Genomic DNA, 72,089 nt, shown 5'->3' on the forward strand with positions numbered 1-72,089 from the left:
GGGGGGGTGGGGGGGGGGTCCGGCTTCATCTTCGACGCCTCGTCCAAGAAGCTGAGGTCGAGCTCGAAAAATTTTTGACCATCTTCTCCTGGCAGAGCTCGAATCCTTTGTTGAATGTGGCTTGGCCAACTCAACCTTCAACTTCTTCATTTCGGTGGAAGCCTTGAACTCCTCCACCGCTTGACCCCTGGCCTTCCGAGACCAGGGTCAGGATCTGCTCCACCATATTGGCAACCTCGGCCTCCGCCCTCCTCACCGTCTCCTCCAGGGCAGCCTTCTGTTCCACTGAGGTCTGTCTCTCTCTCTCAAGTGCTTCTCGGAGATCGACCGCCTCGAGGGCCATTTTCTTAAGGCGGGCAGCCTCGGCCTGCTGACCCTCCACTGCCTTGTTTGTCGTCTCGATGTTGGTGAGGAGTTGGTGTCCGAGTTGCAAGGACGATCGGAGGGTCAGAATGGAAGCTGAGAAGTTAATTAAATGAAGAAGCGAAAGAAAGAAAGAAAGATGAATCTGCTTACCTCGAGGAAGGCCCCCAGCGAGTCCCAGACTCGTTGTGCAGGATCGACGCGGACGATCCTCTGGACGACTTCGGGCAGTGAGCACCCGTCAACCAGCTTTTTTATTAGGTCCCTGTCACTAAAGGGATTACCCCCCTGCTCCTCTTCAGAGCCGAGGGATTCTTCAGTGGCAGCCTGGCGACTGCCGACCTTGCGGGCCAGGGTCTTCCTCCTCTTCCTCCTCTCCCCCTGGCACCTCCTCAGGGCGAGGCTCCGAAGCGGGGACCTCGGTAGGAGAACTCAAACCCCTCGAGGAAGCTCGGGTGGCTGGAAGCTCCATGTCTGCAAGGACATCGGCGGCTGAGGTCGCTTGGGCGGGCGCGGCCGAACCCATCTCCCCCACTCTGGTCTTCTTCGCTAGCCCGGAGGCCGCGGCGCCCTTTCTTTTGAGAGCCTTCAGGCCCCTGGCAAGCATCTGTGCTTCTTCGGCATCCATGCCTAAAAAAAAAAAAAAAAAGAGAAAAAGAGAAAGAGGGGGTGAAAAAGGAGAAAAGAAGAGAAGTAGGGGAGAGAGAGGGAAGGAAAGGAAAAGAAGAAAAGAAAAGGGGAGATGAAATACTGGCGGGATCCAGGGGGCTCAAGCCGATGTTGAACAGAAACTGCTCCTCCAGGAGGTTGGGAAGAGAAGGAGTTGGATATTGGAGGAGTTTCTGGGAGGCTTGAAGATCGTCCTCTCCCAGGTTGGGGGCCCGGCAGACGGAGTCCCTCGGGGAGCCCCAAGGGGGCAACCCTAGCCTCAAGGTCGGGCATCGAACATAAAGAAACTTCTCCTTCCAGTTATGGATAGAAGAGGGGCACCTTTCAGCAACCTCTTTCTATCGAATTATGGGGAGAAGTACCACCAGTCCTTTACCATGGGATAACGTTTGAAGGTGTAGAAGTATCTAAACAAGGAAAGGGTGGGCTGGACTTCGACTATATGATAAAGAGAGAGGAACCCTATCAAAAATCTAAAGGAGTTCGGTGCAACCGAAGCCAAAGAAATATCCAGAAATTGAAAAAGAGCAATGACAAAAGGCAGGAAAGGAAGCTGAAGTCCGGCACGGAAGGTCTCCTAGTACAGGCAGAAACAGGGGGGAGGGGCACTAGCCCGGTCGGACGGGCCAAGAAGTTTCAGTTCGTACTCCGGAGAAACCCATACTGAACTCTTATCAGTTGGAGTTCGTCCGGAGTCAGAGAACAAGGAATGGCGTCCGACGTAAAAATCGGACGAGGTTCAGCTCTAGCTACCAGTTCATCTACCTCTGGGAGACCGAAACAGACGAACTCCTAGAGCCACTAGAAGAAGAAGCCCTGGAAGACATCTAGAATCACACGGAGACCACTTACAGAGGAGAAATCCCTAAAAATTGGGGAAAAATCGCAGACAAGATCTCAGGGGACTGACGTGCAGAGCAAGAGGAAGAAAGATCGAACAGCAAAAGGAAGAACAAGAAGAGGAAGGAGTTCCAGGACTAACCTAAGCGATTCGAAGAGGTGCGAAAATGAAGACGGCTTGAGGAACGCCTAAGGCTGGAAAGGGCGCTGAGAAAAATCGGAGTTCTCAGGGAGAAGAAGGGCGCCAGAACGAGACTGTCGGATAGAGTGGGACTCTCGGAGGAGGAGTGCGGGTTTAAATAGACCCCGAGATCCGGCATAATGATGATTGCGAATCCCCTCTGACCGGTCTCTTTTCGCCGCATGTCGCACTCACCACAGCGGGCGGTTAAAAAGTGGCAGACGACTGACAGAGCCTTTATTGCGCCATGCCTTGAGCACCGTTCCGCTGCAGGTTCCAAAAGAGCCTCTTCGGATCGCCTTGATTTGAAAAGCCTCCAGCGCACGTGCATTGAATGCCAAAATATCTGAGGACGATTGCGCGCGGACATCAAGGGAGCAACTTCGGCTGTGAAAATCTCTCTGTACTTTCCATTCGAAATTCGAACTCGGAAGTAGGGGGACTGGTGTTGGGTATAAAATATCCTCAGCCGAAGTTCTTGACAGGATTGACCCTCCCAGGACTCCTCCGGCTTTCGACTGCAGATGGTATCTCTCCGGACTTCTCCAAACAACCGGATTTCCACAGTACTGACTGAATTCCCCCGACAGACGAACTCCCACTGCACCACCCGAGCTCCTTCGACATGAGTTCCCCCAGTCATCTATCAAGCCGCCCCAAGTGCTCACTGAGCTCCGCCGTCAGCCGACCTTCTACGACTATCAGCTGTTCCCCGAATCCCTTCCAGACTTCTTCCAACCAGGTTCAACCCCAATCCGAACTACCCCGGACTTCGTCAATGGCTGAACTTCACCAACGGCAGATTCCTACAACTACCAGATTTCATCCGGGCTCCCACGGGAGCCGGACTGCATCCCCGACTCCCACTGCGGGTGAACTTCGTCCGGACTCCTGCGGGAGCCGGACTTCGTCCCCGACTCCTACTGCGGGTGAACTTCGTCCGGACTCCTACGGGAGCCGGGCTCCATCCTCGACCTCGACTGCTGGTAAACTTCATCCGGAATCCTAAGGGAGCCGGACTTCGCCCCTGACTTTGATTGCAGATAGACTTCGCCCGGGCTCATACGGGAGCCAGATCTCGTCTTCGACCCCAGCTGCGGGAAGACTCCGTCCGAACTCCCGCGGGAGCCGAACTTCGTCTCCGACTCCTACTGCGGGTGAACTTCGTCCGGACTTCTACGGGAGCCGGGCTCCGTCCTCGACCTCGACTGCTGGTAAACTTCATCCGGAATCCTAAGGGAGCCAGACTTCGCCCCTGACTTTGATTGCAGGTAGACTCCGCCCGGGCTCCTACAGGAGCCAGATCTCGTCTCCGACTCCAGTTGCGGGAAGACTCCGTCCGGACTCCCGCGGGAGCCGGACCTCGTCCCCGACTTCAACTGAAGGAAGACTTCATCCGGACTCCTACGAGAGCCGAACTCCGAGCTCCTCTCAGACGGGTAACTAGCCACCTCTCTCCGCTAGACACTCCAGCCGGACTTCGGCCAACAGGCCTGGACCCTCTAGCAGGCCACAGCAACGGCCGCGATCCTGCTCCACTTCCTGCGATGGATTCCGTGCGGCTCCACCACCCCCCACGACAGGCTCCATGCGGCAGGCCGCAGTAATGGCCGCGAATCTGCTCCACTCCCTGCAGCGGATGCTGCGCGGCTCCACTACTAGGCAAGTCGCGACAACGAACGCCGCTCCACTCCCCGCAACTGATTCCACATGGCGAGCCATGGTGACAGCCACGACTCCATCCCATTACTTCTCATGATAAATTCCTCCTGGCCCCGTGCGGCCCACGATGAGGCGGTTACGAACAATCGCTATCAATCCGTTGCTCCCCCTGCCTATAAAAAGGGACCCCAGATACGTTATTCTATAAGCTCTCATTTTTACCTAGAAACTCTGCTAAAATTTTGTTCGAGCGCTCCATTCTTGTTGAGGCAGAGAACTGACTTGAGCGTCGGAGGGTCTTGCCGGAGTAACCCCACCTCCGGTTTAGACTTCTTTTGCAGGTCCCGACGGCGACCGCGACTCCCTCGACTCCAGCTTCTCCGACGCAGGCGAATTTTTGCACCAACAATTATAATAATATATTATTATATTATCATATAATATTATATATTGATATATATTGTAATGTATATTATATAAGTATTATTTATATAACAATATATTAACTATATTGTTATACTATTATATTATAATATATTTAATATATTAATATATTAATATTATAATATATTATAAGAATATATTTTATTAATATAAATAATATATAATATAATATTATTATATATAATAATATAGGATAATATAATATATTATTATATTATTAAAATATAAATATAATATATTATATTATATATATAATTAATATAAATATATATAAAATATATTATATATAATTATATAAATAATATAATATAATATATTATTATTATTATTATAAGATTAAGGGGTATTTTAAAAATTTAATTTTATATTATCGATAATCTGGTTGTCGTACCAAATATATCAATCAAGATTTTCTGTAATTTTACTGCAATATTACCTACATGTATCAAATATAGTAATTAATATTACTGATAATTTAATGGTAGCAATCTATCTTGAAGATAATCTAAATTATTTTTTAAAATTACTGACGATGCATCAAATGCAATCTAAAGAAAAAAATGAAAGAAGGAGATCTTCACCGGCTTCAGTATCTCAAGTCTGTGCCGAAAGAAACAGAGGCTGTACTCTCCTGTACCATTACTGCTTCCCCGAGAGTCCATAAGACATTCTAGGATTCATGGATGTGATACACTGCCAGACACAAGAGTGTATGTCAATGCTTGGGGGATAGCAAAAGATCCTAAATCATGGGATGACCGTGAAGAGTTCGTTCCTGAGAGATTCATGGATAGTGCCATCGACTACAAAGGCCATAATTTCTAAGCTGATACCATTCGGTTCTGGTCGAAGAATGTGCTCTGCACTGAATTTGGGGACTTTGACAATAGAGCTAGCACTTGCGAGTATGTCATACCATTTCGACCTGGAACTGCCTATTTGGATGATCAGAGAAGACATTGACATGAATGAAGCACTAGGACTTATGGTGCATTAGAGTTCTCTTCACCTCGTAGCCATACACCACATCATGAAATAGCCATAAATCATATAAGTTACGGTGCCTAGTCATCTACTCTTGTAAGATTAGGTGCAAGAAAAGTTTACAGAACCAGGGGAAAAGTTATGTGCATGATGTTTTATTGAGGATGACAAGATCGGTCTACAATAAGTTCGAAACGAGATCAGGATAACGATCGGTATCCAACGAGTCCAAAAACAGCCCAAACAGAATCTAGACGGAGGAAATACTCATGAAAGAAGCTCGACAACAGACTGGTACGGCCCACGGGCCAGCACAAGCCTTGACGGTGCACAGGCGTGGTGCGCTATGCTGGCCCAGATGAGCGCGAGCACTTGCGTAGCCCACATGCAGTGCATTGGGCCGGCCCAGACACATGTGAGTGCGTGCACGTGGGTTGCACGGGAGCCTAGGCCTGCCTGGTATCACGGTCCACCATGGACCGCGCTAGATATCGCGGCTCAAAGGGTCGTGCATGGACCGGAGCACGATCGGATGGGCGCACTTGATTCAGAGGATGATCGAACGATTTAGATCAAAGGCGACGGTGATTCAGCCTGATTGTGCGATTCGACGGCTCTGGAGCAAGCTGGTCATGATCGGACGGCCCAAATCATTTTGAAGTTGATCAGGAGTCTGGAGATGCCTGATTGTGCGATCGGACGGCCACAATTCGAGCCGCTCATGATTGGACGGCCAGAATTATTTCTCGGGTTTGATTTGGACTCGGTCTCCTAGTGAAACATTGTTTTGAAATTTTTAGAGGCTATAAAACTTCGATTAACGATCCATTTATTGTGTTGGGTAGCTGATAACGTTCTGATCATGCAGAGATGCTTCTTAATAGGTTTCAGAGAGCTTTTATAAGAATTTTGGGACTTCTTGTTGAGAGATCTTTGTACGAGGATAGAATGGTGGGTTACTTTTGTATTTATTTGATTTTCTTTCTCTCATAGTGAAGCTTGCACACCCCATGAAGCTAGGATTGAGGCCAATCTACGTTACCTTGATTTATTTGCGATATTTTTCTCTCTCTTTCTTCTTTCTTCCTTCCCCAACGGGTTTTATGATTTGCGAATATTATTAAACAAATTAAATAGAAAAGTCTTTGCTTGGAATATGCATGTGCTGAACTTTCATCTATGAAATTTGAGAGGATAAATTTTGTTTGAAGTGATAAATATTACTCCAAATTGATTAGATCCAGACTGACTTGGTGACAGACATTAGCATGCTTATGTGGGGAAAGATCAAGCATTGTTCTATAATGGTCACCATATAATTTCTGTAGCTGATTATCTTCCAATGGCCTTCTTCATAATATTGATTAGATAGATTTTTTTTCTTTTTTTTTTTTTCGGATGATAATATTGGTTAAATACCTAAATCATGATTTCTAGTTTTATATACACCACAAACAAATGATGCCCACAGTGCTCTCAATCATCTTGAGCTCTTAGTTTTCTTGAAAGGACACTTTGAAATTGATACGTAAAAAATCTTTCTGCCACACATCATGCTATTCTCAAACATTATCTATAGTAAGTTAGCCGGTTTCACTTGATAATTCATCCACTGCTTGTTTCCCAGCTAGGGACCCGCCTCCACTTTCTCATGGTAAATTCTATCCTTGTGTTATGCACTGGCGCCCACTACGCATGGAAAAGTAGTGCTTTAGATAATGTCTAAATCTTTATCCAACCATGTCCAGTAGGCAGTGACATAGTTGGATAATATGCCCTCTTGTCAATTTTCTACCGCTTTTGTTTCAGGTTATGGTACGATAATGTCGTTGATTCTTTGTCGACATCTACATCTCAAGTTCCCCTTTTGGATGATTTTGGGAAAAAGAATGGTGAAAATCTGTGAGAAATTTCAGAAAGATTAAGATTAACGAATACCCTTTTCCTTGGAATATCAAAGTTTATGTTCCCATGACTCATTTGGTAACATATCCTTGTCAAGCTTCCTTAGCACCTCCATTGTTGCCACTCGAGCCAAAATTGTTGACATCCACCAATGCATTTGTCATGAAAGTCAGTATCATTCTGTCTAGTCATACATGATCTAAGCATTTGGATCTTGTTGGCTAAAGATTTAATGGAAGTTGCAAGCAACTAAAAGTTAAGAGTAATATGTAGTAAGAGTACAATATTCTCGCAAAGTTTTCAGTTCATTGTTCGCCAACTACAGAAAGAAAAACAAGTGATATGAACCATTTACATGTACCATAAACGAGAAAAAACATTTAGAAAATAAATATATGGATTGTTAGGCTAATGAACTCCAAAGAGATTGCCATAAATGATAATTAAAATAAGGAGGAGGCAGTTCCAAATTTAAAGAGAATTACACAGCAGACCTACCAAAATTTTTAGTGAAATTGGCTGCTGCCTGATCCCTTTGAAATGATGAAGGAAAATATAATCCAGTCTAAAGGAGATGGAATAGAATGAACATACTATGTTATAGGAACTTAAATTAATCTAAGAGGACCTCATCAATTCTTCATGCTTGCTACAGTATTAGATATTTTGATAAGAAGTCAATTTTCCCACTTAGCATTCAGTTTACTTAATATCCTATCCTTTTTATCCATGAGCATGATATCCGCTCTGCCAATAAGTAGAATTATCTCAGAAAGTCAGGAGGAAAACAATTTAAATGCTTGCTCTTTGGAAATTCAATCTGTCCAATTGGACCTACTTCCTCTAATTACTATACAATTTTACAATTGTAAGTTAGTTATAGCTGCTCCCTTTTTTTTTTTTTGAGAGAAATGCATCTGTAATTGAAAGATGTGTACTTCGATAATGACATATTGATGTGCTCATGTTTTATCTGAATGTAGTAGTAGCCTTCCACCACCCTCATCAGCTGGTCAAGCATTATCTGAATGTGGTCATGTCAAAATAGATGTGCTCATGTTTTGAAGACTAGCTTGAAATTTTCTGATCACCATCATACGAGAAGTCTATGGGTCCATATAATGCATCCATTTAATAACTCCTGAAATTACTAAGAGTCCACAATTGATTATTTGATTGTCCTCTCCAAGACCAGGGCTGCTACAAATAAGATCAACCTCCAACTCTTTGCCTTGCTCTGCCTCCTAGTAATAATGGCTATCTGCATCATATTCGCATGGCTCCTTTTTGTCACACTTGCCTCCCTTCTTTCTTTCAGATACAAAAGAATGGAACAACGAAAGGCAGCGTACAGACTCCCTCCAGGCCCGAAGAAGCTTCCCTTAATTGGGAACTTGCATCAACTTGGTCGGTTGCCTCATCACTCATTTTGGCAACTCTCTCAAAAGTATGGCCCTCTTATGTATTTAGTGAAGGAAAAACAGCCTTTTTCCTTGTAGGATCTTCCAGATTTCATTAAATCTGAGACGAAATAATTTTAAAAAAAAAATTTATCCTACATTTATTTCAGATCTAAATCTCTAGATCTAATTTTATTATCTGATATTAATTCTAAAATAAATCTAAAAGCATGAGGAAGCATAAAATACCTCAAGGGTAATCTGATTACCCTGTAGATGATCGCAGCAAGTCTGAGGTTCTAATTTAGCCATGAAATTATCTGGCCTCTACCAGTATCCACTCAGATAGAACCTAGATCGTCTTCTCCTCGTAAATCTCTACTCCAAAAATCAGAACTAAATCTGATTAGAAAGATCTTCAAAAGTCTTCCTGAAGTTGGAGCAGCAGCCTTTCGAAGAAGTCCTGCAGCCTTCCTGTTCAAGGCGTCACCACGCCTTAGACCTTTGCCAGATGGATGTCCAACTCCTTGGACGTGAAGAGGAGAGGGAGAGCTATAGATGGGATGTGGAGAAGAGGAAAGGGGGTAGCAGCTTTGATGGGTTTGGCACAATCACTTGAAACCCTAGGCGCAGACAGAGTTTATATAGACCCTACTGCGCTGCGCAGTGCCACATCATTCAACCAATCAGAAAATTTTAATAAATCCAAAAAAATTTTGATTGGAGTGATGTCATCTAATCACATCAGATAAGAACCTCCACTCTCTCTCCTATGTTGGCGCCAACAATGGATAAGCACAAGGGAGATGGTGCCCAAGAGTCCATGTTAATCAAGACTCTCCATCCTTATCCACTTGGGGTGCCCACTTAATCCAATTGGGCTCACGCCATAATCTGATTATGGGGCCTAATTTAATATGGTTTTGGCATGTCAACACTCCATAAAGTTTCTCCAATGAGCTCTTGCCAAGTGGCCTTCAGTTTGAGATCCATATGTCAACATTTGACAGATGTCCTAAAATGAAAATGACAGGTGACAAGAATTAGAAGGTGTTGTCTTAAATTTATCTCATGAATTAAGACAAGATTTTTCTAAGCTGAACAAGCTTCATTTAAACTGAGAAAAATTTTTTCAAGGTTCTCTGGGTGAGTCAAATCACATTTGGCTCAGTCGGGATAGAAAAGATTACACGAGGAGAAAGTTAGGCTCAATCATGTGTTAGCACGATTTTCTTGAACCTAATTGGATCTAATCTAAATCAATTGGGCTAGTCCAATTAATGACATCCAGATCCTAACCCTTATTAGTGTGACCCAGTTAGGTTCAATTCTGTATAGTAATGAGACATGTCGTGATCTCATCATCGACATCATCGAAACTCCTTTCGATGGACCAGAACTCTTCTGATTCATACAATTAGAATGATCGATTATCAAGATCATTCTAATTACTCCCAAAATCCACCAGTGACATCTAGCAGTATATAGTGGCAACCCATCAGAACTGAAGACGAACCTCTTGGTGCAGCTTTCTGTGTGATTGAGTTCCTCTATCATGAGTCCCAACTGAATTAGGGTTAAGGTGAACTCGTCAAACCCAACATCAGTCATATGAATCAATCGATTGATGCGAGTCCGATGTGAAACCCTAATGAAAAACTCTTTTTCATTATTTCACTCTGTCATGGCCATGGGCTTAAGGACTCGATCTTTCGATCATCATAGGACTACTCCTCTCATCTATCGAGGTTGATAGATCCCATCTTGGTGCAATCTGCTTCCTACAATGAAAATGCTACAACCAATATACACCTCAGGGTTCCGAATGGCTAGGAGACCGAGTTATGGTGTAGTCAAACTATAACACACTCAAGGTGAACTGTCGATGCACCTCAGGTCAAAGAACTAGACACACAACTGCAGCATCGAGCTAGTCATCGACGAGAAGATAGACTTTCTTATGACTGCTTGATATGGTCACGCTCAGTACTCTCGTTCTCAATGAATATCTGTACTCTCACTCCGGTATCTTCACACCGTAGACTCAAGACACATCTACCCTAAGAAAGCGATCGTACACCAACTTTTCAGATCGATCACCATCCTCATGATGATCCTATGGTCAGGAGCTGTTTATGAGTTAGTTATGTAAATTCATGCCTTAAATTTTCAACTCTTGAAAATATGAATTGACATTCCTACTAACTCAAAGGATATATCACAGACATAATGTACACAATGTGATAGAAGAATAATCTATTTATTGATTTATAGTTAAAATTATAAATTTATCCTTAGATTTGTACAGGAATGTGTCAGCCAATCTGGCAACTAGGGCACACATCTAACAAACTCTCACTTGACCTAATGCCAATTGGCTACATATCTAAATCCCATCTTCTCAAGGTGGGCTTCGATCTTCTGCTGGCCTAATGGCTTTGTCAGTGGGTCTGCCACATTGTCTGTGGAGTCGACTCTCTTAACCTCGACATAATCTTTTTTGAGGTAATCATGGATCAGATGGAATCGCCGCTCGATATGCTTGAACTTCTGATGAGACCTTGGCTCCTTAGCTAGGGCTATGGCGCCATTATTATCACAGTAAAGAGGGATGGCATCCGATGACATCACTCCAAACTCCACGGCAAACTTCTTGTACCAGAATACCTTCTTCGCAGCTTCTGATGCAGCAATATACTCTGCCTCCATGGTGAAATCAGCAATCACCATCTGCTTGGAACTCTTCCAGCTAACTGCACCATCATTGCAAATGAATAGACTCTCAGATGTCGACTTTCGATCATCAATATCAGACATAAAGTCTGAGTCTATATATCCCTGAATCTGGAGTTCTCCATTCCTAAAGACTAGAAACATATCCTTAGTCCTTCTCAAGTACTTAAGGATACATTTCACAGAAGTCCAATGCTCTTCACCTGGATTCGATTAATATTTGCCTGTGACACTCACAGCATGGACTATATCAGGTCGTGTACATAGCATGTCATACATGAGACTCCCTATTATCGAAGCATAAGAAATTTTGCTCATGCGTTCAATCTCCTCAGGTGTGCTAGGGCACATCTTCTTGGAGAGATGAATGCCATGTCTAAAAAGTACTAAACTTCTTTTGGAGTTTTCCATGCTAAACCTTTTTAGCACCTCCTCTATGTACATCTTCTGTGAAAGTTCCAGCATCCTATTTGGTCTATCTCTATAGACCTTAATATCCAGTATAAAGGATGCCTCTCCTAGATCTTTCATAGAGAACTCCTTAGACAACCATACTTTGACTGAGGTCAATATGGAAATATCATTCCCAATTAGGAGGATGTCATCTACGTACAATACGAGGAAGATAACTGCGCTCCCATTGACCTTTTTGAACACACATGGTTCCTCCTCGTTCTTGATGAAACCAATATTTTGATCACATCATTGAAACGAGTATTCCAACTCCGAGATGCTTGCTTAAGTCCATAAATGGATCTTTGCAGCTTGCAGACCTTGTGATCATCATCACTGGATGTGAAATCAAGTGACTGTTCCATATAGATATTTTTCTCAAGATGTTCATTTAAGAACGCCGTTTTCACGTCCATCTGCCATATTTTATAATCGAAATAGGCTGCAACAACAAGCAATGTGCGGATGGATTTTAGCATAACTACGGACAAGAAGATATTCTGATAGTCAATGCCTTTGCGCTGACTATAACCTTTCGCTACGAGCCTAGCCTTGAATGTCTCTACATTCCCATCTGTACCTATCTTTCTCTTGAAGATCCATTTACACCCAATAGGTACAATACTTTCAGGTGGATCTACCAAGGTCCAGACTTGATTTGAGTGCATCGAATCAATTTCTGATCTCATTGCCTCTAACCATTTTTCAGAGTCGATATCTGATATCACCTCGTCATAGGTTTTGGGGTCATCACCATGAGCTCCATTTTTCGTGAGGAATATTTTCTCTACATCCTCTTGTATGGTACCTAAGTACCTTTCAGGAGGATGAAAAATCTTAGTCGATCTATGAGGTGGAAGAGGTTGTGTTAGGACTGGTTCTAATTGATGGGGTTCCTCAGGTTCTTTAGCTCATTGCTCTTGGGAGATATTCTCCTTGAGCTTAATTATTCTTCCGATGCCACCATCTTGAATAAACTATTTTTCAAGAAAAATAGCATTTCGACTCACAATCACATTGTGGTCTTTCAAAATATAGAAATAGTATCCTAATGACTCTTTAGGATATCCTATGAATCAAGCTCTAAAAGACCTGAACTCTAACTTGTCCGCCTACTGTCTCTTGACATGAGCCGGACAACCCCAAATTCTGAGATGATTCAGACTTGGCTTCTTACCATGCCATATCTCATACGGTGTGGTAGGAACGATTTTAGAAAAAAATCTTATTCAATACATATATTGCTGTCATGAGATAATATCCCCAAAGAAACTCAGAGAGGTCCGTGAAGCTCATCATGGAACGGACCATATCTAATAGGGTCCGATTTCTCCGTTCTGAAATTCCGTTGAGTTGTGGCATTCCAGGTAGAGTTCATTGAGAGACTATGCCATTGTCCTTAAGATAGTCTAGAACTCATGACTAAGATATTCTCCTCCTCGATCTAATCGAAGAACCTTAATGGGCTTTCCTGTTTGTTTTTCTACCTCATGCCTGAATTCTTTAAACTTTTCAAAAGCTTCAGACTTGTGTTTCATTAGAAACACATCCCATACCTAGACATATCATCGGTAAAGGTGATGAAGTAGACATAGTTGCCTCTAGCCGGCACATCAAATGGGCCGCACACATCCGTATGTACTAGGGCAAGTAGGTCTGTGGCCCTTTCGCCATGTCCCATAAAAGGGAGCTTGATCATTTTGCCTTGAAGGCATGATTCACAAACTAGATATGACTCGAAAGTCAACGGACTCAATAGCCCGAATTTCTCCAATTTGTTAACCCTATCTTTCGCTATATGACCTAGCCTTAGGTGCCACATATACCTATCATTTAGACTATCTCTAGGTCTTTTAATTCCTATGGCATTCACATTTTGCTCGATATTAAATACAGATACATCAATATGTAGCTAATAGAGATCGTTAATAAGAAAACCATTTACAACTTTATTATTTTCATAAAATATGTTACAATGATCCTTATGAAAGCTAATCACATAGCCTTCTTGTGCTAAACATGAAACAGAAATCAAATTCCTGCTTGCTGTAGGCACATAATAACAATCTCTAAGAAATGAATCTAATCCTAACGGTAATCGCAGAGGATAGATTCCTACGGCCACAGTAGCAACTCTTGCTCCATTCCCGATGCGTAGGATCATCTCCCTATCCCTCAGCCTCCTGCTCTCCTCAAGATCCTATATAGAAGTGCACAAATGAGCATTAGAACCAGAGTCAAGCACCCAACTGGATGCAGAAGAAACTGTAAGATTAGATTCTAAAATGAGCATACCTCCAGAAGGACCACCTGCCTCATATTAAGCCACGTCACCTCTATCCGTATGAACGATTCCGACCCAATAATATTCGGACACTGACAACTGATACTGAATCATCCGGTCAGTGTGACAGAGATATGATAAAATAGCTGATCACCCATATCTCGAAGAAAATGGCATCAAAATCGAGATTCGATGTGACAAAAAATAACTCCCTTCATCCAACGTGACAAACTACGTGGTAATATACACGTCAACTCATCTTGGACTTGGGAGTGGGGGGCAACTGTTAGGATAAGTCAATCAACCCCTGACTCAGGTCAATCGACTATCGACTCTGACTCAACAATAGCCGACCGATCGACTGAATATGCGATTTCGACTCTTCATCGACCAATCGAACGAACCGCATCGACCTATTGCCGACTGACTGACTAATGATTCGACTACTATCGATCGACAGCGGACGACTTAGACCATTGGCATAACAGAACAACTAGCCGATGATCGCTCATGAATTCTACCGACATATGGTTAGTTATACCGACATATTATCGGTCCGTTAACTCAGATATTCTATAATCGTCATGAACGGTTATCGGCCGCATATCACGGCGCAATCAGTGAAAATTAACGATCCACTACATGCTTATGACCTGATAATTTAGCATCGTAAAATACGGGATCACATCCGACGGTTATAAAAACCTCATCTACAAAAGGGGTAAGGGAAACGGGGCTGGTAAGCAAATTCTGGGCTAAAACTCTGCTACTGCTTACATTCAATTCTTGTTTACCAACTTCTCTCTCTGATTTAAGCATCGGAGGATCCCCGTCGGACATAAATTCGATCTGTGCGGATGCTGTTTTGTAGGTGTTCGTTCTTTGTGATAGACGATGGGAAATTGGCTGCAACACAGCTAATCCTTACAGCTTCGGGTATATCGCAAACAAAAAATGATAGAATAAACCGGTTGGTTGTTCCGTTTTGGCATCTTGTTAATTAGTATGGTTCTGGATTTTAAAAACTACGGGTAAATAATCAATAAGCCAATCAAAAGAAGATGGATAGAAAGAAGATGCCATGTTATAGGAACTTAAATTAATCTAAGAGGATCCCATCAATCCTTCATTCTTTTTATAATATTAGATATTTTGGTAAGAAGTAACTGTCATCCGCCTAACATTTAGTTTCCTTAACATCTTAAATTAATCTAAGAGAGCCTCATTACCTTAAAAAAACAAAAACAAAAAAAAAAAAAACAAAAACAAAAAGACAAATCTAAGAGGGCCTCATCAATTCATCATGTGTTTTTCAATATTAGATATTTTGATAAGAAGTCGATGTTCCCCACCAGGCATTTAGTTTACTTAACATCCTTTCCTTTTCACACATGAGCAGGACATGCACTACCAATAATAAGTAGAATTATCCCAGAAAGTTAGAAGGAAAACAATTTACATGCTTGCTGTTTGGAAATTCAACTCAGTTGTCAATAATAGCTTCCTTTTTTTCAGATTCTCCTCCAGCATTTGGTTCATCAGGTCTTGAATCAGATGTCGCATCTGCTTCTCCACGACTTTTTTGTATCTCTCCTTTTTCTTTTGCCATAAAAATTGTCTTACTTTAAAACCAATGTTTAGAATTAGTTGTATTTATCACAACTTTGGTTTGGTCACCTAAATTTTAAAGGGTTGGAAAATCTATGCATTGCATTCTATTATACCCCTCATCTTACCATAAAGAAGAATTAGTGAATAATTGATATCACTAGAAATTGCATCTCGTGTTTATTCTTTGTTTTAATATATATGCTATTACGCTTGATTATCCCACACCTGCTCGTCTCATTAATTAAACATATACTTACCTTCTGCCGGCTTCGGTCAATCTTTACAGTTTGGGGTAAATTGCAAAAATAAAATGATACAATAAACTGGTTGGTTGTTCAGTTCTGGCATCTTGTTAATTAGTCTGGTTCTGGATTTTTAAAATTACTTGTAAATAATCAATAGTCAATCCAAAGAAGATGGAATAGAAATTAAGAAGATATTATGTTACAGGAACTTAAATTAATCTAAGAGGACCTCATCAATACTTCATGCTTTTTACAATATTAGATATTTTGATAAGAAGTAACTGTCATCCACCTAAAATTTAGTTTCACTAACATCTTAAATTAATCTAAGAGGGCCTGATCGATTCATCATGCATTTTACAATATTAGATATTTTGATAAGAAGTCAATGTTCCCCACAAAGCATTAGTTTACCCTTTTTTTTTTTTTTTTTAATGGAACACAAAGCATTTAGTTTACTTAACATCCTTTCCTTGCACTGCCAATAAGTAGAATTATCTCAGAGGAAAACAATTTTACATGCTTGCTGTTTGGAAATTCAATTATTGGACCTACTTACTCTAATCACTATACCACTTTACAATGGTCAGTTAGTTATATCTTCTTTTTTAGATAGACATGCCAGGTGCACTTCGATAATGACTTAACATCAGATTTTTTTTTTCTCCCACTTCGAAGAGGAGAAGTTGTAGTAGCCTTCCACCACCTCATCAGCTGGTCAAGCCATAGTGGAAAATTCTTTTATCAAAATCTAGTTATGTTCAAATTCCTGCATTGATATTTTCAAGACTAGCTTGGAATTTTCTGATGACGATCAGATATGAAGTCTGTGGCGCATATTTAATAACTCCTGAAATACTAAGAATCCCTAATAGATTGTCCTCTCTAGGACCAGGGCTGCTACAAATAAGATCAACCTCCATCTCTTTGCCTCTCTGCCTCCTAGTAATAATGGCTATCTGGATCATATTCGCATGGCTTCTTTTTGTCACACTTATCTCCCTTCTTTCTTTCAGATACAAAAAAATGGAACAACGAAACGCTGTGTACAGGCTCCCTCCTGGCCCGAAGAAGCTTCCCTTAATTGGGAACTTGCATCAACTTGGTAGGCTGCCTCATCACTCCTTGTGGCAACTCTCTCAAAAATATGGCCCTCTCATGTATTTGGAACTAGGCAGCATGCCAACAGTAGTAATCTCATCTGCTGAGATGGCCAGAGAAGTAATGAAAACTCATGATCTCGACTTCTGCTCGAGGCCTCGCCTTGTTGCTGCCGATAAATTGTCTTACAACTATTCGACTATAAGCTTCTCACCCTACGGCGAATATTGGAGAGAGATGAGAAAGATATGCATCCTCGAACTTTTCAGCGCCAAGAGGGTGCAATCATTTCAATTTATAAGGGAAGAAGAGATTTCACTAATGATCAATAGCATCTCCCACTCTTCAGCAACTCCTATAAATCTTAGCAAGCTGATGATGACACTGGCAAATAACATAATATGCAGAGCTGCGATGGGTAAGAAGTATCAAGAAGGTGATTATGAGAGGGGCATATTTCACAAGCTTCTTCACGAAACGCAGGCATTGGTAGGCAGTTTTTGTATTGCAGACTTCTTCCCATCAATAGGCTGGATGGACAAGCTAACTGGACTAGCAGGCAGGCTTGAGAAGAACTTCAGGATGCTTGATGCGTTCTATGAGCAGGTCATCAGGGAGCACCTTGACCACCGGAGGATGAGACCCGAACATGAAACATAGTTGATGTATTGCTTAGATTACAAAAGGATGGACATGTAACAAAAGATCACATAAAGGCAGTGCTAACGGTATCTGTTTCTTAAACCTCATATCCTTCATCAAAATTTGCATAGTTAATTAACTTTCGCTTCTTTGTTGTCAAAAAATCCAATAACTTCGCAACTCGTGCTTAATTTTGGAACCGTACAAGGCTCTACTGATGTCCTTAGTTTCTTAAGATTCTTATGTAGTTCCATTAAACTGAATTTTAAAGCGCATTTTGTTCTTTTCTTTTGCTAAGGATATCTTGTTTGGCGGAACGGATACAGCTTCTGCAACCTTAGAATGGGCTATGGCGGAGCTTGGAAGACACCCAAGACAGATGAAGAAAGCACAAGAAGAAATAAGAGCCTCTTTAGGAACTGAAGGAAAGGTGGAAGAAGGAGATCTTCACCAGCTTCAATACCTCAAGTCTGTGGTGAAAGAGACATGGAGGCTGCATTCACCTGTCCCATTACTAATTCCTCGAGAGTCCATAAGACACTCTAGGATTCATGGATATGATATCCTGCCAAACACGAGAGTGTATGTCAATGCTTGGGGGATAGGAAAAGATCCTAAATCATGGGATGACCCTGAAGAGTTCATTCCTGAGAGATTCATGGATAGTTCTATCGACTATAAAGGCCACAATTTCGAGCTGATACCATTCGGTTCCGGTCGAAGAATGTGCCCTGCAATGAATTTTGGGGCTTTGACAGTGGAGCTAGCACTTGCAAGTATGTTATACCATTTCGACTGGGAACTGCCTGTTGGGACGAGCAGAGAAGATATCGACATGAATGAAGCACCAGGCATTACGGTGCACAGGAGTTCTGATCTTCACCTTGTAGCCATAAACCACATCATGAAATAGCCATAAATCATATGAGTTATAGTGCTCAGTCATCTACCCATGTAAGATTAGGATCAAGAAGAGTCTGCACAACCATGGGAAAAATTATGTGCATGATGCTTTATGATTTGGGAATATCAATCATGGCTAGAGTTGTGATGCTTCAAACAACTAGAGAAGTCTTTGCTTGGAATACGCATGTGCTGAACTTTCATCTATAAAATTTGAGAGCATTTATGTTGTTGAAGTGATAAATATTACTTCAGATTGATTTGATTCAGATTAACTTGCTGATAGACATTAGCATACTTCCAAAATATGTCCTCCCCAAGGTGTGTCGCACCACCCAATTGTCAATTTTCAACTGCCATTTTTTCGGGTTTTTGGATGAAATTGTTAGCAGGCCCCTCATTGATTAAACAGAGGTGTAGTCAGCTCTTGTTTGCACCATTTAGCAGCTTGAAGCCAGTCCTTTAATATTGCTAATCCTGTCTCAATTGTCTTTCTATAGAAGTATGCTTCAAAGTTAAAATCCTTCTATTTCGTTCATTCCATAGACACCACAGAATTGCTGAAACTACGCTATACATTGCCTGTTTAGCATTTCCTATTTTTAAATTAATCATTCAATCGCCCAGTAGGCCTTGAACAGTAGGTGGTAGAGGAGGAAGTGAAAGACACTGCATGATCACATTCCAAACCTGAGAGGAAAACTGGCATGCAAGGAATAAATGATCGACGCTTTCATCTGTAGAACAGCATAGAGGATAGTGAATAGGTGCTGGGAATACACGCTTACGTAGATTATCAGCAGTGAGAACTTTGTTGGAAGATTAGCCACATGAAGATTATTTTAACTTTGGTTGGGATAGGTAGGGACCAAATAGTCATGGGGAACCATGAGATCATCCCACTATGAATAAAGAACTTGTATGCACTGCTGACAGAGAAGATTTCATTGGCTGTCCATCTCCAGCGTAGGGTGTCAGTATCAGAAGGAAGGTGAATAGATCCTAAAAGAATCTGCAAGTGGTTGAATTCTGATCTAGCAGTAGAGTTAAGGGGGTCCCAGAAGTTGTATTGTCTATCTGCAGCATGAAGAAATTCATGGACCGTAATATTCGGTGAAAGCGTAAATCTAAAGAGATTTGGGAACAGGTCTTGCATATAATTTCCTTCAAACCAGCAGTCAATCCAATAGAGAGTCCGTTCTACATTTTCTAATCTGCTTTCAATGCAAACATTGAACAGCGGGCGGACCTTTAGGATACTTTTCCAAGACTCAGATGCCTGCAAAGATCGTGATATTGGCACTGCAAGAACATTCATGTCGCCATAGTATGCATTCTGAATTAACATTCTCCATGTTTTGTAGGTTCATTCATATATCTCCACCATCTTTTAAGGAGTAGGCATTTGTTGAAAAGTCTAGGGTTTAAAACACCCAAACCTCCAAGCTTCTTTGGCTTGCAAACATTTTCCCATCTTAGTAAGCAATGTCCTCTGTTGCATTGCTTATGCCCTCTCCATAATAAAAAAATTCCTTCTTTACTATTGTGGGAAGATGGTAGCTTGACATCCAATATGAAGGCAATGATGTCAAGACTGAATTAATCAAGGACAGGCGTCCTCCCATAGATAATAGCTTACCTTTCTAAGAAGCCAATTTCTTGTCTACCTTCTGTATTTAGTTCCAGTCAGCTGCTTTCATATGGCCAATTGACAGAGGAAAGCTAAGATATGTGGCGGGCAAACTTGCAAGCTTGCATCCCAACGTCGCTTCAAATCTTCTGGCTTATGTTTGTGATAAGTTAATTGTGTAAAGTGCACTCTTATCAAAGTTTATCTTCAGTCCGGATAGAATTTTGAAGACGTAAAGCACAAATTTGAGGTGTTGAATATGCTGAAGATTTGCATCAGAAAATAGGATAATACCGTCAGCATACTGCAAGCAAGTAATTTTGCCGATGGTGGATGAAGAACCCATACCAGCAATTAGACCATGTTTAGCTGATAACTTAAGTATCTAGTTCAGAACGTCTGTTACCAGGATGAAAAGAATGGGAGATAATGGATCCCCTTGTTTTAAGCCCTGTTTCGTTTTGATCCATTTCAATGGATTTCCATTAAGGAGAAGAGCAACCTTGTTTGTTGTGAGAATGCAGTCCATCCACTTGCACCATTTGTCACTGAATCCTCTTGCCTTTAGTATTTCTAGTAGGAATGGCTAGCTAACACGATCGAAGGCTTTTTTGAAGTCCAATTTTAGAAGAATACCTGGATTTTTCTTCTTTTGATTATAAGAGAGGATCTCTATTGCTGTTGTTTGAATGTGCCTGGCCATCTGGAATGATGCCTCCGATGAGATTATATAGACGGATGCTCGACACTTTGGATAAAAATTTTGAGGATTCCATTCATCAGGCTGATTGGGCGAGAGTCATGGACAGTTTTGCATTCTTGTTTTTTGGGGATGAGTGAGATGAAGGTATAATTCAGTCTGAAAATATCAGTTTGGCAAGCATAGAACTGGTCGAAGAAGTGGAGGATGTCAACCTTGATAATTTTCCAATAGATCTGGCAAAATTCATTTGGAAACCCATCAGGGCCTGGAGCCTTGCCCTTAGACTGGAGATTGCTCTGATAATTTTCTCTTCTGTGAATGGGTTATCTAGCACCTATGGTTGCTGCATTTGTGTTGGATAGAGAGATTTCCAATCTGCCATTGAGGTCGTTGAAGAGGCTTTACCAAGCAGTTCTGAGTAGTAACTTAGGAAGGTGTCTTCAATTTTTTTGGGTTCGGTAGTTATAGACCCTCCACAGTCGATGCTTGTAATGAGATTTTTCCTTCTTCGGCCACTGGCATAAGCATGGAAAAACTTCGTTTTACGATCTCCTTGCAAAAAGCCAAGTGACATGTGATCTTAAGTTTCCATAAAGTTTCCTCTACTTGCAGAATATCTTCCAGCGGATTCTTAAGTGCTTTCCTTCTACCATGTTCTGCAGAGGACAGGTTTTTGCTCTCTTCTTGAGCATCGAGGCCAAGAATTTGTTCTTTTATTTGAGTCTTTTTTCCTCAGAATGTTTCCATTAGTTGCTCTGTTCCATACCTTGAGCCTTCTTCTTAAGTATCCCAATTTCAAAACCAAAGAGTTGATGCATCAGGGGAGTTGGGTGCAGTCTTCCACCAGGCTGCGATCAGATCTTTAAGTTCAGAATTCTGGACCCAAAAAAGTTTCAAAACGAAAAGGTTTTCTGAGAGGGGAGTTTTGGCATCTCGTTAATTAGTATGGTTTGGATTTTAAAAACTACTGGTACATAATCAATAAGCCAATTGAAAGAAGATGGACAGAAAGAAGATACCATGTTATAGGAACTTAAATTAATCTAAGAGGATCCCATCAATCCTTCATTCTTTTTATAATATTAGATATTTTGGTAAGAAGTAACTATCGTTCACCTAACATTTAGTTTCCTTATATGAAAGCCCGGCCCACTAAGCCCTGTAAAAGAAGAAGAAGAAGAAGAAGAAGAAGAAGAAGAAGGTCTAAGATATGGAATTCGATCCCGTCTGTCTTCTCATATTTTCAATAACTACAAGGACGTACTGGAGCGAGCTTTGAAAGTGAAATCTGAATTGAAAAGAGCAGAACTAGAAAGAGAAGATAAGAAGAGACCGAGATCAGCAGAATCTAAAGGATCAGTAGAAAAATTTCAAAAATAATAACTCTGATAAGAAGAAAGAATCTTCATCCTGCTCCTACTGTGGAAAAATCACAATGGACCTTGTCTCAAGAGGATTGGAGCATGCTTCTTATGTGGTGAAAAAGGACATATGGCTCGTGATTGCCCAAATAAAAAAAGAGATGACTCTAGATCTAACAAACCAATTGATCAAAAATAAAAAGGAAATGCACGAGTGTTTACTTTAAACCAGCAGGAGGCCAATGCAAATGATCAAGTGGTGACAGGTATTATTCCAGTCAATTCTATTTATGCTCGTGTGTTATTCGATTCTGGCTCTTCACACTCTTTTATATCTCTCAAGTTTGCTACTTCTTTGAATTGTGTGCCTGAAAAACTAAAATGAACCATTATATGTTAGCACACATTTTAAAAATATTGTTGTTGCTGACATTATTTTCAAGAATTGCATAATTCAAATAGAAGAAAAAGAATTAGCAGCAGATTTGATTCAGCTAAATATGTATGATTTTGACGTAGTTCTTGGGATGAACTGGTTATCTTCATACCATACACATATTGATTGTTTTGAAAAAAGAGTGGTATTTCAAATTCCGGATGAACCGCAATTCTTCTTTCAAGGCGAAGTTCATAATACGGAATCCAAACAATCTTTGGGTATTATCTCAATCATGAACGCAAGAAAAGCTTTAAGGAAAGGATGCAAAATATTTTTGGCCCATATAATAGACGTCAAGAAGGAAAAGATAAAGCTGGATGATATCCCAATTGTCAAGGAATTTTTTGATATTTTTCCAGATGAACTACCCGGATTGCCCCCAGAGCATGAAGTTGAATTTAAAATTGATATCACCCCAGGAACCGGACCTATTTTGAAACCTCCTTATCAGATGGCTCCCGTAGAATTACGAGAATTAAAGGATCAACTGCAAGAACTTTTGAATAAAAAGTTTGTCCGGCCAAGTACATCACCCTGGGGAGCTCCTGTGTTATTTGTGAAAAAGAAAGATGGAAGCATGCGATTATGCATTGACTATCGGGAGTTGAACAAGGTAACCATAAAGAACAAATATCCTCTTCTACGAATAGATGACTTATTTGATCAACTTCAGGGTGATCAAGTTTTCTCCAAAATTGACTTACGATCAGGCTATCATCAACTAAGAATTAGAGATGAAGATGTACCTAAGACTGCATTTAGAACCAGGTATGGCTATTATGAATTTTTAGTAATGTCTTTTGGACTAACCAATGCACCGGCTGCTTTTATGGATATGATGAACAGGATTTTCAAGCCGTATCTGGATCAATTCGTTGTTGTTTTTATTGATGATATCCTAGTGTATTCTAAAAATATAGAGGAACATGAGAGACATCTGAGGATCGTATTTCAGACCTTGAGAAAAGAGAAGCTCTTCGCCAAGCTTAGCAAGTATGAATTCTGGTTGGATAGTGTTGTCTTCCTCGGCCATGTAATATCCAAGGAAGGAATCTTGTCGATCCAAAGAAGAAAGAAGCCATGGTAAATTGGCCTTGACCGACTAATGTGACGGAAGTTAGAAGCTTCTTAGGCTTGGCTGGTTATTATAGAAGATTCGTCAAGAGATTTTCCCAAATTGTAATTCCTCTGACTCGCTTAACTCAGAAACGAATAAAATTTGAATGGAGCAGTGAATGTGAGCAGAGTTTTCAAGATCTGAAGCAACGATTGATATCTGCCCCAGTTCTTACCCTACCATCTAATGAAGGAGGATTTGTCATTTATAGTGATGCTTCTAAGAAAGGATTAGGTTGTGTGTTGATGCAGAATGATAAGGTCATAGCTTATGCTTCTCGACAATTAAAAGCGTATGAGCAGAATTATCCGACCCATGATTTGGAGTTAGCAGCTATTATTTTTTCTTTAAAAATTTGGCGACACTATTTATATGGAGAATCATGTGAAATCTTTACTGATCATAAAGCTTGAAATATTTATTTACTCAAAAAGAGCTGAATATGAGGCAAAGAAGGTGGCTTGAACTATTAAAAGATTATGATCTAAATATTAAATATCATCCTGGAAAAGCTAATGTGGTGGCAGATGCACTTAGTAGGAAGTCTTCAGCGAATGTGATGACTCTGCTATCCTTTCAGCAACAAATTCTTAGGGATCTTGAAGATTTGTAAATTGAAGTGACTTGTTCTGATGTTAAGAATGTATTAGCAAATTTAATGGTACAATCAGCATTGATCGAACAGATAAAAGCGGCCCAACAAAGTGATATTCATTTATGTCAGATTAAGAAGGACATGGAGAAAGGATTACGAACTGAGTTTAGACTCCATACAGATGGAACTCTTTATTTTGGGAATAGATTATGTATACCAGGTGATCCTGAACTAAAAAAGAAAATTTTAGAAGAAGCCCATAAATCTCGTTTTTCTTTTCATCCTGATAGTACAAAAATGTATAGAGATTTAAAACAACTCTTCTGGTGGAATGGAATGAAGCAGGAGATAGCTCGATTTGTATCTCAATGCTTGGTATGCCAACAAGTGAAAGCCGAACATCAAAGACTTGCTGGTCTGCTAAGACCATTAGAGATACCAGAATGAAAATGGGAACATATCACGATGGATTTCATTACTGGACTTCCAAGGACAACAAGAAAAAATGATGCAGTGTGGGTGATTGTTGATCGGCTTACTAAATCAGCTCACTTTCTACCTTTTCGAGTTGGCACTCTGCTTGATAAGTTAGCCCAGATGTACATTGATGGAATTATACGTCTGCATGGTGTTCCAATAAGTATTGTATCTGATCGAGACCCATGATTTGTATCTAGATTTTGAAAAAGTTTTCAAGATGCCTTGGGAACAGAATTGAGGCTTAGTACTGCATTCCATCCTCAGATCGATGGCCAATCTGAAAGGACAATTCAAACTCTGGAGGATATGTTAAGAGCTTGTGCTTTTGACTTCGGAGGACATTGGGATAATCATGTGGCATTGATTGAATTTGCATATAATAACAATTTTCATTCTAGTATCCTGATGGCACCCTATGAAGCCCTATATGGAAGAAAGTGTAGATCCCCTCTGTATTGGGATGAAGTGGGTGAAAAGAAATTAATTGGTCCCGAGTTAGTTCAAGATGCCAGAGATAAAATTTATCTAATCAAGAGAAGACTCAAGGCAGCACAGGATAGACAAAAGAGTTGGGCAGATAGAAAAAGAAGAGAATTAGAATTTCAGGTCGGTAATCATGTTTTTCTAAAAGTATCACCTACTAAGGGTGTCATGAGGTTCGGGAGACATGGCAAGCTGAGTCTGCGATATATTGGACCTTTTGAAATTTTAAATCGAGTAGGAGATGTTGCATACGAACTAGCCTTACCACCAGATTTATCCAAAGTGCACAATGTCTTTCATGTTTCACTACTGAGGAAGTTTGTACCTGAGCCAAACAGTGTGATAAAGTATGAGCCATTGCAAGTTCATGAAGATCTAACCTATGAAGAATTTTTCCTGCGAATTATTGATCGAAAAGAGTAAGTTCTAAGACGGCGTACCATTCCATACGTAAAGATTCATTGGAGTAATCATGAAGAGAGAGAGGCTATTTGAGAGCTTGAAGACGATATGAAGACGAGATATCCACACTTATTTGAAAATGAAGGTATGTTAAATTTTGAGGACGAAATTTTTTTTGTAAGGGGGGTAGAATATGAAAGCCCGACCCACTAAGCCCTGTATAAAAAAAAAAAAAAATAGAGCAGGAAGACTCCCGATCGGAGTCTTCCTCTTCCCTGTTTCTGATCAAAAATCGGAGTCCTAGGACCATTAAAAGACCCTAGGACGAACTCTATAAGAACCCTCCTCTTCTCCTCTAAGTGTAGATCCAATAGGCACCGACGATCGTTGGAGTTTTTCTCCGATTTTCCCGTTTGAAGCCGCGGCCCCTCGACCTGTGCTCGCCGCGATTTCATGCCGGTGGGGGTCACCGGAGGTTGTGGTAAGGTCTCCCTCCTCTCCCTCTCTTCTCTCTCTTCTTTTCCGTGCCTGTGGGCACGATTGCCGGCGACGGGGTCGTCGAATTTTGCTGGAAAAGAAAACTTCTGTTTTCGCCTCCTCTTTTCTCCGATTTTTCGGCACCGACGGTCATCCCCGACCGCCGGTACAGGCTCTCCGAACTCGAGGGAAGGCCTCCCTTGCCGCCGGCCACCGTCGGGCAAGGGGTGGCCGTGAACGGCCGACGTGGGGAACGAGGACCTCTAGGTCCCCTGTTCCGGCCAAAGAAGGCCACGGGAGGGAAAAGAAAAAGAAAAAGAAAAGAAAAAGGAAAAGAAAAAGAAAAAGAAAAGGAAAAGAAAGAAGAAGAAGAAGAAGAAGAAGAAAAAAGAAAAGAAAAAGAAAAATATATAGTCAAATAATAATAATAATAATAATAATAATAATAATAATAATAATAATAATAATAATAAAAGAAAAGAAAAGAAGAAAAAGAAAAGAAAAGAAAAATATATAAATAATAAGAATAAAAAAAAGAGAAAGTTTCTCTCATCCCTCTCTAAAGTCTTTCTCTCTCTAGAATTGGATTCATTCTCTCTCTACTTTCTCTCTCTACTTTCTCTCTCTAAAAAAAATCTCTCTCCAAAAAATCCTATGAATCCCTTATTAGGCTATCTTCTCCACTCCTAGGGACCTAGGGACCTATGACCTTAGATCGGGTTAGAGCCGAAGGGAGAGATTTATTGGACTGATCATCAAATCGGTCATTTTTTTATATTATATAATTTTATTAAAAATATAAAATTTATTAATGATTTAATATTTTAAATAGGACTGTCTGATTCTTTTAAGGAAGATTAAAAGGTCCCGGACAATCGAGGTAAGTGGATCTTATGCTCCTTATTTATTTTTAAATGATCATGTTTTTATGTAAAGAATTGCTATTGATGAAATCATAATTTTTCATAAAATAAGGATCGGCATATATGATATGAAAAAACATGTTTTATTATGAGCATTGATTTCATGAATATGTCTTATGAAAATAGCATGATTATGAAGCATGAATTTCATTGTTTTTCCATCTATGTATATGTATGCTTTAAGAAAAAGATATAAAGATTTCAAAGGCTCTCAGATGGCTATGAATGAATTCTTTCGGGATGATCGACATCCGGAGCTAGCATCCATATGAAACATGGCCCTGCTAGCAGGTATAAAGTTGGCACATGAATTAAGAACTCTGTCGATTAAGAAACATGGCCCTGTCACGGGTATAATAGTGACCTTAGCACGAATGTCTGTGAGCAATGTTTTGAAACATGACATGAATACATGATGAAAATGATTTACGATTCATAATTGTGAAATATACATGATTTATGCATGCATGATGAGCTTATAACTTATTTTATTATATGCTCTATGAAATATTTATTTTTGCAATAATTATTTGCTAAATGATGCATTATCATAGAAAACTTATGCTTGATCCGGTAAGGAAGCGGAAGTCTACTTACTGAGCTAGTGTAGCTCATATTCTTTTTGTTTTCTCTTTCATGTACAGAGAAATAAGGCTAGGATCGAAGGAAAGAGAATCCAGGCTTGGAGATCAGTAAAGCAAGTTTAGAAATTTTGCTCTAGGAATTCAGTTTATGTTTATGGATTGTAGTCATTATGAATTTTAAGACTTGGATTATTTTATCTCTGGATTTAGATGCTCTGAACCAGTTTTGGTTTAATTAAATAATTGAATTGAACTTTATTATTATATTTATTTGAGATACACCTGTTATTATATTTAAGAAGATGAATTTTGGCTTCGTGTTATCGTGGGTCCATCCCTCGGTAGCATGGCCGTGTTATGTCCCGGGTTTGGGGCGTGACACCTTAACATCTTAAATTAATCTAAGAGGCCCTCATTACCTTAAAAACAAAAACAAAAACAAAAACAAAAACAAAAAGACAAATCTAAGAGGGCCTCATCAATTCATCGTGTGTTTTTGAAAATTAGATATTTTGATAAGAAGTCAATGTTCCCCACCAGGAGTTTAGTTTACTTAAGATCCTTTCCTTTTCACACATGAGCAGGACATGCACTGCCAATAATAAGTAGAATTATCTCAGAAAGTTAGAAGGAAAACAATTTAAATGCTTGCTGTTTGGAAATTCAATTACAGTTGTAAGTCAATTATAGCTTCTTTTTTTCAGACTTACAATTATAGCTTCTTTTTTTCAGATTCTCCTCTAGCGTTTGGTTCATCAGGTCTTGAATCGGATATTGCATCTGCTTCTCCATGGCTTTTTTGTCTCTCCTTTTTCTTTTGCCATAAAAATTTTGCCTTACTTTAAAACCAATGTTTAGAATTAGTTGTATTTTTGACAACTTTGGTTTGGTCACCTAAATTTTAAGGGGTTGGAAAATCTATGCATCGCATTCTATTATATACCCACATCTTACCGTGAAGAAGAATTAGTGAATAATTGGCATCACTAGAAATTGCATCTTGTGTTTATTCTTTGTTTTAATATGCTATTATGCTTGATTATCCCACACCTGCTTGTCTCATTAAACATATACTTCCCATCAGCCGGCTTCGGCTAATCTTTACAGTTTGGTGTAAATTGCAAACATAAAACGATACAATAAGCTGGTTGGTTGTTCAGTTCTGGCATCTTGTTAATTAGTCTGGTTCTGGATTTTTAAAATTACTTGTAAATAATCAATAAGCCAATCCAAAGAAGATGGAATAGAAAGAAGATACTGTGTTATATGAACTTAAATTAATCTAAGAGGACCTCATCAATACTTCATGCTTTTCACAATATTAGATATTTTGATGAAGTAACAGTCATCCATCTAGCATTTAGTTTCACTAACATCTCAAATTAATCTAAGAGGGCCTCATCAATTCATCATGCATTTTACAATATTAGATATTTTGATAGGAAGTCAATGTTCCCAGGAAGCATTTAGTTTACCTTTTTTTTTTTTTAAGATAAATTATATTTTTAGTCCTTAAACTATATCATATTTTTTTAAATGATCCTTAAACTATGAAACCGTAACTTTTAGTCTCCAAAATTTTCGAACCATTTTAATGTTACCCTTCATCCCATTTGTGGTGACTTTCTCTCACCGAAAATCCTATTTGGCGCTATCGGTGCACATGTAGTTGGTTTAACTGGAATAGGTGGCACCAGCGCTGAGCTGGAAACAAGTTATTTAAGAAAAATGATGATATGGTATTCGGTGCCAAATCATTTCCTTCCCAAATGACAGTGTTCGTTCCCTTCTTCAAGTAATTTTTTCGCCTCTGCCCTAGTTTCTCAGGACCCCTCCTCCAGTTCTCTCTTCCCGTCAAAAATTGTTCTTCCCCTCTTCGAAGAAGACCATCAATCATCGCCGGCCTTCTTCTTCCGAATCGAACGTCGATCTGCGTATTGTGGGAATCCTCGTCGGCCTTCTTCTTCCGCCCAAATCTGATACTCACTCTAGGTTTATGGGAATCCTCATCGATCTTGCTTTCCGCATCAAATGAAGATTTGTATCCATATTATTTTGGGTTTATAGGATGTATGATTGTGCTTGGCTTTCTAAAAACCACGAAGGTACTTGCCTTTATTTGTCACTAGTTGTGCCATACGGTGTTTGTTACTGGTTGTGCCCTAGGTCAAATGTTGACATTGATTTGGAAGGAATTTGGTAGAGATTTTTATTGTGCTGCTTATATTTAATGAATAAGTGATACTGCATATTCAAAATATTCTTGATGCCTTGCTAAATAATGGTTTCATTTGTCTGTAGTTGTGGCCTAGGGTTTAGATTTGGCTACCGATTTTTTTTCTATCACATTTCGTTAGGGTGGCAAGTTCATATTCAGGCCTACAGTACAATAAATTGGGTGCCAAATTTCTATATATGATAGTGTTGATCCTGATAGAATATCTATTCTAGAGTTGGAGGGCATGTTAGAGGATATTGGGATTTTTAACATGGCGACCGCTGTCCAGGAGCCTCCTGCTCCTTCTCTCACAGCGCCTCACGCCTCTCTCTCTCCTCTCGGTTCGTACGGCGGCGAGAAAACCAAAACCGCTCGTTCTCTGCTGTGTCTCAGGCCTTTTAAAGCTCTAGGTTAGAGGGTGATTAGGAATCCTTAATCAAGCCAAATCACGTCCCAAGCCGTCCGATCAACACCGGGAGCTCTCTGGACCCTTAGATCGCGCTCCGGTCCACGGAATAGGGCCGTGGACCGCGAGAATCGAGTGGGAAACGTCCACGCGGTCCACAGGCCGCGCCGTGGACCACCCGGTCCACGGTGGACCGGGGATGGGCCAGCAGGCTGCTGGGTCGCGCGTCCCGCACGGGCCTGGGCCTGGGTCGCGCGTCCCGCGCGGGCCTGGGCCTGGGACGCGCGTCCCGCGCGGGCCTGGGTCCCGCGTCCCGCCCGGGCCTGGGTCCCGCGTCCCACGCGGGCCAGCGGGCCTGGGACGCGCGTCCCGCGCGCCGCCGCCTGCGGCCGCGCCGCTGCCGTCCGCCGCCGGTCGCCGGCGGTCCTCCGCCGCCTCGATTTTCGTGCTATCTTCGAAAGCTCGTATCTTCTCCATCCGAGCTCCGATTCAGGTGATCTTGGTCTCGTTGGACTCCATTTTTCGCCGCGAACCTCACTGTGGGCTCAATGTGGGCTGAATCTCGAGGCGTCAAATCCTAACAATCTCCACCTCGACTCGATATTCAGCCTCCTCCAAACTCCGAGAGCTTCTGGATCTCCTCGCCCCCATGCCCTGGGGCAGTCGCCTGCTGATCATGGATGGGCAAACATGGGAGTCGAGCCAGGCTGCTCGATCCCATCTCCGTCGTATGCTGTGCTCCTCCTGACCTGAGACCTGCTCGGGGAATCTTACCTTGCGACGTCGCCTCTCGTCCTCCCGAGTCTCCTGTCTCGTGCCCGATCCGCCTCCTGGAGCTCCACCTCGCTCTGGGCTCCACCTGGCTCCCGATGCTCCACCTCGCACTGGGCTCCCTGCCAGGTAATAATGTCCTCTGCTCCCCTTCTTCCCCTCCAGCACAATCCTATCGCCGCGTAGCACCCTCAGGATTCCTCCACCAGCTACCGTCCTGTAGCCTCTCGAATCCAGTCTGCTAAGTGAGATAAGATTCCGCCTGAAATCGGGTATGTATCGGACCTCCCCCAATCTCCTCACTGCACCGTCATGTGTCCTCCAGCTGACCGTCCCAATGCCTCTGATCGCACAGCTCGATCCATCCGGCAGATATACAGTGCTCTCACTGTTCTCCAGGGAGTCAAACTGCTCCTCTCTGCAACACACATGATAGGGGCATGCAGAATCTAATATCCACTGCTGGGAAGAAGTAGATACCTCGTCAGATATCTCCAGGACATCTCCATCTGAATCGCTGCCGGTCGTCGCTACAGCAGCCACCGTCCGATTTTTCAGTTGAGGGCAATCTCTGGCTAGATGCCCTAACTCCTCACACCGGTAACACCTGGTTTTGCTCAAGTCCCTCTTGGACTTAGACCGCCCTCGACGCGATCTCCTGTCGCTCCGTCTACCGCCTCCTGCACCTCCAGAAGCCACCAAAGCTGAGCTATCGACACCTGAGCTCGAAGCTGGGTTCTCCCTCCTGAGAACCTCGTTCTGGAGTATCGCCGCGGTGACCTCGTCCATCTTGATAGTGCTCTTCCCCACTAGAAGAGCAGTCACCAAGGACTCGTACGAAGAAGGAAGCGACGCCAGCAAAACCAGCGCCCTGGTCTTCTCCTCAACGTTCTCGCCAACGCTGAGAAGGTCGGTGAGGATCTTCTGGAAGTGGCTCAGATGCTCCTGCACGCTCTGTCCCTCAGTCATCCGCAGTTGGTAAAACTGCCTCCAGAGGAAAAGAGTGTTGGTGAGAGACTTCGCCATGTACAATTCCTCGAGCTTCGACCACAGCACCGTCGGGAAAGTCTCGCTCAGCACATGGATCACCACCTCATCCGCCAGGTACATGCGGATGGTACTCACCGCCTGCATCTGTAGCCGTTTCCAATCCCGCACCTCCATGGTGGTCGGTTTCTCATCGCACAAGAGAGCTTCGATCAACCCCTGTTGGATGAGCACGTCCTTCACCCTTGCCTGCCACAAGGAGAAATTGCTCTTACCATCAAACTTGTTGATCTCCATCCTGATTGTTCCTGTTTTCTCCATCTTCAGTCTTGCTCACCACCACTGCAATCTGCGTCCTTGTACCGCCTTGCTCTGATACCACTTGTTGGGTGGATGTCTGGCCAGGACACCACCTCCCAAGACCCTTTCAGTACCACGCGATGCAGCAGGAAGAAAGAAGAAACAAAACAGAAGAAAAAACAATCAAAATACGTGGATCAGCCACAAAAGAGCTCGCCTCCACGGGGCATGCAAACTTCACTATGAAAAGAAAATTTTACAAGAGGAGACCTCACCCTCAACCCTTGTACACCCAATTCTCTCTCACATGAAGTTCCCCTCACAAAAGCTCTCTCTCTCTTGGAGACCCCCTGAACCCCTGAAGAGCCTGGCGACCGCTGTCCAGGAGCCTCCTGCTCCTTCTCTCACAGCGCCTCACGCCTCTCTCTCTCCTCTCGGTTCGTACGGCGGCGAGAAAACCAAAACCGCTCGTTCTCTGCTGTGTCTCAGGCCTTTTAAAGCCTTAAACATAGGTTAGAGGGTGATTAGGAATCCTTAATCAAGCCAAATCACGTCCCAAGCCGTCCGATCAACACCGGGAGCTCTCTGGACCCTTAGATCGCGCTCCGGTCCACGGAATAGGGCCGTGGACCTCGAGAATCGAGTGGGAAACGTCCACGCGGTCCACAGGCCGCGCCGTGGACCACCCGGTCCACGGTGGACCGGGGATGGGCCAGCAGGCTGCTGGGTCGCGCGTCCCGCACGGGCCTGGGCCTGGGTCGCGCGTCCGCGCGGGCCTGGGCCTGGGACGCGCGTCCCGCGCGGCCTGGGCCTGGGACGCGCGTCCCGCGCGGGCCTGGGTCCCGCGTCCCGCCCGGGCCTGGGTCCCGCGTCCCACGCGGGCCAGCGGGCCTGGGACGCGCGTCCCGCGCGCCGCCGCCTGCGGCCGCGCCGCTGCCGCCCGCCGCCGGTCGCCGGCGGTCCTCCGCCGCCTCGGTTTTCGTGCTATCTTCGAAAGCTCGTATCTTCTCCATCCGAGCTCCGATTCAGGTGATCTTGGTCTCGTTGGACTCCGTTTTTCGCCGCGAACCTCACTGTGGGCTCAATGTGGGCTGAATCTCGAGGCGTCAAATCCTAACAGATACTTTTCCAAGACTCAGATGCCTGCAAAGATCGTGATATTGGCACTGCAAGAACATTCATGTCGCCATAGTATGCATTCTGAATTAACATTCTCCATGTTTTTGTAGGTTCATTCATATATCTCCACCATCTTTTAAGGAGTAGGCATTTGTTGAAAAGTCTAAGGTTTAAAACACCCAGAACTCCAAGCTTCTTTGGCTTGCAAACATTTTCCCATCTTAGTAAGCAATGTCCTCCGTTGCATTGCTTATGCCCTCTCCATAATAAAAAATTCTTTCTTTACTGTTGTGGGAAGAAGGTAGCTTGACATCCAATATGAAGGCAACGATGTCAACACTGAATTAATCAAGGATAGACATCCTCCCATAGATAATAGCTTACCTTTCCAAGAAGCCAATTTCTTGTCTATCTTCTGTATTAAGTTCCAGTCAGCTGCTTTCATGTGACTAATTGACAGAGGAAATCCAAGATATGTGGCAGGCAAACTTGCAAGCTTGCATCCCAACGTCACTTCAAATCTTCTGGCTTGGGTTTGTGATAAGTTAATAGTGTAAAGTAAACCCTTATCAAAGTTTATCTTCAGCCCGGATAGAATCTCAAAGGCATAAAGCATAAATTTGAGGTGTTGAACATGCTGGAGATTTGTGTCAGAAAAATAGGATAATATCGTCAGCATACTACAAGCAAGTAATTTTGCCAGTGGTGGATGAAGGACCATTGTTGGGAAAAAAAAATAAAAAAAGGAAGAGGAGGGTAGACTTAGTTCTCTACGATGAGAACACTACACAAGCAATGAATCAGAGTTAACACAATTTTTGTGGAACGAAAACTTCATTAATATCTCATCAAAAGACTTCAATACAGTGCCCTTTTTTTTTATAGGCATTCATGGTAACAGACGTTCCCATCCATTACTAGGTAACACCCCACTACAAGTCGTGATCCTTCACACTCGGTCACATAACAGCCACTAACTCAACTAAATAACAAAGTAGATCATGGGAGATATGCGCAAAGGCCACGTTCCTAAATTCTAGTGCACTTTGAATCACTCAGACACGTTCAACACTCCCCTTTGATTCAAAATTGCATACACCAAGGAGTGATCTGAAGTAGAAATACTTGTTATAAGGAAGTGAGTTAGTAAAAATATCTGCAACTTGTTCATGTGTATTGCAGTACTTTAGCTCCACCAGTCCTTTAGCCACCAAGTCACGAATAAAATGATGTTGAATGTCGATGTGCTTTGTTCTTTCAAGAAAAGTTGGATTCTTTGTCATTGCTATTGCTGCTTGATTGTCGCACATTATATTAGTAGTTCCTTTTTGAGGTTGACAAAGATCTTCAAGTAGCCTTCTCAATCATAAAGCTTGACAAGCTAAAGATGCTGCAGCCACATACTCTGCTTCAGAAGATGATAAGACCGTTATTGCTTGCTTTTTTGAACTCCACGAAATAGCTCTCGATCCAAGAGTGAACACATTACCAGAAGTGCTTCTTCTATCATCTACAGAACCTGCCCAATCACTGTCTGAAAATTCAAACAAGTTAAAATTAGTTATATGTGAATACTAAATTTCATAATTCATTGTCTCAGTGATGTAGCATAATATTCACTTAGCGGTTCCAAAATGATGCTTGGTTGGATTATGCATAAATTTGGAAACAACACCAACAGAAAAGGTGATATCTGGTCTAGTATGTGTCAAATAAATCAGGCCACCAACAAAACTTCCAAACAATTTTGTATTTGCCATTTTTGTACCATCTTCAAACTTCAACTTCTCATTTATGTTCATAAGAGTGGCTGCTCCTTTGCAATTTAACATTTCAAACCTTTTCAGCAAATCTTTAGCATATTTCTCTTATGATACAAAAATTTCTTCTTCACTTTGCTTAATCTCAAAACTAAGAAAATAATGCAATAAGTCCAAATTTGTCATCTCAAATTGTCTCATCAAGCTTCTTTTAAATTCTTGCACAAGAAAATTTGAAGAACCCATGTATATTATATCATCAACATAAAGGCAAACTAAAAAAAAAATCGTTACCTTTCCTTTTTAAATAAAGTGTGGGTTCATTCTCACTTCTTGTAAATTCATTTTGGTAAAAATATAAGTCAATCTTGATGTACCATGCTCTCGGTGCCTGCTTCAATCCATAAAGAGCTTTCTTTAACTTGTATACCTTATCCTCTTTGCCATTAACTATGAATCCATTAGGCTGACAAACATAAACTTTTTCTTCTAATTCACCATTTAGAAAAGCAGACTTAACATCAAATTGATAAAGAGGCAATTTTAATTGAGCAGCTAATGCCAGAATAATTCTTACAATTTCAAATCGAGCAACTGGGGAGAAAGTTTTTTGAAAATCAATACCTTGCTATTGTGCATACCCTTTTACTACCAACCGGGCTTTGTACTTTTGGATGCTTCCATCTGCATAATATTTAGTCTTAACAATCCATTTCAAACATTCAAGTATTTTGCATGTATATCCTTCTAAACATTCAAATTTACGTGAATATTCTTTCAAAATTGATATTTATATATGTTCTTCTTTTTTCTTATTTTTTTCCATATATACCCATATTATTTAATGCCGTTAAAAAATTAATGATTTAAATTTTAAATGATTAAAATATTCTTATGGGTAGATATGCAAAAAAAAAAATTATAAGAGTATATATACAAATAGTATCACTCTTTATGGCAACTCTCTCAAAAATATGGCCCTCTCATGTATTTAGAACTAGGTAGCATGCCAACAGTGGTAATCTCATCTGCTGAGATGGCCAAAGAAGTAATGAAAACTCATGATCTCGACTTCTGCTCGAGGCCTCGCCTTGTTCCTGCCGACAAATTGTCTTACAACTATTCGACTATAAGGTTCTCACCCTATGGTGGATATCGGAGAGAGATGAGAAAGATATGCATCCTCGAACTTTTCAGCGCCAAGAGGGTGCAATCATTACAATTTATAAGGGAAGAAGAGATTTCACTAATGATCAATAGCATCTCCCACTCTTCAGCAACTCCTATAAATCTTAGCAAGCTGATGATGACACTGGCAAATAACATAATTTGCAGAGCTGCGATGGGTAAGAAATATCAAGAAGGTGATTATGAGAAGGGCATATTTCACAAGCTTCTTCACGAAACGCAGGCATTAGTAGGCAGTTTTTATATTGCAGATTTCTTCCTATCAATAGGCTGGATGGACAAGCTAACCAGACAAGCAGGCAGGCTCGAGAAGAACTTTAGGATGCTTGATGCTTTCTATGAGCAGGTCATTAGAGAGCACTCTGACCCCCAGAGGATGAGACCCGAACATGAAGACATAGTTGATGTATTGCTTAGATTACAAAAGGATGGACATGTAACAAAAGATCACATAAAAACAGTGCTAACGGTATCTGTGTAACATCCCGGCCCAATTGGGCCCAGAATCAAGCCCAAAACCCAAAACCCATACAAAAAAAGAAAAAGAAAAAGAAACAGAATGGGAAGAAGACTCCCGATGGGAGTCTTCTTCTCCGATGAATCTTGGATGGAAAGGGAGTCCTAGGACCATCGGAGCTCTAGAGACCTCTATAAATAAACCTCTCCCTCTCTCAAGACCCTCCACCGGTGATCATCGAGTCCGATTCCTCTCCTTTTCTCCATAGAAGCCGCGGCAACCACTTCCCTTGCTCGCCGAAAAATGGAGCCGACGACGCTGCTGAAGCTTGAGGTAAACCCTTCTTCTCCTTCTTCTCTTCCTTCCTCTCTTTTTCATGGCTTCGTACACCCTCTCCGACCTTCGGGATCGCCGAAAAATTCATGAACAAGGTGACTCCTGTTTGCTCTATTCGGCCGGAACCTTTTCCTCTCTTTTTCGACCACCGACGCCGTCGGTTGTGGTGTCTCATCCCCGAGACTGGACCCTCATCTCTCTATCCCTCTTTCCTGAAGTTCTTGGCCGTCGATGACCGGCCAATGATCGAAAAATAAAAAGAAAAGGGGCGGATCCCCTGTTTTTCAAATTTTTTAAATCTCCTGCCGGCCGAACCTCATCGCCGGCCATCCTTGGCTCCACCACCGTCTCCACCTGCTGTCGGACATTTGGCCATGCTGCCATCCCTCGCTGGAGCCCCCTCGTCCGTCCTCTGTTCGGCCCAAGGGAGGCCGTGGGAAGAAGAAGGAAAAGAAAAAGAAAAAGAAAAGGAAAAAGAGGAAAAGAAAATGAAAAAGAAAACAAAACAAATCAAAAATAGAAAAAAAAGAAGAAGGAAAGAGAGAAAATTTCTCTCTCCTCTCCCTCCTTTCTCCCTCTTTTCTCTCTCCTCTCTCTATCTTCTCTCTCCATTTTCTCTCTCTAGATTCTCTCTCTATTTTCTCTCTCTCTCTTTATGAATTTTATCTCTCTAAAATCTTTTTCTTTCTCTCTCTAACTGCATCACCGACTCTAGGATAAAACTTGAGATAAAAATATGATGATCAGAGATTGCCCCGAAATTCATGCGGTAGATCTGATCCCAGTCCGATCCTATTCGAAATTTGTAACACTTGTCATATTGAGTCACTCTGATAGGACCTCTGATGATCTCGACCATGATTGCCTCATCTGAAGGATACGAAGATTCTCTCTCCACTTTCTCTCTCTACTTTCTCTCTCTAAATTTTTTTCTCTTTTCATGAATTTTCTCTCTAAAAGTCTTATGGATCAGTGGAGGATCCTGATATATAGACAAGTCCTAATTTTGGTTAATCCAAAGAGAGATCCTCGATCTGTGTTATTAGGATCGATTATCGATAATTTCTCTATATATGATTTTTATATTTGATTAGGGTTATGAAGAGATGATTGTCTGCATATGATATCGAGTGAAATATTTTGTTAAAGATATTCATAAATCAAAGAAGAATATTAATTTTTGTGCTTGGATCAGTCACTGATAAAGATAAGAATCCCTATACATGATCATCATTATATATGTTATTTTATCATTGGTTTTATCTCATTGATTTTGCATCGTTGGATTTGAGATCGATGAATTTGTTATATCTGAGACACTGTTATTTATTTATGTGATTTTGAGCATGAGTATGTTATATCAATACATATGTATCAGCGATTGATGGCATGATTATATGGGTATGACATATTTATTACACTGCAAAATTTGAATTGATTAATGAAGTCAAATATTATAATTTTATGAAAATGAAAAGAAAGAGAAATATGATTTGGACTGGCCTTGTCATGTGGAATAGCCTGCCAAGAGCTTATGTCTGGGACAGCCCCCACAGGCTTATGTGTGGAAGAATTTGATCCGAGAAAGATCATGAATATTTCGATCCGAGGAAGATCACAGAAATCGATCCGAATAAAAGATCATCGCATGATCCTGGTAGTCCAAAACCAAAGCCAAAGCCAAAAAAGAAAAGGATTAAAGATGATGTGATAATAGAAGAAAATAGAAAGATAAGACATGAAACAATCGTTGAATAAATTATTTCATTTATTAATATTTGATAGTGCATCTCTTTTGATAAAACAGATAATCTATAAATGTTTGCAGTATTCTGGACAGTGAACATAGACTTTATGTGTTATTGCTTATCTTTATTTTCAGATTATATTATTATATTGGTGTGATATGGAAATTCTTACTGGGCTGTAAAGCTCACACCCCATCATCTTTCTTTTCTTCTCAGAGTTACAAGATGTCCATGGTTGGCTATGGTATGGATTTGTGAGTGAGCGGATGCAAAGATAGAGTACCGTTGATACCTGATCAGAGGATTGAAAGAATGTTAATTATAATTATGTAAATTTTATGAATTATTGTTGAAATGAATTATTGTTGAAATAAGTTATTATGGTTGATAAGGTTGTAATGATTTATTTTGGTCTTGCATATTCTTTAGAGCTTGCTCTAAGGAGTGTGTGGCCATCACATATCCGACCTGGGTGTTGGGTTCGGGGCGTGACAATCTGTTTCTTAAACCTCATATCCTTCGTCAAAATTTGCATAGTTAATTAACTTTCACTTCTTTGTTGTGAAAAAATCCAATAAATTCGCAACTCGTGCTTAATTTTGGAACCGTACAAGACTCTACTGATGCCCTTAATTTCTTATGATTCTTATGTAGTTCCATTAAACTGAATTTTAAAGCGCATTTTGTTCTTTTCTTTTGCTTAGGATATCTTCTTTGGTGGAACGGATACAGCTTCTGCAACCTCAGAATGGGCTATGGCGGAGCTTGTAAGACACCCAAGACTGATGAAGATAGCACAAGAAGAAATAAGAGCCTCTTTAGGAACTAAAGGAAAGGTGGAAGAAGGAGATCTTCACCAGCTTCAATACCTCAAGTCTGTGGTGAAAGAAACATGGAGGCTGCACTCACCTGTCCCATGACTAATTCCTCGAGAGTCCATAAGACACTCTAGGATTCATGGATATGATATCCTGCCGAACACGAGAGTGTATGTCAATGCTTGGGGTATAGAAAAAGATCCTAAATCATGGGATGACCCTGAAGAGTTCATTCCTGAGAGATTCATGGATAGTTCTATCGACTATAAAGCCCACAATTTCGAGCTGATACCATTCGGTTCCGGTCGAAGAATGTGTCCTGCAATGAATTTTGGGGCTTTGACAGTGGAGCTAGCACTTGCAAGTATGTTATACCATTTCGACTGGGAACTGCCCGTTGGGACGAGTAGAGAAGATATCGACATGAACGAAGCACCAGGGATTACGGTGCACAGGAGTTCTACTCTTCACCTTGTAGCCATAAACCACATCGTGAAATAGCCATAAATCATATGAGTTATAGTGCTCAGTCAACTACCCATGTAAGATCAGGATCAAGAAGAGTCTGCACAACCATGGGAAAAATTATGTGCATGATGCTTTATGAGTTGGAAATATCGATCATGGCTAGAGTTGTGATGCTTTATGTTTTGGGCCGGCCTGATGAGGTGAAGCCACGTGCGGTGCATGTGAGGGTGGGGTTGGGGAAGAAAACTCCAAAGATTAATGAGTATACTACTCCACAATATTTCAGAAAGATTAGCATAGAACATATTATCATTAAAATGTTTTCAATGGTTCTTGCTGATCATTTAAGAGGATGTATACAGGAGTTGACCTTGCCAGTACAAACTGCCTTCATCAAAGGTCGGTTAATCTTGTGACAGTTATATTTCAGCAAGTGAGATTATTTCTTATTACATAAGAAACAAATACAAATGTGTTCTTTGTAAGCTAGAGTTTGAGAAGGCATTCAATTCCATCTCTTGGCAATTTTTTTTTGAGATGCCGGAAAGGTGAGGTTTCGGTCCAGTCTGGATCACCTACATCAAATCCAGTTTGATTAATTCTAAATCCGCTCTCATCATGGTCGTGTGGGCAAGTAGTTTGAAGACAAGTGTGGGATTAAGCAAGGAAACTCGATATCTCTGCTTCTCTTCACCTTAGTTGCTGATTTGCTGGACAGAGTCCTTAATCTAGCTGCTAACGAGGATTTGTTTGCAGGTGTTGGTCTATTAGAGATTGCCGAAAAAATCAGATGTCTCCAATATGTTGATGACATAATCATCTTCTGTAATTATTCAAAGAAATATCTACATATCATAAACTCTACTCCTTCGAATGACTCACTGGCCTCAAAATCAACCTCAACAAAACAAAAATAGCGGGTCTTTGTCTTGACAAGTCAGAAATAATTAATTCTACTTCTGTGATCACCCGGCCCAATTGGGCCTAGAATCAATCCACAGCCCAGGAAAAAAAAAAAAAAAAAGGGGAAACAGAGGAGAAGACTCCCGAAGGGAGTCTTCTTCCTCATCTCACCGGCTCCCAATCGGAGTCGGAGAGCCCCCCTCCGGCTCTATTTAAGGAGGAGAATCCTCCTCTCACCCTCTCACCGAAGATTCGAGACCCAGTCGGCGGCAATCGCCGGAAAACCACCGCGGAGACCATCCCTGTGCCATCCTTTTTGCTCGCCGGAAAAGCCTCGCCGGCGTCGAAGGTGAGCCTCCTCCCCTTCCTCTCTTCTCCTCCCTTCTCCCCATGCCCGTGTGCACGATCGCCGGCGACCGGAGTCGCCGGATTTCTTGGAGAAAGGGATTCGGTCCTTTTTGAATATGTGGGCGTCGGTGGCCGCCGCCGGCCACCGGCTTGGCCTTCCTCTTGCCGTAGGGTCGCCCCTCCTCCTGCCGATGGCCGCCCATGCCGATTGCACTGCCGGCCGGCCGGCCAACGGGGGATTGTGAGATCCCCTGTTTCGGCTCAATGGAAGCCCACGGGAAGAAGAAAAGAAAAAGAAGAAGAAGAAGAAGGAAAGGAAAAAGAAAAAGAAAAGAAAAAGGAAAAAGGAAAAAAGAAAAGAAAAGAAAAGAAAATGCAAAATAGAAAAATAAAAAAATAAAATAAAATAAAATAAAATAAAATAAGAGAAAATTTTCCTCTCTCCCCTCTTTCTCCCTCTTTCTCTCTCTTCTCTCTCTTTCTCTCTCTATTTTCTCTCTCTAAAAAGAAAAAGAAAAAGAAAAAGAAAGGAAAATATATATATATATATAATAATAATAATAATAATAATAATAATAATAATAATAATAATAATAATAAATACATGTGAGAGAAAGTTTCTCTCATCTCTCTCTTAAGTCTTTCTCTCTCCTCTCTCTACCTTCTCTCTATATTTTCTCTCTCTAGATTTTCTTCCTCTTTTCTCTCTCTAGACCTTTCTCTCTCATTATGGATTTTATCTCTCTAGGGTCACTCTCTCTCTCTGATTGCATCACATACCCTAGGATAAACTCGAGATGAAAATATGATGATCTGAGACTGCTCCGAAATTCGTGCAGTAGATTGGATCCCGATCCGATCCTTATTCAAAATTGATAATATCAATCATGGTTAATCCATATTAAGTCATCCTGATATGACCTCTGATGATCTCAATCATGATTGCCACTTTGAAGGATACGAAGATTCTCTCTCCACTTTCTCTCTCTACTTTCTCTCTCATGACCGACTTTCTCTCTCTAAAAAAGGTCTATGAATCTTGTATCGAGTCATACCTTCATCTTTTAGAAGCTCATATTGACTCTAACAAGATGATCTGAAGTTGCTTTGATATCCGTGCTGTATGTCAACTTCATTTGGCCATATCAAGTATTTTTCAAACCCATTATTAAAGAATCCTATTGATTAATCTTGACCTTAATTCGATTTGTGCTTCACGATTTCTTGATCAAGTCACTTAAATCTGACCCTCAGATCAGAGATCCTGAATTGCCCTGGTATTTGGATAGACCGACACATCCGGACAACAATCCTCTTTCCTTATGATTTAATCTTATTATATTTATGGAATAGAAATTGATGATGATTTGATATTTTAAATAGGATTAGCTGATTCTTTTAATAATGTCTGAAGATCTAAGATGAACGAGGTAAGTGGATTTTATGCTCCTTATTTATTTTTAAATGATCATGCTTTTATGTAAAGAATTACTATTGATGAAATCATAATTTTTTATAAAATAAGGATCGGCATATGTGATATGAAAAAGCATATTTTATTATGAGCATTGATTTCATGAATATGTCTTATAAAAATAGCATGATTATGAAGCATGAATTTTATTATTTTTCTATTTATGTATATGTATGTTTTAAGAAAAAGATAAAATGATTTCAAAGGCTCTCAGATAGCTATGAATGAATCCCTTCAGGAAGGTCGACATCCGGAGCTAGCATCCACACGAAACATGGCCCTGCCAGCGGGTATAAAGTTGGCACATGAATTAAGAACTCTGTCGATTAAGAACCATGGCCCTGTCATGGGTATAATAGTGACCTTAGCACGAATGTCTGTGAGCAATATTTTGAAACATGACATGAATACATGATGAAAATAATTTACAATTCATAATTGTGAAATATACATGATTTATGCATGCATGATGAGCTTCTAACTTGTTTTATTATATGCTCTATGAAATATTTATTTTTTGTAACAATTGTTATTTGCTAAATGATGCATTATTATAGAAAACTTATGCTTGATCCGGTAAGGAAGCGGAAGTCTACTTACTGAGCTAGTGTAGCTCATATTCTTTTTATTTTCTTTTTCATGTACAGAAAAATAAGGGTAGGACCGAAGGAAAGAGAATCCAGGCTTGGGGATCAGCAAAGCAAGTTTAGAAATTTTGCTCTAGGAATTCAGTTTATATTTATGGATTGTAGTCATTATGAATTTTAAGACTTATTTTATCTTTGGATTTAGATACTCTGAACCAGTTTTGGTTTAATTAAATATTTGAATTGAACTTTATTATTACATTTATTTGTGATACACCTGTTATTATATTTAAGAAGATGAATTTTGGCTTCGTGTTATTGTGGGTCCATCCCTCGGTAGCATGACCGTGTTATGTCCCGGGTTTGGGGCGTGACAATTTCACTGCTCGGTTGTCAGGTAGATGGTTTTCTGATTCAATATCTTGGTCTCCGTGTTCACTTTAAAAAAATCAAGAGCGCAAGCTGGAACTCATTGCTAGAAAAAAAATTCAAAAACAGCTCTCTGGTCGGAAGAAAGAGACTCTCTTCCTCGCTGGTAGTTCTATTTTAGTCCAATCGATGATTAGATCTATCCCTATTTTTTGGATGTCGGTATCGTCGGATACCTTCATTAATCATTTACAAGACTGATAAATTATGCAGAGCTTTCCTTTGGGATAATAATTTTTCAAATAAAAAAGTAATAAAAAAACTAAAAACCTTGCTAAGTGGACTCTTGTTTATCCTCCAAAGAGCTTTGGTGGCACGGGCATCACAAATTTACGCATAGCCAACAACGCTTTTTGTTATGATGGTGGTTTAAACTATACAATGACATTAATAGACCTTGGAAGGATTTGATTTTCAGCATCTATTACTCAAAATACCTTCCTATTGAACTGCCCAAAGGCTACGGCTCCAGAGCTTCTCCTTTTGGAAGAATATCCTCCACCTCCATGAGCTCTTTCAATCGTTCTCCACTCCAAGTATCCATGATGGTAAATTAACATCTTTCTGGCACGATAGGTGGCATCAAGATCCGCTGCTCTAACGTACTTTTCCGAACTTATTCACAGCAGCTCATAAGCAAATGGGATCAGTTTCTAAATTCATCACCTATGTTATCGATTCTTCTACTTTTAGACAGCCTTTGAAATCCATTGCTAACACTGAGTATCAAAATCTTCTTCAAATCACTAACTATTTCAGACCCTCTCAAGAAAATGACATTAGATTCTGGAAGTGGCATTCCTTACGACTGTTCACAACTAAAAGATGTTGTATTTTTCTTTTGTATGGAGGCATCACAACTTCATTTGCATTAGCTGATTGGAAATTACTCATACTTGAGAAGGTCAAAGTTTTTTACTGGCTTTTGTATAATAACAAACTGTTGACCGCTGATAATCTTCGAAAGAAAGGAATCGCTGGGCCTTCTTTTCGCCCACTTTACTCAATCCCTCAAGAATCCTGAGATCATTTGTTCCTTAACTGTATTTACTCTACGCATGTCTGGATTTATTTTGTCGAACGGCAGCGTCCTGCACGTCCCTGAAAAAGTTTTAGACTACTGGGATTTCCATTGAAACAATATCTTAAACAAGTACAATCGGCAAATGTTTGATTCTGTCTTCTCTGTTATCTGCTGGAGTATTTGGAGAGAGAGGAACAAACATATATTTGAATTTATAGCTCTTTCTTGGCAGGCGCTACTTAATTGGACTCTAAACCTACTCTTCAGCCGGTTACCTTTTCAATAGAGAGACAAATTTCAAACAATTATCCGATGATGTAGCAATAGTCTCTGCAGAAGCTTCACGTTAATCTTCATTTTTTGAGGCTTCAATTTCGTCAAAAATTGTGTGTGTGTGTGAGATTCTCTAGCATGTGCTTTGTGAGGTCTTGAATTGGAAGTCTCTCTTCTCTAAGACTTTTTCATGTTTTTAGTTTTTCATTTGCGATAAAAATTTTGCCTTATTTTAAAATCATTGTTTAGAATTAGTTATATTTGTGACACATGGTTTGGTCACCTAAATTTTGAAAGGTTGGAAACTCTATGTATCTCATCTTATCATAACCGGTCATCATTGTTTGTTCATTATTTTAATATGCAATTATGCATGATTATCCCACACCTACCTGTCTCATTAAACATATAGGAAATGCTATGGCGCTCCAAAGGCGAGTACTGTCATTTTCTTTTATAAAAAAATTTCACCGTTCGATTAAGAAAGAATGGTTGTAGATGGGACACCGACTGTTCACGTGGCTGATGCAGGTAATTGTTTCAACATCCAGGGGTAAATTAAATTTGAGATATGATGATGTCTGATTTTATATTGAGATATGACCTTTATGCATGCTAGATTAAATTTGATCTGGTTAAAGATTAATTTTAACATCGTTTAGATGTAAGGTACCTACTAAGTGGCCTGGTTCTTATGTCTCCCCAACCTTTCCTAGTCTCTTAAAAGGATAACAAGTGCTTTGCTGACCTTTGAACTGTGACATAAATAAAATTTTGATGGAGCCCGCAGACCTAACTTCGTATTCTTGTTCACTTATGGATGGAAGATATTTGTAATTGCGGAGGGTAACTTTGCTCCTGTCCACTTCCTTGTCCCGATTTCTCTATTCCAGATATGAGCCATGGAATCCAACAACATATCAATGTCGATGTGGCATTTTCTACCCACTTTCCTGATAATGTCGTTCAAGTAAGGGATAGCTACATAGGGGGTGCGAAAGGAAAAATAGTTGCTGCAAAAGATTGGTGCTGCAATAATTTAAGCAGCTTTGGAGCTTCGAATCTTATCTTGGAATGAAGATAACTTGAAAGTTTCCGAGCATGACCTCTCCCATATTTCTCACCTCTATCCTTGCGTTGCTTTTCACACTCAGCAAACCATAATCAAATTGATCAATCATGGATTTGTTTTAGGCAAACAGATACAGATAATTTGGATTGGCAATGCATTTAATCATGCATAATGGATCGCATCAAGCCTTGTGAATTTAAGTAGTTCAATTGGAGGGATTCGGGGAGTCTTCTAATCTCTAGTTATGTAACTATCTCTAAAAACATCTTACTTTAGCCATCACCATAACTATTCTACGTCCATACGAACTACTAAAATATTAATTTCTATAACATATCATAAATATATTGAAGATAAATATTTCTGTATAGGTCTTAATCTTGTATACATGATGATGTCTGATTTTATATTGAGATATGACCTTTATGCATGCTAGATTAAATTTGATCTGATTAAAGATTAATTTTAACATCATTTAGATATAAGGTTGTCCTGACATAATAGTAAAATATTATGTTGCATAGTTGTCTTAGAATGATTTTGAAAATAGTTTTTGAAATTTCTGTTTCACTGTATTTTAATTTTTAAAATTTCTGCATGCATAATGAAAAGCCATGTGATGGATTTGCTAACCGAAAAATAATTAAAATGCTTGCTGTTTGGACATCGATAATGATGTAAAAATAGACTTTTCCCGCTCAAAGAGGAAAAGTTGTAGTAGCCTTCCACCACCCTCACCAGCTGGTCAAACATTATCTGAATCTTATCTCAAAAAAACATTATCTCAATCTAGTTATGTCCAAATACATGTGCTCATGTTTTGAAGACTAGCTTGGATTTTCTGATCACCATCAGCCAAGGAGACCATGGGTCCATATCATGCATCCAATTAATAACTCCTGAAATCCTAAGAGTCCACAATGGATTGTCCTGTCTAGGAACAAGGCTGCCACAAATAAGATCAACCTCCAACTCTTTGCCTTGGGGTGCCTCCTAGTAATCATGGCTATCTGCATCATATTTGCATGGCTTCTTTTTGTCACACTTGCCTCCCTTCTTCTTTCTTTCAGATACAAAAGAATGGAACAACGACAGGCAGTGTACAAGCTCCCTCCTGGCCCGAAGAAGCTTCCCTTAATTGGGAACCTGCATCAAGTTGGTAGGCTGCCTCATCACTCCTTTTGGCAACTTTCTCAAAAATATGGCCCTCTCATGTATTTAGAACTAGGTAGCATGCCAACGGTGGTAATCTCATCTGCTGAGATGGCCAAAGAAGTAATGAAAACTCATGATCTCGATTTCTGCTCAAGGCCCCGCCTTGTTGCTGGCAGCAAATTTTCTTACAACTGCTTGGATATCAGCTTCGCACCATATGGTGAATATTGGAGAGAGATAAGAAAGATATGCATCCTTGAACTTTTCAGTGCCAAGAGGGTGCAATCATTTCAATTTATAAGGGAAGAAGAGATTTCACTAATGATCAATAGTATCTCCCTTTCTTCAGCAACTCCTATAAATCTTAGCAGGCTGATGATGACACTGGCAACTAATATAATTTGCAGAGCTGCGATGGGTAAGAAGTACCAAGAAGGTGATTATGAGAAGGGTATATTTCACAGGCTTTTTACCGAATTGCAGGCTTTATTAGGCAGTTTTTATATTGCAGACTTCTTTCCATCAATAGGCTGGATGGACAAGCTAACTGGACTTGCAGGTAGGCTCGAGAAGAGCTTTAGTATGTTTGATGCTTTCTATGAGCACGTCATCGGGGAGCACATAGACCCTGAGAGGATAAGACCCGAACATGAAGACATAGTTGATGTATTGCTTCGGTTGCAAAGGGATGGACATCTAACAAAAGATCACATAAAAGCAGTGCTGACGGTATCCGTTTCTTACACCCTCATATTCTTCATCAAAATTTGCAAAGTCAATTTGCTTTTGCTTGCTTGTTGCGAAAAACTCTATTAAAATTTACAACTTTTGCTTTATTTTTGAACTGTACAAGGCTTTACTACTCATGCTTTTTATTGAGATTCTTATGGAGTTTCGCTAAACCGGATTTTAAAGCAATTCTTTTTCTTTCCTTTTGCTTAGGATATCTTCATTGCTGGAACAGATACAGCTTCTGCGACCTTAGAATGGGCTATGGCGGAGCTTGCAAGACACCCAAGGCTGATGAAGAAAGCTCAAGAAGAAATAAGAGCCTCTTTAGGAACTAAAGGGAAGGTGGAAGAAGGAGATCTTCACCAGCTTCAATACCTCAAGTCTGTGGTGAAAGAAACATGGAGGCTGCACTCTCCTGCCCCATTACTGCTTCCTCGAGAGTCCATAAGACACTCTAGGATTCATGGATATGATATCTTGCCAAACACAACACTGTATGTCAATGCTTGGGGGATTGCAAAAGATCCTAAATCATGGGATGACCCTGAAGAGTTCATTCCTGAGAGATTCATGGATAGTTCTATCGACTACAAAGGACATAATTTCGAGTTCATACCATTCGGTTCTGGTCGAAGAATCTGCCCTGCAATGAATTTGGGGACTTTGACAGTGGAGCTAGCACTTGCAAGCATGTTGTACCATTTTGACTGGGAACTACCTGTTGGGATGACCAGAGAAGACATCGACATGAACGAGGCACCAGGAATTACGGTGCACAAGAGTTCTGCTCTGCACCTTGTAGCCATAAACCACGATATCAAGAAATAACCATAAATCATATCAGTTATAGTCTCACGTAAGATTAGGTGCAAGAAGTGTTTGTAGAAACCAAGGGAAGAAACATGTGCATGATGCTTTATGATTTGGGAATATCATGGCTAGAGTTGTAATGCTTTAAGATTAGGTGCAAGAAGTGTTTGTAGAAACCAAGGGAAGAAACATGTGCATGATGCTTTATGATTTGGGAATATCATGGCTAGAGTTGTAATGCTTTAAAAAAATAGAAAAGTCTTTGCTTGGAATATGCATGTGCTGAACTTTCATCCATAATATTTGAGAGGATTTATGTTATTTGAAGTGATAGATATGTAATACCCCAGTTCCAAATCAGATGCCCAACCCAAAAGAGTTAGCACGGATCTTAAGATATAGAAAAAAAAAAGATTTTTTGCATGTATATCCTTCTAAACATTCAAATTTACATGAATATTCTTTCAAAATTAATATTTATATATATACCCTCATAAAATACTTGTTTTGCATGTATGTTCTTCTTTTTTTTTATTTTTTTCCATATATGCCCACATTATTTAATGCCGTTAAAAAATTAATGATTTAAATTTTAAATGATTAAAATATTCTTATAGGTAGATGTGTAAAAAAAAAATTTATAAGAGTATATATACAAATGGTATCACTCTTTATGGCAACTCTCTCAAAAATATGGCTCTCTCGTGTATTTAGAACTAGGTAGCATGCCAACAGTGGTAATCTCATCTGCTGAGATGGCCAAAGAAGTAATGAAAACTCGTGATCTCGACTTCTGCTCGAGGCCTCGCCTTGTTACTGCCGACAAATTGTCTTATAACTATTCGACTATAAGGTTCTCACCCTATGGTGGATATTGGAGAGAGATGAGAAAGATATGCATCCTCGAACCTTTCAGCGCCAAGAGGGTGCAATCATTTCAATTTATAAGGGAAGAAGAGATTTCACTAATGATCAATAGCATCTCCCACTCTTCAGCAACTCCTATAAATCTTAGCAAGCTGATGATGACACTGGCAAATAACATAATTTGCAGAGCTGCGATGGGTAAGAAATATCAAGAAGGTGATTATGAGAAGGGCATATTTCACAAGCTTCTTCACGAAACGCAGGCATTAGTAGGCAGTTTTTATATTGCAGACTTCTTCCCATCAATAGGCTGGATGGACAAGCTAACCGGACTAGCAGGCAGGCTCGAGAAGAACTTTAGGATGCTTGATGCTTTCTATGAGCAGGTCATCAGAGAGCACCTTGACCCCCAGAGGATGAGACCCGAACATGAAGACATAGTTGATGTATTGCTTAGATTACAAAAGGATGGACATGAAACAAAAGATCACATAAAAGCAGTGCTAACGGTATCTGTTTCTTAAACCTCATATCCTTCATCAAAATTTGCATAGTTAATTAACTTTTACTTCTTTGTTGTGAAAAAATCCAATAAATTCGCAACTCGTGCTTAATTTTGGAACCGTACAAGACTCTACTGATGCCCTTAATTTCTTATGATTCTTATGTAGTTCCATTAAACTGAATTTTAAAGCGCATTTTGTTCTTTTCTTTTGCTTAGGATATCTTCTTTGGTGGAACGGATACAGCTTCTGCAACCTCAGAATGGGCTATGGCGGAGCTTGTAAGACACCCAAGACAGATGAAGAAAGCACAAGAAGAAATAAGAGCCTCTTTAGGAACTAAAGGAAAGGTGGAAGAAGGAGATCTTCACCAGCTTCAATACCTCAAGTCTGTGGTGAAAGAAACATGGAGGCTGCAATGAATCTTGGGGCTTTGACAGTGGAGCTAGCACTTGCAAGTATGTTATACCATTTCGACTGGGAACTGCCCGTTGGGACGAGCAGAGAAGATATCGACATGAATGAAGCACCAGGGATTACGGTGCACAGGAGTTCTACTCTTCACCTTGTAGCCATAAACCATCGTGAAATAGCCATAAATCATCCTCGACCGTGCACACCCCTTCTGTCGGTGCGGACGAGGGGAGGGGAGCCCGCCGGTGACGGGGATGCAGCGGGCAAGCGGACGGGGCCGCCTAGAGGCAGCAGGAGAGGGGAGGAGAGGCCGCCGGCGCGGGGATGCAGCGGGCAACCGGACGGTGGCGGCGCACGATTGGACGCACCGATGAGAGAGAAAGGCGACAGAAGAGCTTTTCCAGAAAAAAGAAAAAAAAAAAAAAGAAAGAATGGATATGGATGACCGGTTTAGCAACCGGCTGGAAAATAAATTTACTTTAATAACCCTACCTAAGCAATGGCTAGGATGTATTCTATCTTCTAATAAAATATATTTAAAAGTATCATAGCAACTATTTATACTTCCGTTCTACCAGCTTCAACTTGTTGTGGTGTAGAGAAGGCTTCTTTAGTCTCACATCGGTTATGAGTCAAGAGAAAATATGAATTATATGGATTGGAACCTTCTCTCCCAATATGAGACATCTTTTAAAGGACAAAACCGTGAGGCTCTAAATGATCAAGGCCCATTGAAACCTAAGACCCACTGAAGCCTAAAGATGATCATGAGTCAAAATGGACAATACCTCACGTATGCGGAGACGAAGGCATAAGCCAACCATCTGACAACAATCCGATAAAGTCTCAGAAAGAGGAAAAGAGGAAAGGACTCGAAAGAAAAACGAAGTTGACCTGAAAGTTGGGAGCGATAATCTTGGACGTTGGGGCAACAATCCGGCAGAGTTCCAGCACCAAAAGCAGTGAAAATGAAAATTTGGCTGAGAGTAACCCTATATATAAGATCTTCCTCAACGATCGAGATGAAGGCGGTCAAATCGAAGATCTACCAGATGATGACACATGGCAACATCTGGACCGACCATTGATCGGACGGTTCGACACACTTGCCTCAGATTAAGCCACGTCACCTCTATCCGTATGAACGATTCCGACCCAATAATATTTAGACACTGACAACTGATACTGAATTGTCCGGTCAGTGTGACAGAGATACGATAAAATAGCTGATCACCCATATCTCGAAGAAAACGATATCAAAATCGAGATTCGATGTGACAAAAAATAACTCCCTTCATCCAACGTGACAAACTACGTGGTAATATATACATCAACTCATCTTGGACTTGAGAGTGGGGGGCAACTGTTGGGATAAGTCAATCAACCCCCGACTCAGGTCAACCGACTACCGACTCTGACTCAACAACAACCGACCGACCGACTGAATATACGGTTCCGACTCTTCATCGACTAACCGAACGAACTGCACCGACTTATACCGGCTGACCGACTAATGATTCGACTATTATCGATTGACAGCGGACGATTTAGATCATCGGCATAACAGAACTACTAGCCTACGATCGCTCATGAATTCTACCGATATATGATCAGTTATACCGACATATGGTCGGTCTGTTAACTCAGATATTCCATAACCATCATGAATGGTTACCGGCCGCATATCACGGCACAATCAATGAGAATTAACGATCCACTAGGTGATTATGACTCAATAATTTAGCATCGTAAAACACGGGACCACGTCCGATGGTCACGAAAACCTCATCTACAAAAGGGGTAAGAGAAACGGAGCTGGTAAGCAAATTTTGGGCTAAAACTTTGCTACTGCTTATATTCAACTCCTGTTCATCAACTTCTCTCTCCGACTTAAACATCGGAGGGTCTCCGTCGGACACAAATTCGATCTGTGCGGATACTATTTTGCAGATGTTCGTTCTCCGTGATAGACGATGGAGAATTGGCCACAATACAGCTAATCCTTACAGTTTCGGATATATTGCAAACAAAAAATGATAAAATAAACCGGTTGGTTGTTCAGTTTTGGCATCTTGTTAATTAGTATGGTTCTGCATTTTAAAAACTACGGGTAAATAATCAATAAGGCAATCGAAAGAAGGTGGATAGAAAGAAGATGCCATGTTATAGGAACTTAAATTAATCTAAAAGGATCCCATCAATCCTTCATTCTTTTTATAATATTAGATATTTTGGTAAGAAGTAACTGTCATCCGCCTAACATTTAGTTTCCTTAACATCTTAAATTAATCTAAGAGAGCCTCATTACCTTAAAAAAACAAAAACAAAAAAAAACGAAAACAAAAAGACAAATCTAAGAGGGCCTCATCAATTCATCATGTGTTTTTCAATATTAGATATTTTGATAAGAAGTCGATGTTCCCCACCAGGCATTTAGTTTACTTAACATCCTTTCCTTTTCACACATGAGCAGGACATGCACTACCAATAATAAGTAGAATTATCCCAGAAAGTTAGAAGGAAAACAATTTACATGCTTGCTGTTTGGAAATTCAATTCAGTTGTATGTCAATAATAGCTTCCTTTTTTTCAGATTCTCCTCCAGCATTTGGTTCATGAGGTCTTGAATCAGATGTCGCATCTGCTTCTCCACCACTTTTTCGTATCTCTCCTTTTTCTTTTGCCATAAAAATTGTCTTACTTTAAAACCAATGTTTAGAATTAGATGTATTTATCACAACTTTGGTTTGGTCACCTAAATTTTAAGGGGTTGGAAAATCTATGCATCGCATTCTATTATATACCCCACATCTTACCGTGAAGAAGAATTAGTGAATAATTGGCATCACTAGAAATTGCATCTTGTGTTTATTCTTTGTTTTAATATGCTATTATGCTTGATTATCCCACACCTGCTTGTCTCATTAAACATATACTTCCCATCAGCCGGCTTCAGCTAATCTTTACAGTTTGGTGTAAATTGCAAACATAAAACCATACAATAAACTGGTTGGTTGTTCAGTTCTGGCATCTTGTTAATTAGTCTGGTTCTGGATTTTTAAAATTACTTGTAAATAATCAATAGTCAATCCAAAGAAGATGGAATAGAAATTAAGAAGATATTATGTTATAGGAACTTAAATTAATCTAAGAGGACCTTATCAATACTTCATGCTTTTTACAATATTAGATATTTTGATAAGAAGTAACTGTCATCCACCTAAAATTTAGTTTCACTAACATCTTAAATTAATCTAAGAGGGCCTGATCAATTCATCATGCATTTTACAATATTAGATATTTTGATAAGAAGTCAATGTTCCCCACAAAGCATTAGTTTACCCTTTTTTTTTTTTTTTAATGGAACACAAAGCATTTAGTTTACATAACACATCCTGTGCCAGCACATATATGAATATTAAATTTCTACTGACTACAGGTACATAATAGCAGTCTTTAAGAATTAAACTAACTCTTAACGATAATCATAGAGAGTAGGTTCCGACGGCCACAGCAGTAATCTTTGCTCTATTGCCGACCCAGAGACTTATATCGCCTTCCGTTATCCCTCTCACTTCTTCAAGACCTTGCATAGAAGTGCACAAATGGGCACTTAAATCAGAATCTAGAATCCAACTAGAAAAAGAAAAAACTGTTAGATTAGTTTCAATAATGAGCATATCAGACGTATCTTCAGAAGGCACATCCTTCTTTCTGCTCTTGACTGTTATCAGACAGGCCGGACAGTTCCTTCTCTAGTAGCCTTCGATGTTACAATGGAAATACTTTCCTTTGTCATCAATCTTCTTTGGAACCTGCTTCTGGGGCTTGACCTCGTTCTTTTGCTTCTTTGCAGGCTTCTTCTTTTTCTTCTTGAAAGAAGACTTTCTCTTAGAGAAAACCCGCTCTACAGCCAAAACTGTACCCCTTGAACTCTTCAAGATGTCCTCTACTATTACCAGCATGTTCAGTAACTCAGGCAAAGTGCTATCAATTTTATTCATATGGTAGTTCATGATGAATTATCCATACGAATCAAAAAGAGACTGGAGGATCAGAGTCACCTGCAGTTTCTTGTCCATATTTATGTCGAGCTTCTGAAGCTCCTTGATGCCCTTGATCATTGTCAAACAATGATCATTGACGGATTGCCCATCATGCATTTTCACTCTGAATAGTCTCTGAGAGATATTAAAGCGAGCTGTGCGACTCTGTTTACCGTACAACTCTTGCAAGTGAGTCAGCATCTCTTTGGTAGTCTTCATGTCTTCAAATTGTCGCTGAAGATCATTGGACATGGATGATAAAATATAACACTTCACTTTGTTATCTTCATCCATCTATTTTTTAAGTGCGGCTCGTTGATCAGAGGATGGACGAGCTGGTAACACAGGCGCATTCTGATCAAGGATATGGGTAAGTTTCTCAAAATCGAAAATGATTCTCAAATTTTAGAGCCAATCTTTATGATTTGTACCGATCAACCTATTGGTATCGAGGATACGGACTAAGAGGTTGGAACTCGACATAATTATCTGCAAAGAGAACAGTTTCTAGTTAGATATTTATATTTATAAAAATATTTATTCTAGAGATTTTTAAAAAAATAAAGGCTCTCACTATTTCTTCGAATCTCCTATACTCTTCGGATAGAGAAATAAAAATCTATACACGATCGATTTCAAGTGGGTACTGCAGTCTCATTAATCTATACACACCTCATCTAATAGTTATTAGTAAGCATAGACCAATGAGTAGACAACACTTTATCTATTGCTTCACTAAGCAAGATGCAGTGGGCTTGATCTCTAAGTCTTGTGGCCTTACCTAATAGTTATTGACATATTTCTTAGTTAAGTCAGATCCATCATTCACCAGTGGGTACAAAATCATCATTGGGATCCTCACCTAACAGTTATTGGATCCAATCCCATCTCTATCTTGAGACATTAAATGTCAATAGAATGATTGTACTTTTTCGATGCAGTCGAACCACTATAATCAGTCGATAATGATCAATGCCAGGAAGGCATCCACATCTCTATAACAATGGAAGACCTCTAGATTTAATATTTAGTGAGAAAATTTAAGTTTAGGTCTCTTCTAAATCAGCAGATATAATATCCAACTGATCAAATTCAGATCAGCACATCCATATATCTAACCAGCCTAGTCGGCATGAGTGAACTTGAGTCAACAAGTAACTTAGTACGAAATTGAATCTCTCAAGATGACCAGATAAGTTAAGATGAGTAGAGGTCCCCCCATTACTTTTTCTAGACATCAATCAAAATTGATCAGGTTAGACAATGAAATCAATTAAATAACCATCATCTAAATACTTATCTTAGATACCAAATTGATCAATTAGAATTGATCAGATTAATCTATTGAAATAGATTCGAATCACTGAGCCAAATTTGATCTTGAATCAATCAATTCACATCAAAATATAAATCGATGTGACCAACTATAACTAAACTCAATTTTAAGCCCCTTTGACCTAATTCTAATCAACTATTGATTAGGTTTAATCAACTGCTCAAAATCGACAATGGGTCTATCCTGATCTAATTAATTTGATCTTAATTATAATTAGATCACATGACCTAATTTGTTCAACCTATACTCATATGCAATAATATAATTTTTAGATCCAAAAATAATTTTTAGATTATATTTCATTGCATGCATTAGTGGCTTATGATCTTGAAACAGTTTTAGATCTAAACCTAATATCATATATCATATATATGTAGTTTCAGATCTAAATTAAAATATGTATCACATATCCATCAAATTTTAGTTCTAAAATTATATATATATATATATATATATATATATATATATATATATATATATATATATATCAAATACATATATAATCAGATCTAAAATAATGATTAAAATATTTTTAAAATATTTTTCAAAAAATTGATTCGCATCAAACTAGGACAATCTTTTTAATATAGGAGGTAAACCCTATACTAGGACAACCTTATACCAGTTTGATGTGAATATTTAATCATTCTAATTTTAGATCTAAATATGAAATAAGATATATCATATACATCAATTTTTAGATCTAAAAGATTGATTTAATTATTTTAAAAATAATTTTCAAAATTGATCAATCTTAGGCTAGGACAATCTTTTTAATATAAGGGATAAACCCTATACCAAAATAATCTTATATCAGCACAAGATCAATTTTAAATCAATAAAACTTTTAGATCTAAGATAAAAATTAGATTATATATATCTTTAAAAATCTGACTCTGATACCACTATTAGAAAATCGGGTATGATGCATGCATAGATTTTAAAATTTTTTCAAGGGCAGTGAAAAATGAATCGAATTAAACCCTTTAACTTCACATACATTAGATCTTATCTAATCCTACCCAAGTCCAAAAATAAATACATGCATATAATCTAAAAATTTAAATAAGGATAATATCAAATCTTAATATTTTTGTGTAGGTAAAAGTTCACCGCTATCGATGATCTCAGATTTGAAGGTTCTTGAGCCGCACACATATCCGGCCTCTACAGGTATCCATCGAAATCAACTTTGAATCTTTCTTCTCGATCTAGATCTTTCTTCTTCAAGTAGGATCTTTATCTCTTTGAACTTTGATCAGCAAATAATCTTGACTGCAACTTCAACTCTTGAGCTGCAGTCTCCTTCTCCTTATTCTTGCTGTAGAAGAGACTCTTCTTCTTCTTGGCATGTGGAATATGAAAACCCAACCTTTGGACATGGAAAAGAGAAGAGGGAGAGAGGGTGTGGCATGGTGAAGAGAGAAAGGAGAGTTTTGATTTCTCAAAATCCTATTATTCAAAAATCCTAAGAGACTATCTCTTTATATAGACTCTTTCTTGATCCAAATCAAAAATCAGTTAACTTAAAAAGGCTAGTTCTTATCTCATAAAAATTTTTATCTTTCTGATCTGATTATTTTTCATTAAAATCAAACTTAATTGGTAGGATATCAACCTCTTTTGATAAGTATATAGGGTGTCCTAGTCAGATAAGACAGACTGAGTGGGCACCCTTAATAATAGAGGGCAGGTAGATGGGTGCCAACACTTAGCGCCCCTTAGGGTTTTTTCACGCACAAGAGAGGGGGCGTAGCCCCTCTTTCTATCTCCTTCTATGTCAATGCAAGAGGGGGTGGGCCCCTCTTTTTTCCCATGCCAATCTAAGGTTGGCACCCCTTGGACTTTCCAAAAGAGATGCATGGCGCCATCTCTTCTTTTCCTTAAAACCATACACAATATCAAGAAATAAATGAGGAGATAATGAGGAGATAATTTAGCTAACTCATTGACTTAATTTAATCCTCTTGAACTCATAATTAGGTATCTAGCTAAATCCTAATAGATTTAGGTTAGGTTCAATGCAATGGACTTGATCCAATCTAAGTCCTGAGAAGAATTAGGTTTAACCATGTACTAGTATGGTTCTCTTAAATCCAATAGGATTTCAATAAATCCTAATCCAATTAGAACTTCATAAGCTCAATTGATAAATTCAAGATTAAATTCCTTAATGTGTGACCCCATAGATTCTATTCTAACTGGTATTGAGATATATTGTGATCTTCATTACAATATCATCGAAACTCCTTTCGATGGATTGAAACAATTTCAACTCTACCCTTCAAGGGTTATCGATCATCAAGATGATGCTTGATGAGTCCCACAATCCACCAGTGACACCTAGTAGTATATAGTGGCAATCCAGTAGAATAAAGATGTGAACCCCTAAGTGTAGTTATCGTATGGTTTAATCCTTCTATCATGAGTTTCGATTTAATGGAGGACATGAAGAACTCGTCATATCCCATCGTCAGTCATGTGCTAGATTGGTTCGACTCGAGTTCATTTGTGAATCCTATGAATTTTTTTTTTCAAAACTCACACTTGCTTTGGCCAATGACTTTCTGAACTTAGTCTCATGAATCGCATAGGACTTCTCTTTTTCTATCAAGGTCGATAGATTTCATCTAGGTACATCCTACTTCAAACAGTAAATCTGAATCTACTATAGCTAACATACATAATAAAGATCCAAATGGCTAGGGACTAAGGGAACATGTAATAAAACTCAGTAGTCTCGCTACAAATAGCTGATGACACACAGGTCAAAGGACTACTCACACCATTGCAGCATCAAGAAGACTATTGACGAGTGAGTAGATATCCAAATAATTTTTCATATTGATCACGCTCAGTACAAGTTCTCTAACAACCACACGCACTCTCACCTCAGTATTCGTACACTGCAGACCTGAGACTCATCTACTCATAAGGGAGGTGAACTGTGCACTGATCTCGAATGGATTGATCACTGTCCTTCGTGATGATCTTTTGATCTAGAGTATTTAAAAATTAATCATTAATTAATGTATGTCTCAAATTTTTAATATTTTAAAAATATATAAAAATTATTTTTGTTAATTTTTGGGATAAATCATGGACACATAAATATGATTGGAATAAAAAAGCCCTTTATTGATAATAAAAATATTATAAGTACTAGATTAAGTTCTAAAATTATAAAATATGTCAGTCAATAATTAACTTCTAAGACATAAATCTAACAGTAACTGACAAATACATGTATACTTTGTAGCCTTCGATAGGTTTAGATAAAAGAGGTGCCAATGCCAAGTATTTTTTGAGGTCTTCAAAGGTGGATCGGTATTCTTTTAACCATTCAAAGTTTTTTACTTGCTTTATCATCCTAAAAAATGGAACTCACTTTTCGATCGATCTGGAGATAAATCAACTTAGCACTGCCACCCTCCCGATTAAGCATTGAACTTGTCTCTTATTGGTAGAGTGCTTCATCTCCACAAGTGCTTGAATTTTCTCTGGATTTGCTTTGATTCCTCACTGAGTGATCATGAAATCAAAAAACTTTTTAGAGTTCAGTGTGAATGCATACTTGCTCAAATTCAGCTTCATTTGGTAGCACCTAAGTTCATTGAAACCTTCACTCAGATGGGCAACATGCTAGTCGGCTTCAATACTCTTGACGAGCATGTTATGCACGTACACTTCCATGTTGTAACCGATTTGTTCCTTAAAAATTTTGTTGACAAGGTGCTAATAAGTCGCTCCCACATTATTCAATCTGAATAGCATTATTTTGTAATAGTACAGTCCTCGTTCCATTATGAAGGCTATCTTTTCTTTATCTTCGGGTGCCATTCGAATTTGGTTGTAGCCAGAGAATGCATCTATGAAGCTTAGGAATTTATGGCCCAAGGTGGCATCAACTTATTGGTCAATCTTCGATAGAGAAAAGCTATCTCTGCAGTAAGCCTTATTAAGATTGATGTAGTCAATATATATCCTCCACTTGCCATTAGTCTTCTTCACCATGACCATATTGGTGATTCAATTTGGATATTTCTTGAATGAACCCTGCTTTGAAAAATTTATTGACCTCTTCATCAATTGCCTTCTGTTGTTCCTAGACAAAGCTTCTTTTCTTTTGCCAAAAAGGATGATGATGCGATTCAACATTTAATTTGTGAGTAATAACATTGAGAGAGATACCTGATATGTTGGATGTCGATGAGGTGAAGACATAGGTATTTTTTCGAAGAAAGTCTACTAGCCACACTCTAAGGTATTCAGGCAGGAGGCTTTCAATCTTGATAGTTTGGTTAGGATCATTTTCAAGTATCACTTCGATAAGTTGTTCCATTGGCTCACCTCAGCCTCGATCATCTTCCTTTCTTAGGTCCAGTCCTTCGATCGATAGAGTTTCCTTAGCCTGCTTTCCTGGACTATTGTCATGAAACTCCATCTTGTGTGTTGTTGATCACCTCTTATCTCTCCAGGTGCATTCTTGGTTGGAAACTGGATGAGGAAGCAATATGTTGAGGTAGCAACTCTCAAGATGTTTAATCCAGGTAGCCCAAGGATGGCATTATATGCTGAAGGTATTCGGACCATGAGAAAATTGAGCAACATGATTGATTATTAAGGAGATTTGCCTATAGTTATGAGTAGTTCCACTTCATCTTCTATGGGTATAGCACTATCAGCAAATTTGACCAACAGTGCATTGACCTGCTTCAGTCACTCTTCAGGCAAATTTATTTTTTGGAATACATCATAAAATAAGATATTGACAGAACTTTCATTATCAACTAGAATTCTCTTTACATCATAATTCACTATCATTATTAAAATGACAACTATATCATTATGAGGAGTTTGAACTTTGATTACATTATCATTTGATAAAGAAACAATATCATTGGAGGATGAGAGATTTGCTTCCCCGATTCGTTGCCTCTTCAGAGTAGATCCTTTAGCTTCCTCTTCTTCTCCTGCTCCCCTGCCACTAGCCAGTCCTGAGATCATGTTGATGACACTAGCCATTGGATTCTTACCGAGATTGCATTCACATCGGTATTTGCTCGATGTGATTCCTCCACTGGGCCTTTTCCTCTATTCTGGACATACTCCTTAAGATACCTTCGGCAAATTAGATCTTTGATCTCATCCTTCAGCTATTGCCACTCCTTGATGTCATAGCTATGGTCTCGATGAAAGTGGCAGTACTTCTTTCGATCCCTCTGGCTTGGCTTTGCCCTCATTTTCTCTGACCAGTGTATGTAGTCTTGGCCTTTGATCTCCATCAGTATCTAGGTGCGTGGGACAAAGAGAGCTGTATAGTCATGGAAGCACAATTGGAGACTCCTCATCCTCTGCTTCTTTCGAGGGTGGTTGCTTCTTTCCTCTTTTCGAGCTCCATGATCTTTTTTATGACTTCTTTTCTTCTCGCCGCTCTTCTTTCCTCCTTCCTGTAGATGAAGGATTTTGTCTTCTTTGGCTTGAGTGTACTTTTGCACTCAGGCAAGGAGATCGACGTAGTTCCTCAAAAAATTTTTATTAAGCGAGAAGATGAGGCGTTCATCTTTGAGTCTTCGTTTCATCATTGATATGGCGATAGATTCATTAAAGTCATGGACTTCAAGCATGGTGGCATTAAAATGCACCATGTAGTCCCTTATCGACTCCCATTCTCTTTGCTCGATAGAGGAGAGGTTGTCGTTGTTCTTTGGTTGTGGCCTTTGGCTGCTAAAGTACATTACAAACTACATTCTCAGCTACTTGAAAGAGTGGATTAATTCTCATGGGAGGCTGAAAAACTAGACTCTCATGCTCTTCTTGAGAGTCACTGGGAAGGTGAGATAGAGGAGGGCGTAGGATGTTCCCTGCAGCATTATGAGGGCTTTATAACCCTCTAGATAGTCAAGCAGATCAATCGACAATCGTATGGCTCGACTTGCAGCATTTTGAATCGATGTGGGATCAGTTTGCTCAGAATTTTTTGAGAGAATGGTGGCTAAATTTTGAAGCTGAAGTTGTCATTCTGTTGACAACCATCCATCTGGAACTCGACAATCCTTTGTTCCAACTTCTAAACCTTCTTCTTGAGGCTGCCCTCACACCAAGAATAGTGTTGGCATGGGGAAAGGTTTGAGGTGGAGTCCTACTTGGAGGGCTTTGATGATTGATCTTGTTGATCATCTTTTCTAGAACTTTGAGGATATCGGGGTGAGCGGTGTAGGGTCGGCTCAACTGATCGCCATCGTTGGTGCGAAGCTTGAGCTATATTCGACCATCATTACCCTCGTTCAGACCCTTCTACATGGGTCCAGTGGCTTCAATGAGATAGGCCACTACAGAAGCTTGTGTCCTTGCTATGCTATTCTATTGTAGTTGCTATACAGTAGTCACGAGTATTTGAACTTGCTTCACCAGTGCGACAGTCGGGTCTGGATGCACGGTGGTGGACTATAGGGGAGGTTGTTCCCCGATGCTCCATCCATTAGGATTGCTATGCAGTGATGACTGCCAGCATGATATGGTGAGGTAGTTCTATGATCGGGTCCTTATCATCTTCTTCTGAAAAATAGGATCAGGACCCTTCCTCTAGCATCAATCTGTTGCTACTCCTCTCTGACTAGATGATGTGATGGAGTAACTAGATTGGATGGCTTAGAATGAGTGCCATGCTGGAGTAGGTGGACGACGAGTCAAAACTTCAGTCACCTACAAAGCAAGTCCATGCATCAGAGAAGGTGATGTTTCACCGATGGGGGACCCTCCGATGTTTAAGTTAGTGATAGTCGGAGAGAGAGAATAGTGAAAGATAGTGAGAATGAGAGTCGAGTTCAGAAATTCTCTTTTTTTCCTTTATTTGTTAGGCGGTTAGCGTCTATCGGAGCTAAAGTAGTGGCTGTCAAAGCTAAAATAGTTGGCATCAGTAGATTGTTACAGAGCCTGCCAACTCAACATATTGGAGAGATAGTGGACCATTATAACAGAATGCCAACTCAAAATATTCTGCACACCAAGAATCTTAATGCAGCATCCGAACTGGAGGGCAGCTTGTGGGAAACTGAGGCGGAAGCGACATGGGATCAGTGGATACTCAATGATGTGGACCTCATTGAGCCACTGACTCTTATAAGTAATTGGCTAGAAGCTGATGTCCGTGGCACTATTCAGATCACATAATGTTGCTCAAGTTGCATGTCTTAGATTGTCAGACCATGATGTCAGGTGTTTTCCATGTCTCTTCAAAATTGGACATGTCATCAAGTGGACAGAATGCGGTCCAACAATCACCATATAATTTATATAGGTGACTTCCCATAGCCTTCTTTATAATATTGATTAAATAATTTTTCTTATTTTTATGTTTTGATGATACTATTGGTTAAATAGCCAACTTCAAAACCTCAAGTCTATGGTGAAAGAAACATGGAGGCTGCACTCACCTATCCCATTACTACTTTCTTATTCATCCTGAATCTTCTGACTTTATTAGAAGAATCAGATGATTCTATTTAAAAAATAAAATCATAATTAATTTTTTAAAATAATTAAATAATAATAAAATGAGGCTGTTGACAAGAGGATTGGTCTGATAGATCATCTGAGCATTAGTTCAATTTAGGGCCTCTTAGTCGAGGGTCAGATCTAAGCAACTCGATTAAGAAATCATAAAGTATGGATTACTTCAAGGCTAAGATCAATCAACAAGGTTTATCAATAATAGATTTCAAAGATACTAGATATGGCCGGGATGGGTTTACATATTGCATGTATATCAAAGCAATTTTGAGTCATCTTGTTTTCATCTTAGATTCAAACTGGAGGTTCATTGATCAGATAGAGAGAGAAGAGGAAGTAGAGAGACACATAAAAGAGAAGGAGAGAGAGAGAGAGGAGAGAGAACTTATCTCTCTTCTTTCTTTCTTTTCTTCTCTTCTCTTTTTCTTTTTCTTCTTTTCTTCTTTCTTTCTTCTTGGGTTGAACAAGGGATGGAAGGGGGTGGTCGCTACTCATCAGAGGACAATAATAGGCTATGATAGCAAGCGACTGACAGTGGTGGAGCAGAGGATGGTCAGCAGCGGTGATCGATCAATCAAGAGAAGAAGGGGAGAGAGAGAGAGGAGGAAGGATCAGGGCCTTATCTTGGCTCTGGCAATGTCTCTGACTCTAATTTTTGATAGACATAGTGCTAGAAAAATTAGCAAAATGAGGAAGAAAGAGGGAGGAAGAAGAGAGGAGGAGGGTCGGGCTCATCATGGCATCCTTTGTTGGGGGGATTTATAAAGTGGAGGGGAGACTAAATCCTTCCTGAAATCGGCTTCCTCTCCAATGAATTCAAGTAGAAGATGACTCCCAATAGGAATCTTCATCATATTTATTTATTTATTTGGCCATTTTAAAACTCGTGTGGCAAATTGGATTATCATAAGAAACCATCTCTAAGCAAAGCTAAATCCATGAGATAGAGAAGCAAGTGCTTTCCATCTTCAATTTTGATTTAGCAAGAGCTAAATCTCTTAAATAAGGAGAGCTCTAATTCAAATAGATTATCAAACTCAATGTGGATCACTTTGACCACTATGGATATCTAGGAGGATCATCAAACTTAATATGGATTACTTTCGTTACTACAAGCACTTGATGTAGATCATATGGGCCAATTTAACAGGAGCTAAATTTCTTAAATAAGGGGAGCTTTAATTCAGATAAATCATCCAACTTAATGTAGATTACTTTGACCACTATGGATATCTAGGAGGATCATCAGACTTGATATGAATCACTTTCATCACTACAAGCACTTGATGTAGATCATATGGGCCACTATAGTAGAGCTAGATAGAATGTAGGAGCAATATCTACCAATATCAAGAAGCCCATGAGCCAAACTTCAAGAGATGATAACTTGATCATACAGTACTTGATTGAGATGATTTTTTTTTAAAAAAAGAGATCTCTTTTCGAGATCTATAACTTTAGACTAGCCCCTTAACTTACTAAATCGGACCAAAATTGTAATATTTAGACTTCAAAATAGACTGGTCAAACCAAAACTTTTTCTTTCAAAAAAGATTTTGATCGAAAATTATCTTCTAATCCATAAAGAATTAATTAAAATGATAGAAGACAAAGTTAATATAGAAGTTGAGATTTATTTCTTATAAAATATTAATTTTTTTATATTTTTTTATATTCAACATATGTTTTAGAGATCTAGCTCTATTTAAGCTAGAAAGAGGAGTCCAACCTAGCTTGTTCAATGGTGGATGTCCTTTTAAAAGATACGAAGAGAAATTTGATCTGAATTATACAAGGATAGACTTCACTATTATAAATAATGGCTATATACCTCAGTTTATTTTATGAAGAATTAATCAATAAAAGATATGGGGGGTTTAAACCTTACTTTCGTAATTCTTCAATTATTTTTTTTAGAGATTTGAGTTGAGTAGATTGAAGAAATTTTTTTTTCTTTCTAATCGGATCATTTTGAGAGAAATGTCACTATAATTGAAAGATGTATATTTTGATAACAATGTAAAACAATTTTTTTTTTTGCTAAATATAGGAATTCTAGCTAGCCACTAGATATCCATGAGGTAGAGTCCATGACCACCTACTTTTCCCTTGTCAAGGAAAGAGCTCCATAAGAAAGTGCTTGCTATATTTTTCGTATTGCCTATTTATTGCTTACCTTCCCTAAGCCTTGCATGCAAACCATCCTTGATTGGATATGTTGGAATAGAGCTTAAAGAATTTCTAATATGATTCAGAAAACTAAAACAAAACTAACAAAACTTTGTTGTAGAAAAATTATAAATGACTTACAGAACATCAAGAAATAAAAATGATCAAATTGGGAAGCATGTGAGGTACTGTCCTAAGGTGTATTCTCACTTCTTATGTAGGAAAAATTAAAAAAATCACCCTAAGATATGATCAGAATCTTTTGCCTGTGAGCACAATCATGAAGAAGGTTGATGGAGATCCTTTTAGCACCCATAAAAATAATCACAAAAAAAAAGACTTGGAGAGAAAACATCAAAAGGAAGAGAGAGAGAGGGTTAGATAGGGTATGTAAAATTAGGTCTCCAAATGACCATTTTATAGCCATCCAATATGACCATTTGGACTTTTATTGACCCATTAAGGCTTTTAATGAGGAGCTCAATGATCAAAAAATAAAAATGAGATTAAATGTATATGATTGTTTGGACTTTTGCTGACCCATTAAGACCTATAATTAAGAGTCCAATGGTTAGAAATTAAAAGCATGATAATGAAGACATTAATGGCATCATAAATATTTAAATGATAAAATTAAAAGACAAGGTTAAAATGCTTGGATGGAAATTTAGAATTTTTTGAGTTTTCTTTTTCAGATTCCCTCAAACAAGGTCAACCTCTACTGTATAAAATTCATCATATATATGCATAGATATTTCAGATTCTCCTCTAGCATTTGCTTCGTGAGGTCTTGAATTGGAAGTCTTATTTTCTTCTCCAAGACTTTTTTATGTTTTTATTTTTTCATTTGCGATAAAAATTTTTCCTTATGTTAAAATCATTACTTAGAATTAGTTATATTTGTGACACCTAGTTTGGTCACCTAAATTTTGAAGGGTTGGAAATTCTATGTATCTCATCTTATTATACCCAGTCATCTTGCCATTAAGAAGAGAAGTTAATAATTGACATCTCTACAAATTACATCTCGTGTTTGTTCTTTGTTTTAATATGATATATCTTGTGTTTGTTCTTTATTTTGATTAACTCAGTTCGAAGATCAACTCCAATCTATTGGATGGCTGTCTTCCACCTTCTGATGGCACTAATCCAAAGCATCAACAAAATTTGCAGGGATTTTCTTTGGTGTGACCAAGAAAAAGGTAGCAAGGTCAAATACTTAGCTAGCTAGAACCAAGCATGTCACCCTAAAAGATTGGGAGGGTTAGGGGTCTCAAATCTTGCATTGTTGAACCAAATTCTTTTACTCAGATAGTTGGCAAAATTTCATGACGACCAGCAAAGACCATGGAAACAACTAATTCATAGAGTGTATTATAGGTCCACGTAACTTTCAAACTTCTCCGAAAACTTTCAAAGATCAGTATCTCCTTTTTGGATGGGATTCCTCTATAGCTTGTTCAAGGAAATTATGACTTCAAAGGTGAGGAATGATTGGCAGATCTCTTTTTGGTATGACGCTTGGTTAGGGGGACTCTCGTTACAACACCAATTCCCCAACTTGCTTCTAATGACTTTAGACCAAATTCAAAATGTGGCAGTATTCCTTCACAGTAACAACTGATAGCTACAGTCTAAAATATTTTCAATCATAGGATCATCGAGTCGGAGATCGATGATATCGATAAGACTGATACATTCTATGTATGCTCGATGGGGAGGATGATTGATCTCACAATCACTTGTGTGGTGACACTAATACAAGGATGTAGGTACTCATTAGAGAATGAGTTCACTAAAATGATCCACAGAGAGAATAGCTGATGGAGCTTTGTTAGTATGTCAAAAGATGGTTCTTAAATGGAAGTGGTGCAAGTGATCCTTAGACCTGAGATCATCATGATATTTTGTGTACGTAGATCCATATTTTGGTTCATACACTAACATGACTCTTTGAGATATGTGTGGGATATTTTGGGTATAGTGAAATATGCATGGAGGTTGTGAGTGATCAATAAAGAATCGATTACTCCTTGCAAGAGGAGAAAACATCCTATGTGCTTCATAGGATGATGACTCAAAGAGACTCTGGCCAAAGCAGGGATGAACATTAGAAAAAATTTCTATTGATTCATCAATGGAGTCATCATCAACAAATTGAGACACATATGGATAGGTATTTGGACTTCACATATTTTCATGTCCATAACCTATCTGAGATGTTGTGTGATCGAAGGATTGAATTACATGGTAACTCACCATGGAAAGATATTTTTGATTTTTTCATCAAATTTTATGTTTCTAGATAGTCATGACATATTGCTAGATATCAATCTTGACTTATGGATGCATAAAAAATAAAAGAGTTTAATTCAAAAATTAATTAAAAAATATTTTGATTAATTGATGTATTTGGACTGACCTAATCTAATCGGATTGGTTTAGATTATGAGCTTGAGTCCACTGCTGGCTAGATATGGAACCCAATAGGTCACACTTATTAGAAATTTGATCATGGTCTAATCTAATTTACATTTATTGTAAATCTTATAGGTTTAATTAAATTGCTAGCACATGAATTAACCTAAGCTTTGGTTCAAAGTTATTTGAACTAACCCTACCCTAATGCCTTGAACTTAATTGGATTAGGTTCAAATCTTAAAACACTAGATGCCTTAACTTATTTAAACATGAAAGAGTTTCATGTTATCTAGATTCTTCCACACCAAACGACACGCCAAATAAATGCAATGCCCAAAATAAATAAGCGTTAAGAAGGAAGAGTCCTTCTTATTCACTCCTCTTAACTCCTTGCTTTAAATTACCATGCTTTCCTTTATTCCATGCCATCTGATGGTTTTTGGGAATAAGTAAGTGTAGAAGTGGAGGAGTCCTTCTGCATGAAGGCTCTTCCACATCCAACAATTTTCATATGGAGAATTTATTCTTCATAGGAAATAATGGGTCACCGTGTGAAAGCCAATGCGCCAAACTTTATTTCTCACCTACCACCTTTTAATTCTTACATGCCTATATTTAAGGGAATGAAAGAAGAAAGAGTCCTTCTTCCCTCGATCTCTTCCACATGCCTTGTATTCGATGTTGTGCATTAATTTTTGTGGAAACCATTCCTCTCATCAGACTATCTATAACACTCATAGCTACAGCTCTAACTCGATTATTTTCTAATAATTATTGTACCTTACAAGTCATATTAATTTGCTGACCAACAGTATCTCGACTCTTAACTACCAAAGCGTTATAAATATTAGGCATCTTGCTTGGGGAAAAAATCATGTGAAGAAAGCTATGCACCAAGAGTTGGCGCCCCTTGGGGTTGTAAGAGGTGCCTCTTCATTCCTTTTTTAAGGGGTGCTCCATATAGAATATGGCATGCAACCCTAAGGGGCTTAGGCATGGGATCTTATGAGAAAAAGAAGGAAAATATCAAAAAAGAAAGGAAAGAAAAAGACAAAGAGAAGTGATAAAAAAATAGAAAGAAAAGAGAGGAGAATTTAGAAAGCAGATTGTCTACTTTTCATTATGATTGAAATATTCAATAGTTGGATATTTTAATTTGATTTGGATGTGTCTAATCTTTTGAGAAAGATTTAGGTGCGGTGTAAGTGGAGGTTTGAAGGCAATTAGGTAGCGGTGCAATCTATCCATGTAAAGAAAATCTACAGTGAACTTGTGAAGAAGGTTGCAGCACTGCATCAAGTTGGGAAGGACTTTGATCAATCGCATATGGATCATCGTTGGAGGACATCTACTTTGATGTCTTATAGAGACCATCCATGCATCGGTTTATCTTCTTCAAGAAGGTATAAGTTCTACCTCATATGCATGCATGATTTGTTTGATTGATTTCTGCAAGGTGTTCCTAGGATTTATGTTCCGGTAAGTATGTTTTAAGTGTTAAAACTTATTCTATGTATATTAAAAATTTTAAAAACCATATTTCATCGTGCAATCAAAACCCAATAGTGGTATTAGAGCCACCCTTGATTGATTCAATCAAACATCATGTTATTGTTGTGATATCGATTAAATCAAATTCATGTTATGTCAAAATTTGATTTGTACATGATGTTTAATTGGGGGTTTGGTGCATCCTTGGTTAAGAATAAATATTATCTTATCCATGATCAAAATCCTGATACAAAGTTTTATGGCTTTAAGACTTGTGTGACAAGTTTAGGCAAGATCTAATGCTTCAAACATGAATTAGGGTTTTTTTTGATGGGTCTGATTTGACTATAGTTCAGTGGCCCAATGTGATTAAAATTTATGTGTAGATCAAATCAAATCCATAGTTCTAATTAGATTAAAAATTTTATTCAATTAAAGTTGACCTAATTGTCATTGACCTAATTTGATTAGGACTTGAGTCATAGTTGATCGAATCTTTGTGAACCTAATTGGATTAGGATTTGTTTAAAAATTGATTAACTGAACTCAAATAGGATGACATATGGTTAACTCATAATTAAATTTGTCTCAAGATTTGAACCTGAATCAAAATCCTAGATAGGTCCTATGCCTATGAATTTAAACATCTTAAGTGACATGTGTATGAATGATATCACAATTAGAATAACATGGGTAGTTTATTATCATGCTTTATAAAATTATAATAAATTATATGATGGATAGTTATGGACTTAGAACACCCATATAATGGATGTATTTGTGATGGCTGATTAATTGATGCATCTGATTGTATGGCTGCCTGCCTCTGATTTGTTATATTTTTAGCTGTACCTTTTTATTTTTTCTTTTGTATATTCTCAACTGCTGATTAGAACTTTTATATGTTGATGTAAAAAAAATTAAGGATAAAAAATTTTATTTGTAAATATATAGAAATCATTTTTTTATATTTATGGATAAAGAAAAAAGACAAGCATTCATCAAAGCCTTCATGGAGATGAAGATGTACTACCAGGTGGCTAGAGGGCCTAGGCACATGAAGATCGATCATGAGATGGTTCAGTCTGTGATGCACCTACAATATAATCCGTAATCCAACTAAGTGGCTCGGATGGATTACATTAGAAAAGTCCATAACCATTCGGTTTCATTTTATGCTCTTATATGCTAGTAGTTAGAATTAAATATAATTGCTAGTTATAGATGTGTATAAAATCAAAAGTTTCTCATTTAAATTATATTAAGTAAGAATGGCTAAGTATTAAGAACACTACCTATGCCTTCCTTCATGCTAAGTCAATAAAGTATATCAAAAACTATAGTGAGTTTGTTGTGCTATCCACAAGGCTTACTATAGGACTTGATGTGATGTTGATTAAGTGTATAATGATGCTTATTGCATAATTAGTTCATGCTAAGCCAATAGAGTATGTCAAAAACTATAGTGAGTTTGTTGTGCTATCCACAAGACTTATTATAGGATTTGATATGATGTTGATTTAGTGATACTTATGGCATATTTGGGTATTGCTACCTTATTGTACTATTTACAAGGATAGTATTATTCAGATATGATCATATGAGAATGAAGGGTAAGACTTAACTAAAATACTGTAGTTTGTTGTGCTATCCACAAGACTATAAGTATTTTAGAGGTAAAAGTTATGTTGGAAGTTGCATGAGATGCAATTGGTAAGAGTTACCTATCCTTGAACTTATAAAAGTTTATTGTAGTATCTATAAGATTTTTTATAAGAAATTGGGATCTCAAACCCACTTAGAAATCTGACGACAGGATTTTTTATTTTTCATATTAGAGAGTTATGAAATTTAATTAAATAAGTGAGAACCACGATTAGATAAAATATCTCATCTAATTATGTATGTCACCATGAGTAGTCCCTTTATGTTTTTATTCTTATATATTCATCTGCATCTTTACTATCACAGCTAAATAAATTGATCGAACCGCACTACGTGGATTGGTTGAAGAACTTGAGAATAGTTTTCACCCAGGAGAAAGTCTCCTATTTCATAGATTCTCTTGATCTCGATTCAATCAGAGATGATGCTAAAAAGGAGAAAATCGTATATGAGATATGGCAGGATGACAATATGACTGTCAAGTATATTCTAATCAACCTGATCATGTAATTAAGTTAGTTAGATTCTTTTCATGAATGGTGAGTTAAATCAGGATTTGATCCTGCAAACACTCCCTGATTCTTTCTTTTAGTTATGGATAGCATCATCTAGAAGAAAAAAGTGAAGAATATCTTCGTCGAAGGTACCTATTTTCATTATAGCAATGT

The 72,089-nt window shown here is 39.2% G+C and overlaps 3 protein-coding genes, 1 long non-coding RNA gene and 2 pseudogenes across 6 annotated transcripts; 5 read left to right on the plus strand and 1 right to left on the minus strand.

The window, feature by feature from the left end:
• Nucleotides 1–5,198, plus strand: part of LOC105038722 (cytochrome P450 71AP13-like) — a 14,551-nt pseudogene extending 9,353 nt beyond the window's left edge.
• Nucleotides 5,199–7,796: 2,598 nt separating this feature from the next.
• Nucleotides 7,797–9,050, minus strand: LOC140854785 (uncharacterized). Its single transcript, XR_012137926.1, has 2 exons — nucleotides 8,698–9,050; nucleotides 7,797–8,569 (listed from the first exon to the last, which is right to left on the minus strand). It is a non-coding gene; the product is annotated as an uncharacterized lncRNA (long non-coding RNA).
• A 7,488-nt stretch (nucleotides 9,051–16,538) lies between these two features.
• On the plus strand, nucleotides 16,539–18,656 carry LOC105037572 (cytochrome P450 71A9). The gene is given in 3 exon segments (XM_010913218.4): nucleotides 16,539–17,527; nucleotides 17,530–17,603; nucleotides 17,816–18,656. Coding segments are annotated over 3 exon segments (1,635 nt in total). The 5' UTR covers nucleotides 16,539–16,581; the 3' UTR covers nucleotides 18,431–18,656.
• Nucleotides 18,657–21,089: 2,433 nt separating this feature from the next.
• Nucleotides 21,090–40,360, plus strand: LOC140856525 (cytochrome P450 71A9-like; annotated as a pseudogene).
• Nucleotides 40,361–47,229: 6,869 nt separating this feature from the next.
• LOC140859109 (cytochrome P450 71A1-like) lies at nucleotides 47,230–49,271 on the plus strand. 3 transcript variants are annotated; one of them, XM_073260612.1, is made up of 3 exons: nucleotides 47,230–47,891; nucleotides 47,967–48,184; nucleotides 48,398–49,271. In XM_073260612.1, exons 1-3 carry the CDS (start codon nucleotides 47,303–47,305, stop codon nucleotides 49,013–49,015), a joined length of 1,425 nt encoding a protein of 474 aa, XP_073116713.1. In that variant the 5' UTR covers nucleotides 47,230–47,302; the 3' UTR covers nucleotides 49,016–49,271. The 3 variants fall into 3 exon arrangements, with proteins under 3 accessions (XP_073116713.1, XP_073116712.1, XP_073116709.1); XM_073260611.1 differs by having other exon boundaries at nucleotides 47,231–48,184; nucleotides 48,398–49,053; nucleotides 49,152–49,271; XM_073260608.1 differs by having other exon boundaries at nucleotides 47,231–48,184.
• Nucleotides 49,272–49,666: 395 nt separating this feature from the next.
• Nucleotides 49,667–51,217, plus strand: LOC140854786 (cytochrome P450 71A9-like). Its single transcript, XM_073250834.1, has 2 exons — nucleotides 49,667–50,373; nucleotides 50,586–51,217. The coding sequence occupies exons 1-2, from the start codon at nucleotides 49,723–49,725 to the stop codon at nucleotides 50,787–50,789; spliced, it is 855 nt and encodes a 284-aa protein (XP_073106935.1). The 5' UTR covers nucleotides 49,667–49,722; the 3' UTR covers nucleotides 50,790–51,217.
• Nucleotides 51,218–72,089: the final 20,872 nt, after the last annotated feature.

Source organism: Elaeis guineensis, chromosome 1 (genome assembly GCF_000442705.2).
Source record: "Elaeis guineensis isolate ETL-2024a chromosome 1, EG11, whole genome shotgun sequence".
NCBI lineage: Eukaryota > Viridiplantae > Streptophyta > Magnoliopsida > Arecales > Arecaceae > Elaeis > Elaeis guineensis.

What these genes read in the sequence shown, in the direction of transcription:
- LOC140854786 (XM_073250834.1), top strand. Translation starts at nt 49,723, where the DNA reads ATGCCAACAGTGGTAATCTCATCTGCTGAGATGGCCAAAGAAGTAATG. An exon ending in ACATAAAAGCAGTGCTAACG is followed by an intron (nt 50,374 to 50,585) that starts GTATCTGTTTCT and finishes TCTTTTGCTTAG; the next exon opens with GATATCTTCTTTGGTGGAAC.
- LOC140859109 (XM_073260608.1), top strand. Translation starts at nt 47,303, where the DNA reads ATGGCTATCTGCATCATATTTGCATGGCTTCTTTTTGTCACACTTGCC. An exon ending in ACATAAAAGCAGTGCTGACG is followed by an intron (nt 48,185 to 48,397) that starts GTATCCGTTTCT and finishes CCTTTTGCTTAG; the next exon opens with GATATCTTCATTGCTGGAAC.